The sequence below is a fragment of the Lampris incognitus genome, chromosome 3 (assembly GCF_029633865.1).
Source record: "Lampris incognitus isolate fLamInc1 chromosome 3, fLamInc1.hap2, whole genome shotgun sequence".
Lineage (NCBI taxonomy): Eukaryota > Metazoa > Chordata > Actinopteri > Lampriformes > Lampridae > Lampris > Lampris incognitus.
In genome coordinates, this window is record NC_079213.1 from 9,262,901 (window position 1) to 9,329,120 (window position 66,220).

At 44.3% G+C, this 66,220-nt stretch overlaps 7 protein-coding genes across 7 annotated transcripts; 4 read left to right on the top strand and 3 right to left on the bottom strand.

The window, feature by feature from the left end:
- The first annotated feature begins 16,601 nt into the window (after positions 1-16,601).
- LOC130110050 (histone H1-like) lies at positions 16,602-17,223 on the top strand. Its single transcript, XM_056277028.1, has one exon. The coding sequence runs from the start codon at positions 16,612-16,614 to the stop codon at positions 17,221-17,223; it is 612 nt and encodes a 203-aa protein (XP_056133003.1). The 5' UTR covers positions 16,602-16,611.
- A 1,484-nt stretch (positions 17,224-18,707) lies between these two features.
- On the top strand, positions 18,708-19,251 carry LOC130110089 (histone H2B 1/2-like). The gene has a single exon (XM_056277069.1). It carries the CDS (start codon positions 18,731-18,733, stop codon positions 19,103-19,105), a length of 375 nt encoding a protein of 124 aa, XP_056133044.1. The 5' UTR covers positions 18,708-18,730; the 3' UTR covers positions 19,106-19,251.
- Positions 19,252-20,090: 839 nt separating this feature from the next.
- LOC130110053 (histone H3-like) lies at positions 20,091-20,513 on the top strand. The gene has a single exon (XM_056277032.1). It carries the CDS (start codon positions 20,103-20,105, stop codon positions 20,511-20,513), a length of 411 nt encoding a protein of 136 aa, XP_056133007.1. The 5' UTR covers positions 20,091-20,102.
- A 1,340-nt stretch (positions 20,514-21,853) lies between these two features.
- LOC130110082 (histone H4) lies at positions 21,854-22,379 on the top strand. Its single transcript, XM_056277062.1, has one exon. The coding sequence runs from the start codon at positions 22,023-22,025 to the stop codon at positions 22,332-22,334; it is 312 nt and encodes a 103-aa protein (XP_056133037.1). The 5' UTR covers positions 21,854-22,022; the 3' UTR covers positions 22,335-22,379.
- Positions 22,380-23,029: 650 nt separating this feature from the next.
- LOC130110059 (histone H2A-like) lies at positions 23,030-23,499 on the bottom strand. Its single transcript, XM_056277039.1, has one exon. It carries the CDS (start codon positions 23,467-23,469, stop codon positions 23,086-23,088), a length of 384 nt encoding a protein of 127 aa, XP_056133014.1. The 5' UTR covers positions 23,470-23,499; the 3' UTR covers positions 23,030-23,085.
- A 1,058-nt stretch (positions 23,500-24,557) lies between these two features.
- LOC130110079 (histone H2B 1/2-like) lies at positions 24,558-24,960 on the bottom strand. The gene has a single exon (XM_056277058.1). It carries the CDS (start codon positions 24,949-24,951, stop codon positions 24,577-24,579), a length of 375 nt encoding a protein of 124 aa, XP_056133033.1. The 5' UTR covers positions 24,952-24,960; the 3' UTR covers positions 24,558-24,576.
- A 7,202-nt stretch (positions 24,961-32,162) lies between these two features.
- On the bottom strand, positions 32,163-39,038 carry LOC130109129 (dual specificity tyrosine-phosphorylation-regulated kinase 4-like). The gene is made up of 13 exons (XM_056275872.1): positions 39,016-39,038; positions 38,615-38,672; positions 37,551-37,722; positions 36,802-36,965; positions 36,260-36,396; positions 35,509-35,649; positions 35,160-35,292; positions 34,759-34,843; positions 34,299-34,471; positions 33,937-33,997; positions 33,710-33,839; positions 33,241-33,359; positions 32,163-32,236 (listed from the first exon to the last, which is right to left on the bottom strand). The coding sequence occupies exons 1-13, from the start codon at positions 39,036-39,038 to the stop codon at positions 32,163-32,165; spliced, it is 1,470 nt and encodes a 489-aa protein (XP_056131847.1).
- Between the last annotated feature and the right edge of the window lie 27,182 nt (positions 39,039-66,220).

Genomic DNA, 66,220 nt, shown 5'->3' on the forward strand with positions numbered 1-66,220 from the left:
CGTTGCCGTCTGTCGAATTCCAAAAAAAAAAAAAAAAAAAAATGGAACGCTGCTGTCTGTCTACGGCAGCATACAGCAATACACATACAGCCCTAAGCAGCCACCTGCATTCCACTTTCCCTTAAGGGTCATCCGACGTTGTATGGCTAGCACAAGTTCGCTAACTTAGCTAGCTAGCTAACCCGCAAGTCCAGTAATTAGGTTACGTTTCTTTGCTGTTTTGCATTGCTGAGGGTAAGTTGTGTGGAAAAATGCTGCCGCGCTACTTCATTGTTTTCCTTGCGAATGAGCTGTTTATGTTGTAACATTTAATACATTTTGCTTACTGTTAATACTATGGAATTACCATTAATACTATTACGTTACCTAGATGTTGTGTTGTTTTGACCGTTAATATAAATTTTGTAGACATTTTTCATTTAACTTTCCGGCGCCATTTTGATATTACGTCAGGCAGCCCTGTACCACGTGATCAACGTAGCGCCGCAGATTTTAGCGCCCTTTTCTTAGTGTAAATTCTGTTATTTTGCTGTTTAGGAGTCGATGTGGAGAGGGGACCAGGAGGCGACTCATGGGTGTTGTGTTTGTCTTCTGCAGGTATGTGTTTTCCTTGTTAAATGTTATAATTTTTGCTGTCTCTGTTTAGCAACCCATGCACCTTTTACTTTGCCCACCGGGTGGCACTGTTTTTCATTTTGTATATTTTTCATGGCTCAATTTTAAGTTTTGGAGAGGAACGAGTTAAAACGTTGTTGTGATAATGTGAGAATGAAATCTAACAGGGCCGTTTTGCATTTCTGAGGGAGTCGATGTGCAGAGGGGACTGGAAAGCAACTCGTGTGTTGTGTTTGTCTGCTACAGGAGCAAATAAATGCTGGAAACCCTTGCATAGTCACTTTCATGCCCTACCCACATCCATTACATATGTACATGTATGTGTATGGATATATATTTATATGTATGTAGAATTTAGTTTGATCCGCTGCGTTACTAGTGTAACCCATGTATTTTTCCCCTACATAGAAAGGTTAATGTAGTGTATTTGAATAAGAAGTGCATTACTCAGTGTGACTGCTAGGAGGCACTGTAGCTTTGCTGTTGTGTTACTGTGTTTGTATTGAGGCCACAGAATAAAAAAACGTCGTTGACTGACTAGACATGGCTTCCACCACATCATATATTACATGGTGTCAGAATAAAACTTGAAGAAACCAAAGAAAGGAAGAAAATGGAGCAGATGAAACCTCCGACCTCATTAAGTCTAGAAGTAAATCTAGCGGAAAATTGGAGAGTCTGGATCCAGAAATTCGAACTGTTCCTTGTCGCCAGCGGAATTGACGAAAAGTCAGATGCAATGAAAAGAGCCACGTTCCTACATGTGGCTGGAAACGAAGCAATTAAGGTATATAACACGCTTGACTTCGATGAAGACGTAGATGACTATGATATATTGAAAGAGCTATTCCGCCAACATTGTGAGCCAAGGAAAAACGTGACATATTTGAGGCACTTGTTCTTCACTCGAAAGCAAGGAAAATCAGAATCTGTTGATGCATATGTGACTGATTTAAAGAATAAAGCGAAAGACTGTGAGTTTGAGTACCTCACTGATACGAGATAGAATCGTGTGTGGAATCACGGATGACCAAGTGAGAGGACGACTACTGAGAGAACCGGACCTCACGCTAAACAAAGCAATAGACATTTGCAGAGCCAGTGAGTTGAGTCGGAGTCGGCTAAAAAGCCTACATGAGGAGCTTGAAATTCCTGTTAATAAAATCACCAAGAAAAAACAACGTGACAAACAGAAAGACAGTGGTGCCACAGCACAGAGGGTAAAGATGAGAAATCAAGGAAACTGCACAAGATGCGGCTACAGGCATGAGCCAAATAAGTGTCCTGCCTATGGACAAGTGTGCAAAGCCTGCCACGGGAAAAATCATTATGCAAAAATGTGCAACTCACGCAAGCACACAAACAACCATAAGGTGCAGCATATAAACAAGGCAGAGGAAGATGATCAAGAATTCTTTATTGGCTCAATCCAAGCAGAAAAACAAGACCACTCATTCTCACAAATCAATGCGGTGGATGCAAAGAAAGAAAAATGGCATGAAGATCTGATTGTCAACAAGAAAGTTTTTAAAGTCAGGCTGGATGCTGGAGCTGATTGCAACGTCATTTCCATGAAAGACCTCAGAAAACTGAGATTGGATAAAAAGGTGAGCGAATCTCACTCCAAGCTTGTTGCTTATGCAGGCCACCACATTCCAGCTAAAGGCAACATCATGTTGACATGTCAGTACAAAGATAAAAAGTATGATGTGGATTTTGAGGTCATAAAGAACAATGCACCTGCAATTCTAGGAGGAGAGGCATGTGAAGAAATGGGGCTTGTCAAAAGACTGCATGCGCTTAAAACAGAGAGTGACATTCTAAGTGAATATGAGGATTTATTCACTGGATTAGGTTGCATACCGGGAGTATACCACATTGTGACAAATCCAGATGTCACTCCAGTAGTTCATGCTCCCAGGAAAGTGCCTGTTGCCCTAAAAGACAAAATTGAAATAGAGCTGAAAAGAATGGAAAACTTGGGTGTGATAACCAAACAGACAGAGCCTACAGATTGGGTGAATAGTATGGTGACTGTAACAAAACCTAACAAAGTTCGGATCTGCATCGACCCAAAGGACCTGCATACAGCCATCAAAAGAGAACATTATCCGCTGCGCACAATAGAAGAAGTGGTAGCTGAAATGCCAAATGCCAGACTCTTTTCAGTTGTAGATGCTAACCACGGATTTTGGCAAATCCAACTGGACGAAGAAAGCTCTCACCTGTGTACATTCAACACACCATTTGGGAGATACAGGTTTAAAATACTTCCATTTGGTATATCGTCAGCACCTGAGGTGTTCCAGAGGTGCATAGCCAGACATCTAGAAGGGGTAGAGGGTGTAGTCAATGTAATAGATGACATCCTGGTCTGCGGAGAGAGCATAGAGCAGCATGATCGTCGTTTGAGACAACTGCTGGACCGCCTGAGAAGCATCAATCTGAAACTGAACAAAAGTAAGTGTAAGATAAGGACGACAGAAATCAGTTACATTGGTCATGTGCTCAGTGAGAAAGGACTCAAGCCTGATCCTGAAAAGGTCAGAGCCATACAAAACATGCCTGCACCAGAGGACAAAGCCGCCCTCCAGAGGTTCACAGGGTTACTGCAATACCCCTCTAAATTCATCCCCAACCTCTCAGACTTGAGTGCTCCTCTGAGGAAGTTGGAAGGAAATGTGGAATGGCATTGGGGATCAGAGCAACAACAGAGTTTTGAAAAACTAAAAGCTCTCGTCAGCCAAGCACCAGTACTAAAGTACTTTGATGTCCGCCAGCCAGTTACCTTATCTGTTGATGCAAGCTCTGAGGGTCTGGGAGCAGTGCTACTTCAAGATGGACAGCCAGTAGCATATGGCTCCAGGGCATTAACTGACTGTCAAAAACGATATGCACAGATCGAAAAAGAATTGCTTGCAATCGTGTTCGGCTGTGAAAAATTCCATCAGTATCTATGTGGAAGACATGTCCATGTAGAAAGTGATCACAAGCCACTGGAAGTGATATTCAAAAAATCACTCCTCAGCGCGCCAGCCAGACTACAAAGAATGCTCATGAGACTACAAAAGTACAGTCTTGAGGTCAAGTACAAGCTAGGCAAGGAGATGCATATTGCTGATGCTCTAAGCAGAGTATTTCTAAAAGAGCACCATGAGAAACTCCTTGATGAAGAGCTGGAAGTCAACATCGTAAATCACCAACTCCCAGTATCAGAGGAAAAGTTGCAGGAGTTCAAAGAAGCAACAAAAGAGGATGCTGAGTTGATACTGGTTGCAAATGCAATTCAGAGAGGATGGCCAGATAAACAGACAGCTTCCAGACAAAATCAAACAGTATTGGACATTTAGGGAAGAGCTGTCATATGTAGATGGACTCATATTCAAGAACTCAAGGTTAGTAGTACCACACACATTGAGAAGTGAAATGCTCAGGAAAATCCACGAGTCACACATGGGCATGGTTAAGTGCAAGGAGCGAGCCCGTGATGTAGTGTACTGGCCGGGCATGGCCAAACAGATAGAAGAAGTCGTGGATCGGTGTGCTGTATGTAACACACACAAGAACAATAATCCCAGAGAGCCGCTTATGTCACATCCAGTGCCTGAGAGAGCATGGGCAAAGATAGGTGTGGATTTGTTTCACTTCAATGATGCAGAGTACTTACTGTGTGTGGATTACTTTTCAAAGTTTCCTGAGATCCTCAAACTGAATGGAACCACAAGCAAACACGTCATCATTGGGTTGAAGTCTATATTTGCAAGGCATGGTGTGCCAGATGAGTTATTATCCGACAATGGCAGACAGCTAGTGAGCCAAGAGATGGTGGACGTCAGTGCTGAGTGGGGTTTCAAACACACCACCTCAAGTCCCAACTTCCCGCAGTCAAATGGGCAAGTTGAGAGGGCAGTTCAGACAATAAAAAACCTGCTGAGAAAAGCACAGGACAGTGCTGGTGACTCGTACCTAGCACTGCTTGAATACAGGAACACGTCACTGGGTGGGGTTGGCCTCTCACCTGCTCAGATGCTCATGGGAAGAAGGCTCAAATCAAAGTTACCTGTGACAAAGACATTGTTGCAGCCAGCTGTCTATAAAAATGCCAGGAGCAACCTCATGTATAGACAACAAAGACAGAAACAATACTTTGACCACGGAACCAGGACACTGTCTGACCTCCAAGATGGTGAAAATGTGAGGATTAGACAAGGCAACAAGTGGGAACCAGCCACTGTGGTACAGAAACACATACAGCCGAGATCATACAGTGTTAAAACCACAAGTGGAGAAATGTACAGGAGACATTGCAAACACCTGGTCAAAACAAGAGAGACTTCATTCCCAGGGACACCTGATGACATCACACCAGAGCACTCATATCATGTGGAGCAAGACACTCTGCCAAGTGCTGATCCACCCAGCCCTACTCCAGACTGTTCCACTGTACCGCATAGTCCAAGAGTAGTGACTGACAATACTGTATCCACAAACAGTCCTGTGAGAACAACGCGCTGTGGAAGGCCTGTTAGAGTGCCAAGGCGTTATCTGGACTGAGTAGAGAAGAAAAAAAAACTTGAGAAAAGGAGATGTAGTGTATTTGAACAAGAAGTGCATTACTCAGTGTGACTGCTAGGAGGTACTGTAACTTTGCTGTTGTGTTACTGTGTTTGTATTGAGACCACAGAATAAAAAACGTCGTTGACTGACTAGACATGGCTTCCACCACATATATTACAGTTAATATTCTCTTGTATTATTTCCCATGATTTTACTTATTTACTTGTAATACCTCCTGTCGCCAATAGAGCGACCACTTATGTAGGTCACCTTTCCTATGTTGCATCAGTCTGGAGTTGCTCAGCAAAGCAGATTTCTGTAGAGGACTTCATTCCAGACATCGACAAAGATTTAAGATAAATATAACCCTTTAACTTCGAGTTTGTTTCATAAAACCTGTTGTATTAACACAGGAGAAGTGTCCGAATGTGAACAGTCCACCCTTTATTGTTTTCTTTCTGAGTTTAATCGAGCGAAAGCTCCGGTGAGTTACATTTGTTCCTCATGTAACGAGTCACGCTAGCTAAAATATTGGGTGCTTCATGTATTGCTAGCTCATCAAACGGCAGCGCCGTTACTGTTTTTTTTTACTGATTTCGCGATATATATTTCATATTCATGATAGTAAAGTTCATATTTCATATAGATATTTAAAAACCAATCGGAGACCAAGTTATATATTTGAAATGAGTCTCTTGAATGATGTTTAGCTCACGTTAGTGAACGAGTCATTTGATTCATTTGATCATTCGGTTCATGTGTGTTCATGTGAGGTAACGTGAGTTGATGCTGAATTGATTTATAATTGATATAGAAGTTATACTGTACAGTCGAGGTTTAGATAAGACTCCTAACTGAACCCCTGCTATATGCAGGGTTTTTTTTTTTGTGGACCCGAGCCCGAGCGCCCTTGCTCGAGTCTGCATGCTCTGTTCAGACAGCAAGTTCTCAACTGTGCACGCTGCACGCGCCAGGAGCAGTACCATCATTCGCGCCAGGCTGCAACAACGTGCAGGATCCAGCTAAGCAAACTTGAGCTCTTTTCCAAAATCACACTACCTGGGTAGATGGGACATTTATTGACTTTTATTTTATTTTCAAGGTTGCAACCGATTTAGTCATATGAATTATAATGTGTACTGTATATATGTTTGATATGGTTGACCTTATTGAGAAGGGATTTGAATATTGATCATATTGATAATAAAAGACCGGCATTTAATACTTTTTTTTTTCTAAAACCTCGTCAGTGTGCCTTTTATACTCATAGAGTCAACCTGGAGTCTTAAACCCTTTACTAGACTGTGTAACCGCTTGAGTCCTGATAAGAATTACTTGGTTTGATATCTTGGCCCAAATAGAACTTGTTACTCTAGTTAATGAAATCAGCTGGTTTAGTAACATGGTTGAAGCAAATGCACGGTTTGACATTTTCTTTCTGGACCTCGTTTTTATACCTCTGGTTAACAGACTGACAAATGTTTAACTTGTTCAGTAAATGCATTGTCCGCTGGTTTATTTTAAGACTTTCAAGCACAGTAGTAAGTAACGATCAAGCATGGACATAATGTTGTCGGTGGTGGGAGGTGGACAGCTGCTCGGGGAGCAGGCTCGGAGGCTGCGAGGCAGCAGGCTTTGGAGGCTGCGGGTCACCCGCCAGGGGACTTCATGGCAGCCTTTCGGGGAGCAGGCTTCGGAGGCGGCGGGGAAGCCATTTGGGGTCTTCGTAGGCAGCGGGACAGCCGCTGAAGGAGCAGGAGGGGCGGTGGGGCAGCTGCCTGGGGAGCAGGCTTCGGAGGCGGTGGGGCAACTGCTCGGTTAGCAGAATTGGAGGCGGCCAGACAGCGGCTCGTGGAGCAGGCTTTGGAGGCAGGGCGGCCGACAGCCTGGGAACAGACCACATGTCGGCAAAGACGGCCAACATGCCGACCATTCTCGAACTCGTGGGCACTGGGCAACTGAGGCTCTGGGACACTGGTTAGCTGAGGCTCTGGACACCTGAGGCTCGGGGATTCTCGGTACCTAATTTATGTATTTGTTTACATAATTATGGTGTTCGTGTAGCTTGGGTCCCTGGCTGTACTGGCGGCGCCTGGACACTGCTTGGTATCCTGTGCATAATATTCTTCATAAATGTCATAAGTCCAATATAATTCTGTTCATCATCTTTCAATGTTGTATTCTCTAAATTGTGTAATCACAACATCCATTGCACATTGTCCGTCTTGGGAGAGAGATCCCTCCTCTGTTGCTTTCCCTGAGGTTTTTTCCTATTTTTTGTCCCTGTTAAAGGTTTCTTTTTAGGGAGTTTTTCCTTATCTGATGAGAGGGTTTAAGGACAGGATGTTGTGTTGCTGTAAAGCCCACTGAGGCAAGTTTGTAATTTGTGATATTGGGCTATACAAATCAAATGATTTGACTTGACTCAGGGATGCTGGGCAGCTAACACTCGGGGGCATTGGGCAGCCGAGACTTGGGGGCATTGGGCAGCTGAGGCTCGGGGGTGCTGGACAACTGAGGCTCGGGGGGCACTGGGCAACTGAGGATAAAAGGCACTGGGCAACTGAGCATCAAAGGCACTGGGCAACTGACACCTGAGGGCGCTGGCCGGCTTAGGCTCTGGGGCGCGGGGCGGTTTAGGCTCTGGGGCGCTGGGCGGCTTAGGCTCTCAGATGCTGGGCAACTGAGGCTTTGGGGCGCTGGGCAGCTGAGGCTCTGGGGTACTGGGCAGCTTGGGCTCTGTCGTGCAGGGCTCGGTAGGAACCAGATTCAGTTGGACTTTCCACCTGAAGAAAGCCACTTCTTGGGCTAAGTCAGGGTCCTGTTTCCAGAATACAGTAAGAAGCTTAAAGAAGCCTGGCTCTGCATTGAGGAAAGTGTTCCTCGATACACCAAAATCCTCCCATGTATACAGCAGGCTGAGCAGGTCCTCTGGGTCCATATTTGGTCAGTTGGTTCTGTCACAGCAAGAGCAGGAGAGGACCCAAATGCAGACAGCAAGGTCAGGCTGGGCTGAACAAAGCTTTGATAACACAAACACTTACAAAGAGCAGGAACAGAAGGCAGGTACAGATAGGGGGAAAGCTCACATAATGACGTGGTGAACTGCCGACCAAGAGTCTTTGTGAATATCTCAGGGAGTGTCTTTGTGTGTGAGACGAACCGACAAAGAGTCCGAGAAACCTCAGGGCATATTTACCTAGGGGGGCCCAATCAGAGAGATTTGGCACAGGTGCGCAGGAACCAGACAGCCAATCGAAGAAAGGGGAGGGAGATTGGGCACAGGTGTACAGTGATCAGCGAGCCCCAATGACCCAGATCACACACCCATGACATTCTGCCTTTTAACTTGCTATTTTGAAGTAACTATCTCAACTAACTGTAATCTTTTGAAAGATGTTATGCAAATAAAGTTTTTTCATTATCATTATTATTATTATTATTATTATTGTTATTACAGCCACAACCTCAACCTAGAAACAGGGATCTCTACTCCAATTGACAGAGGTACAAAACCCCTCAACGAGCACTAACAGCATTAACACGGGACACAATTTTAATATATATGTTCAATGAACAGACACATCCAAGCCCAGATGCTAGAATGCACGCCGATCAATACAGTACAGTCTCTCTTATAGGGCAGTTGTCTGTCCTTCCCCTCCTTATCTTGTGTCTTCCAGCTCTCATCCCACCAAGGCCATTTCTCAAATTAGTGTTTACAGACTTGCTACACTCAGTGCGTCTCCCATACATTCTTCTGCTATCAACCAACAGTTAACAATAGGCCTTTATTTGTGCACCTGAAGAAGACGCCTTACAATACTACCTTTGTTCTATGACACATGGACTTTATGCATCTATCTAAGCAATGTAGGGTCATACATGGTGAAAGTTTAAAAGTAAGCAAACATCAAATTTGAATTGCCCTCACACCCCCACCCCCCCCTTTTGATTACTTTTAATCAATAACAAATCATGTAGGCTTCCGGTTTGGCTAGCGAGCGAAATGCCACGTTTGCTGTGAGCTCCGGAGGCCCGTGACTTTATTTCATATTTCTATCGAGCAAAATCCTGTATTCTTGACATTCGTATTCAAGTTCACGTTATCGCAGTGTATTTTGACTTTTTGTTAGATTTTTTGGCCGAAGAATGTCGTCTGGGGATGAAAATTCCGATGCTAGCAGGTCCAGCCAGGCACCTGCTAGCAACAAGTCGCTTCCCAGAAGGAAGACGGGCCGCTCGTCGAGAGAAGAGCAGAAACAGATTGAGCCGCTGGTCAAAATGATGGAGGAGGTACAGAACATGGTCAGAGAATGCAGAGACACGTTTGACGAGAAGATCAAGAGGGACATTGACCCGATTCTAGCCAAGTTTGTTCAGATGGACAAGTGCCTCTCTGAGAAGACGCGTGCGCTGGAATCCGCCATTACGAAATGCGAGGAGTCTGTCGAGTTGAACCGAGTGGACGTGTTCGTGCTCCAGAACAAGGGTGATACCAGAGATGGAAAAATCGGTAAATTGGAACTTCAGGTGGAATATCTGACCGAACGCTGTGCTGATCTTGAATCGAGGTCTAGGAGGAATAACCTGAGAATCGTTGGCCTACCGGAGAGTTCTGAGTCGCCGCCGCAGCACGAGTTTGCTGCGAGGTTGCTGAAAGACATGCTGAACCTGACCACTCTGCCCAGAGTTGAGAGAGCTCATCGTGTGGGACGCGTGCGGAGCGGGGAGGAAGGGAACCGTCCCGCGGCCAGGCATTACCTGCTCTGCCTGCAGACCTTCAGGGAGAAGGAGGATATTCTGGAGAAGGCGCGGAAGATGGGTGTTCTTAAATACAAGGACACACGGATCCACATCTTTCCGGATCTTTCTACCATCCACGCGCAGAAACGGGCCAAGTTCGATGAGGTTCGGAGGAGGCTGCGACAGGACCACCCCTCCTTCAGATACCACTACAACTTCAGCGCCGGTCTGGTCCTGCTCCCCAAACCCGGAGAGTGTCACGTCTTTGCCGACCCCAAGAAAGCCATGCGGTTTCTGGACGCCCTGGGTCCAGCCTGATCTTGGCGGCTAATCTCCGCTGCTAGCTGCCACTGACCTTCGTTTGTGGACCTGGACTGACGTCTGATGCCGTTCACTAATGTGTAATTTTGCTGGGGTAGGTGCCCTGTTCTTGAGTTGAAGTCTGTGTGCTACTTGTAGTCGGCTAGATGGCTATATTTTTTCGTTTCTATGTTAGCCTATCTGGTCGCTTTTTTTTTTTACACAATAATCTGATCTAGGCCTAGCCTACATTATTGGACGCCAGTTTGGATAAGATTTATGCGCCATTTTAAGGCCGTCTTCTATGTCCTGAAGAAGTTGCCAGTTTAATAATATATATTATACATATTATTATAGCCTACCTGGCTGTTTATTTATCTAGCCTAAGGTGTAGGGAGGTGAGGCTTTCTGTAATTCATTTCATAATACATTTATCATTAAGCTAATTTTGTTGAGTAGGCTTATGTGTTTTTGTTTTCCCCCTCCCGACTCAGCCATATATTAGGCTGTAATTCAATATTGGTCGCACTCTCTCTGGCTGTAGGCCTACTTCTGAATGTTATTATTTCCTGTGTCCGACCATGGAAGTGTGGTTTGTGTGATAGGCCAAACACTCATTACTGAGTAAGGTTAGGTTAGTGGCTTATTAGCCTAGTGTAACGACCCTCACTTGTGCAGGTGTTCGTGATAGAGATTCAGACCAGGGGTTCCTAACAGTGGCTTTTATTGCCTGCATTCACAAATAAAACAACAACCCATGATATTTCTGCTGCAACGCGACTGCATACAAGTCTCCAGCGGAGATGGTCTAGCTCTCTCGTGCATGAGCTAGCAAACAATGTTTCTCCTGGCTAACCTCATGCGTTGCATAGCATACTAAACTTACATGGAAATCAAAATGCACAACCCATTAATCTTCGTGTAAACAAAAGTACAAAACAAACCAAACAAAAGGACAGACAGCACTGGCATAGCGCACTGAGTGATTGTATAGTTTTAACATAGAAATTCTTGACTCTTGCAATATTCATAACCAAGTTATTGCACATTTACATTATACATAAACCACGTACCTGCATTCACAAGTAAAACAACAATCCATGAGATTTCTGCTGCAACGCGACTGCATACAAGTCTAAAATAGCATAAAAACCCAAATAAGAACAATGCTCTCCATAACGCACAGCGCAGCGTGGTTGCCGCCAAAATTATACTTTAACTCGGTTAAAACACTTACAAATCACTTTCTATCGTTACTTTTCGAGAGCATTAGTTAGTACAACTTATATACATTTATATCCAACCCATAGTTTGCAAAGAAAAACATGTTCATTTATTAAAATATCAAATTATTCACGGAGCGCTCCCAAAGCCTGCTTACCTCCAGCGGAGATGGTCTAGCTCTAAGGTACGGGTAGCGCAAATGCCCAAAATGTGTCAAAGCGAAAGTAAATAGACAAACAGTCGCGCACCCTCATATTTAACCTTAGTGAATGCGGTACAACATCTGGGGTTTACACAAACCATCAAAAAGCATTGGATTACAATAACATGTTAAAATACAAATTTTGGGAGAATTCACTTAATCTGAGTGAGGTCATTTTCAACTCTGTTACACCAGGCCTATCAATACTTTCGTAATAGGCCTACACTTTTCTCCGCCTCCGCCTGGGCTCTAGGCCTATAGCCTATGGTTTTACTTTTAAGGTCGATTGTTTTTGGGCTACTGTTCGTTGTGGCCTAATTATCTACCTATACTGTTTAGGCCTATATTTTATGTTGTTTTTATAGTGTGGGGAGGTGAGGTTTTTTGCAATTATTAATTTTTATTTCATAATACAGTATGTTTTTTTTCTCCCCTCCTGACTCAGGCCTAGCCATATATGAGGCTATAATTCAATATTGGTTGCACTTCCGCTGGCTGTAGGCCTACGTCTTAATTTTATTGTCGATGGTTGTTTTTGGGCTACTGTTCGTTGTGGCCTAATTATCTACATATACTGTTTAGGCCTATCTTTTATGTTGTTTTTATATTGTGGGGAGGTGAGGCTTTTTGCAATTATTATTTTTATTTCATAATACAGTATGTGTTTTTTTTTCTGCCTTCCTGACTCAGGCCTAGCCATTAGGCTATAATTCAATATTGGTCGCACTCCCTCTGGCTGTAGGCCTGCTTCTAATGTTATTGTCAATGGTTGTTTCTGGGCTACTGTTCGTAGTGGCCTAATTATCTTCATATACTGCTTATCTTTCATGTTGTTTCTTGAATATAATTCTGGTCGAATTTGCTGGATAGAAGCATTGCTTTGCATACGAGTCACAGCCTAGAGAAATGCAGGAACATCTCTATGCCTGTGTGCGCAATGGGGTTAATGTTATGTGGGTGGGTTTAGTTGGGGGTTTTTTTTTGTTACTGTTTTCATTGATGCATCTTTCACTCGGACGAATGCCAGGTCAGTGGTCTGTCTAGTCAGCCGTTTTTACACTCTCAGCCCATGGCGATTCTAACGTTTATTAGCCTTAATGCCAATGGTCTGAATCACCATAGCAAGCGTGTTGCACTGATGGAGGTGGTTCGTAAGAGGGGGGCAGACATCATCCTTTTACAAGAAACCCACAGATCATCCTCTGATGTGAACGGACTAGCTAATAAATATTTCAAGGTTGTGGCATCATCGTGCGCAAACAGTAGAACGAGAGGGGTAGCGATACTCTGCCGCCGCAGATTAAATATGGTTGTGCATGAGTGTTTCTCTGACGAGTCGGGTAGGATAACTTTGGTTAAGGTTTTTGTTGAAGGGCGGTGTATTGCTCTTGTATCTGCGTATGCTCCTAATGGCTGTGTCAAAGACTTTTTCAATCTACTTACTGTCACTATGTTAAAATATTCCGATTGTGCTTTCGTTGTGGGGGCCGATTTTAACGCGGTCATGAATAATGTGCTGGACAGGTCAGGGAGTAGTGCATCGCATGACCAAAAGGCGGCCTCTGATATACTCGTAAGGTGGGCTGATGAGGTGGGTGTGATGGACCTTTGGAGAAGGTTTAATCCATCTGCTAAGGACTTTTCATTTTATTCAGCAAGGCATAAGTCCTTCTCGAGAATCGATTATATTTTTGTTTCGCAGGGCTTATTCCAAAATATTGATAATGTTATACTTGTCCCCATGACCCTTGTCGATCACAAAGCAGTGTTAGCTAAGGCCTCTATCCGCCCTTCTTTAAACAAGGCCCCTTGCTGGCGCTTCAACACCTCCCTCCCGAATGATGAGTAATTTAAGACACAGTTTGTGGCTGCTATGAAAGACTTTTTAGTTATTAATGTCGGATCAGTTGGTGACCCAAGGATTCTTTGGAATGCGATTAAGGGTTTTATTTTGAATAATACTACAGTATATACTTCGACTCTAAGTAAGGCGAGGGCTAGGAAGCTTTGTGATCTTGAAAATAGGTTAATCGCTCTGGACAGTCAGTTACAGGCCAAATACAGTGACAGCACAGCCTTACAGCGCATTTTAGTTAAAAAAGAAATAAATTATCTCCTTAAACGAAGAGCTGAATTCCAAATACACCGCTCAAGGCAGTTTTATTATTTTAATGGGGCAAGGCCGAGTCATCTGCTTGCCATGCGTTTGAAATCTAATGAACATTTTGTTGATATTTCTACTGTCAAGGATGCTGATGGCATAGTCAGATCTGATCCTGTGCAGGTGAACAGGGTATTCCAGTCCTTTTATGTAGACCTGTACGCCTCTGAGGTTACTCCAGATGCAGCCAAGCATAAAGATTTTCTAGACAATCTCGTACTACCTCGTCTCACAGAAGAGGAATCTGCCTCACTGAACTCTCCTGTCACTCTGGATGAGTTGAAGGAGGCGGTTAAGGCTATGCGCAGAGGCAAATCGCCTGGGTATGATGGCATCCCCCCCGAATTCTATTTAACTTTTTGGGAAGTTCTGGGTCCACACCTTCTCAACATGATATTGTTTTCTATTGATGAAGGGTCTCCTGCAAGGGATGTGAATATTGCTATTATTTCATTATTATTGAAGAAAGGCAAAGATCCCACTGAATGTGGCAATTATAGACCTCTTTCTCTGCTCAATGCTGATGTTAAGATTTACGCTAAAACTTTAGCAGGCCGCCTCCAAAATTATATGCTTAAGTTAGTACACTGCGACCAGACTGGGTTTATCAGAACAAGGCTGGCCTCTGACAATGTCAGACGTTTGCTCCACATTATTGACAAAGCTTCTAGCATTAGAACACCTGCTGCTGTGCTGTCACTTGATGCTCTTAAAGCTTTTGACCGCCTTGAGTGGTCTTTTCTCTGGTCTGTGCTGGCTGCCATGGGTATCGGTGATCCCTTTATTAATATGATCAGGGTGATGTATGCTAACCCTACTGCTAGAGTTCTAACCAGGAAGACTTCTTCACCCTTGTTTGATATAGCCAGGGGCTCCAGGCAGGGTTGTCCCCTTAGCCCCCTGCTGTTTGCGCTCTCACTGGAACCCCTAGCACAGACTATTAGGCAGTCTGATCTCGTTGTTCCCCTCGTGCTCAATGGTACCTCTCACCTTATTTCGTTATACGCGGACGATTGTCTCCTGTATGTAGCCGATGCCCCCAAATCAATTCCTCCTCTCCTGGATATTTTTAACCAATTTAGTTCTTTATCAGTATGGCTTCATGCCACGAAAGAGCACCACAGATGCGATGTTTGTTTTAGAATGTTGATTGAGAAGTATAGAGAAGGCCAGAAAGAGTTGCATTGTGTCTTTGTAGATTTAGAGAAAGCTTATGACAGAGTGCCGAGAGAGGAGGTTTGGTATTGTATGAGGAAGTCAGGAGTTGCAGAGAAGTATGTAGGAGTGGTGCAGGATACGTATGAGGGAAGTATGACAATGGTGAGGTGTGCGGTTGGAATGACAGATGGGTTCAAGGTGGAGGTGGGATTACATCAAGGATCGGCTCTTAGCCCTTTCTTGTTTGCAATGGTGATGGACAGGTTGACGGACAAGATGTAACGGGTTGTAACGGGGGGTTACCATATTTTTATCTTGCAGAGAATCAAATACCCATATTTGGGTTATTATTGGGTTATTATTGCAAAACAACACATCATTCCCCCGAGACTAAATCCAATTCTCTTAAAAGGATGCTAGGGCCTGCTTTCAGGTACTGGCCTCATCGTTATAAAGTACCTCGATGGTGCCCTATTGTTATCAGGCTCCATTATATAAAGAATAACCTTAGAGGCAGGTAGCAAGGTGATATGTATAATGAAACTCCTACCTTTGCTGTGAAGATTATGTTAAATGGTATGGAAATTAAGGGGGGGATCCTAATAATAGATATATTTGGAACGTACTTATTAATTATACAACTCCTCATGCAATTTTTTTTTGAATTCTCAGTTTGAAAACATCGACTGGAATGTAGTACGGACCTTTAATGATAAGTTTTGTGTCACCCACAAAGTTAAAGATGTATATTTCAAAATAATTCATCTTGTTTATCCAACCAATCAGACACTTAAAAAATACAAACGCGACATTGATGTAAAATGTGTGTTTTTTGGAGCTCCTCATACACGTGCACATTTTTCCTTTGGATTTTACCTTCATGGCTGTTATATGTACATTGACTGCACATTCAAGACATCGTGGACAACAGACTACCATATAATACAATGTACCAGCAGTTTAATTACGGATTTCAATAAACTGTTATCAATATATTTAAACCAATTTATGAGATGTTGCTATTCTGTAGTAGTTTATTAATGCATTCAATATAAGATAAATATTTCCAGCCACTTTTCCATCTCACACAGGAAGCTGAGCTGAAAGAGGCGACAGATCGCCACCAAGAGTGTGTTTGCCCACATGAAGAAAGCGTGATTTTAAAATGAAATTCTCTAGAAATGACGACTTTTTTGATCGTCCATGGTTGTCCAACAATTCAAGCAACTGGTAAACGACTGTTGATCTGAATCCAATTCTTTTAAAAGGTTTTAGAAACCGAATATTGGAGCGTGTTGCAGTCACTGGCAGTGTATAGATGAGGTTTCACATGTCTCGAAACGGAAGGCAAACGTCTGCTCCACTCTAACTTGGTTTATTATGAGGTGCCAAAGGTCTCCTTCATGATCGATATTGTTTATAAGTGATTGTTTGACTTGAGAAGGTGATTTTTGGTGTTTTATCGGAGAGAGAAAACACAAGTGTGGCAGCGCTCCGGCAGCGCAGACGCCAGACTGGGGCAGTTGAGTCTCTCTGGTTCTCACAGTGTGTTTATATCCCTGCCTGCGCTCCTTCCCCTCTATCAGCCTACTGGCTCTGTTGAGTTCGCGTCTCCCAACAGTAGAAGAAAAAGAAGACTAAAGACTAAATGGCAGAAGTCGCTCCCGCACCGGCAGCCGCCGCCGCTCCGGCAAAAGCGGCCAAGAAGAAAGCCCCCCGCCCCAAGAAGAGTGGCCCCAGCGTCGCGGAGCTCATCGTCAAAGCCGTGTCGGCCTCCAAGGAGAGAAGCGGCGTGTCTTTGGCAGCGCTGAAGAAGACTCTGGCTGCCGACGGCTACGACGTGGAGAAGAACAAGGCCCGCGTCAAAGTGGCCGTCAAGAGCCTGGTAACCAAGGGCGCTCTGGTGCAGGTCAAAGGAACCGGCGCCTCGGGCTCCTTCAAAATCAATAAGAAAGCGGAAGACGCCAAGAAACCCGCCAAGAAAGCGGTAAAAGCAAAGAAAGCCGTGGCCAAGAAACCCGCAGCCGCCAAGAAGGCGGCAGCTAAGAAACCCGCAGCCGCCAAGAAGTCCCCGAAGAAGGCCAAGAAACCTGTGGCAGCCAAGAAGCCCAAGAGCCCCAAGAAGGCCGCCAAAAGCCCCAAGAAGGCGGTCAAAAAGCCCGCCACCCCCAAGAAGACCGCAGCTAAGAAGGCTGCTAAGCCCAAGACGGTCAAGCCGAAGGCGGCCAAACCAAAGAAGGCGGCCGCCAAGAAGAAGTAGATGGACACGTCGTCTTGAAACACCTCCAAAGGCTCTTTTAAGAGCCAACCACAATCACAATGAAAGAGCATTTCGCAACAACACAACCTCACCTATAAACGTCTTGATGCATGCTCTACAATAGATCATCCAGCTAAGAACATTACACAAACTTAAACCGATTCATCTTGGATACAATGTTTATCGACAGTTTACCTAGAAACGATAATATGACTGAAAGGGATTGTTACGACTTCATCGTTCGTCACACTTTATTACTCTGAAATGACACAAAACACCTCAGTTCTCCAGTGGTTGGTTAGACCAGACACAGCATTTGACTGGAAGACAGCTTTGTTTTGGGGGGGGGGGGGGGCATGACAGTATAGCCACAAGTCTATGTTAATTCTCTATATCCTATAGCTGTAGTTGATTTAGTGACGTCACTGTTGGTGTTGTAACTGCTGCAGACTGACATGCCCTGTTTAAAATACATAATGACAGTTTTACAGTAAGTTTTAAAGTAACAAAACCATTAAACTGTACAAGGATATTTTCAGAGGAATGATGTCACTTGTTTCTTTTGTTTGTTTGATTTTTCTCTTATTTATTTTCTTTCTCTTTGTATGAGTTGTTTTCTCGTTTTCATAATCCCTAGTAGATTTGTTTTGTAATTATTTATTCAGTCATTTCTCAGTACAATTTTGTGGAATACATGTCTGCTATATTTGTACATTTCAATATTTTGCAATAAAGTTTATTAAATAAAAGACTGGCACGCCATAATGCAACAGGCAGTGACAGATTAACAAATAAGCAATCAATCAATAGATCAACAATCTACAAATTATTGGCTATTGTAAATAGCTTGGGTTAAAAGCGCCCATTAAATGAGAATATAAAAACAGTTTAACATAATTTTTCATAAAATCGTTCCTTACACGTTTAAAAATATATTATTGAACCCGTATAGCAGTTACTTATGGATGAGCCACACGCTTGTTTTTTTTATACATATAAAATAGCTCCTGCTTGCTGAACGTGATACCTTTTTTTTCTTTTTCTCATAACCACCTTAAATTTTTTTGTTTACTTTAAAACAATATCTACTACTAGTATATATATATATTTTTTTTTTACTAAAACATTAGTTGTATTAGCTCAGGTCAATGAGGCCTACAGGCCATAAATAGCAAATAGAAGTTCAAAACTTGTAATGCTCACAAGAACTTAAGTTTATATTGATCTAAAAACATTAGGTGATAATATATGTATTATTATGGATTTGTAATCCGCTATAATGGAGCGGTCATTTTGGACCGGGAACACAAAATTAATGTGCAAGGAACAACAGGAAGACTACTCTAGTCCAAGGAGTCACGCGACACGGAGCATGCGCAGTCAGCTGACAGTATTTGACCAATCTTACACGAGGACCAGCACAGTAAAACTTGCATCAATTGTGTACAAATACAGCGTCTGAGCATAGCCGCCACCATTACTCTTGTAGAATTACGAGTGTAGCGTCATGCCTGAACCCGCCAAGTCAGCGCCCAAAAAGGGCTCCAAGAAAGCCGTGACCAAAGCCGCCGGCAAGGGAGGTAAGAAGCGAAGAAAGACCAGGAAGGAGAGCTACGCCATCTACGTGTACAAGGTCCTGAAGCAGGTGCACCCCGATACCGGCATCTCCTCCAAGGCCATGGGCATCATGAACTCTTTCGTTAACGACATCTTCGAGCGCATCGCCGGTGAGGCTTCTCGCCTGGCGCATTACAACAAGCGCTCCACCATCACCTCCAGGGAGATCCAGACCGCCGTCCGCCTGCTGCTCCCCGGGGAGCTGGCCAAGCACGCCGTGTCTGAGGGCACCAAGGCCGTCACCAAGTACACCAGCTCCAAGTAATCTGCCCATTGGCCCAAACAAACGGCTCTTTTAAGAGCCACGCACAACCTCACCAGAGAGCTGTTCTGTTATCAGTGATACTTTACCATGTGCTGTGACGTCCAACACCGGAACAGTTTAATTCTCACACAGCTATAGAAATAAAAGTTGGCTGGGCTTGATTTGTTAGCTGTTCGTGGATACAAGGGAAATTGGGTAGTCCGATCCCTCTAGTGATCTATGAAGCCTCCACATTCTCATTTCCCTCACGCATGCATCAAAGGGAAATCCGATCAGTTACGAATTCGAGTCTGGTCTTTTTTAGAGTCGCATCTAAAAATACTTACATTTTTTACAAGTTTATTGGGTGATGGTTTAATTACTCAATGTGTATTTATTTTTTGATAATTGTAAGTAAACCTTTGAAGTCTAACAACAGATCTATGGACATGTGTACAAATGTTCCTCCATTGTCACCAGTCAACATGAGCTTTGTTAAAGGATCAGTTTAGTTTTTTTTTACTCATTTTTCTTCAAAATCTTTAAAACCTTGTTTTCTTACCAGTCTTATTAAATTTAGGGTAAATGTGTGCCTATTTGATTTTTCACTGCCAGTCATTGGCGAGACAATCGGTTATAATAAACATACTGATCAATCCATATTCTAAACTATAACCTACATATTCATATAATCTACTAGATAATCTATATTTTAGCATTTTATTCATCGACCAATAATTTAATAATCTATACATATATTAATGTGAGATGGTTTTTATTTGCTTCTGTTTCAGACTTGGTTGGGTTATGAGAAGCTGACGTGAGGAGGCGCCCTTTAGTTTGAATGTTCCGCGGGTTTTTCAAAGCGACTCTGCTCCAATAAGGATCTGTCAGAGAGCACGTGTTCCTGGCCAAGACCAATCAGCGTGTGGCTGGACTCCGGCTCTGGCTATATAACCACGGCGTTTGCGGCGTGCCAGTAAGTCTTTAGTAAGGAGAAGTGAGACTTTGGTCTACTATGGCTAGAACAAAGCAGACCGCCCGTAAATCCACCGGTGGCAAAGCCCCCAGGAAGCAGCTCGCTACCAAGGCCGCCCGTAAAAGCGCCCCGGCTACCGGCGGTGTGAAGAAGCCTCACCGCTACAGGCCCGGTACCGTCGCTCTCCGAGAGATCCGTCGCTACCAGAAATCCACGGAGCTGCTGATACGTAAGCTGCCCTTCCAGCGGCTGGTGAGGGAAATTGCTCAGGATTTCAAAACTGACCTGCGCTTCCAGAGCTCCGCTGTCATGGCTCTTCAGGAGTCCAGCGAGGCTTACCTGGTCGGTCTGTTCGAGGACACCAATCTGTGCGCCATACACGCCAAGAGGGTCACCATCATGCCCAAGGACATTCAGTTGGCTCGCCGCATCCGCGGAGAGCGTGCTTAAGCCCCGTCACCTGACAACCCGCAACGGCTCTTTTAAGAGCCACACACATGTAACTGAAGAGCGTTTGTTCACAACCTTGGGGGGGCGCTGACTTCAACTTAAGTCAATTGTTCTATATAAATGTTGCAGCTACTTTCTGTGTTTTCTAACCATTTAAGCCTGGATAATGTAAATATGTCATCACATTTAAGATACAAACCACAGATGGGCAGAGGTGTAAAAACCAGGTGCTTCATCAACAGGGACGTACATGAAGAGACGTAACATCATACGAGACCATTGTCTCAACCTCCTCCATGAAATGATGTCCCTCACCTCATCCACAAACTCCAGTGTTCTGAATGTGATGTTCATTACTGCCTACCAACCGTTTAAGAATAGATGCCAGATACTTAGAGATGTTATGGGTCACTGAGTTAATCATACTAACAATAGACCCCAATGGCACATCCTGTTTATTTATCTTAGGTAAACCATCAGGAACACTCACTTTGTCATTTCACTTCATGCACTTGTGTACATGAAATGAAACGAAATGCCCTTTTCCCCAGCCCACAGCAGTACAACACAAACACAAAAACACATCCAAAAACTACCAGAACACACTTATCCAAGCCAATAAAACTAAATAATAAACTAAATAGTTGTCGCTTCCCCTGGGTATAATCTATGGTACACATTTCTGTCAGTAGCATTGCCCTGTTCTAACACCTTCAGACGATCTTATCACTTTTTTTCTTGCAACCACTGCCTGGATCTCGTTTCAGGGGCTCATGAGTATTTCTGTCTCCAAGTAACGTCATAAAAGTCTCTCAATAAATGTTGTGTCCAGATGAACTGAGTCGCCTTACTAACAGCTCACAATCACTTTCCATGCCTAACATTACTAATGTCTTCCAAAACAAAAGCGGTGGTGGTGTGAGCAAATAGTCATAGGCCAAGCAGAATTCAGCTTTGGACGTGACTTTCACTAATTTATCTGGATCAAATACTATCCTACTTTTGATATAAGCACTCTGGTTGAAATCGTTGCTGGGTTTTGAAAGAGGTGGTAGGAGGAAAATGTCTGATTTCACTTCTTTGGCCTGATGCGCTGACTTTGCCATCTCCACATCAGCAGCCTGCTGTGTTTCGGTCTTCTGTGGGTGAAGCGGATTATTTGCCACTTGGTAAAGAAGAAGAAAGTGTTTTTTATTATTATTATTATTACAAGAACGTATGGAGGGAAAGAAGGAAATGTTAAGGAAAGGAAGCATTTATTTAAAGAGCAATTCTACAATAAGTTTTTATTTCAGTTTAATGAATGTATCTGTCGATGTAATTTGAAATACAATGGGGCCGTTCACATCGTCACCAGCGTCTTGATTTCCTGAAGGGGGAGGGGCTACACCGGACCAACCCACGAGGCTCTCCGCCTCTATCACGTCCGCAGATGAGGTTTAAGTATACGGACCCTTACAGCGACGTGCTTAGTTTGTCGTATTCATCGGTGAGCAGTCCAGTGTAAAGATGAGTGGCCGTGGTAAAGGAGGTAAAGGTCTGGGTAAAGGAGGCGCCAAGCGCCACCGCAAAGTCCTTCGTGATAACATCCAGGGAATCACCAAGCCCGCCATCCGCCGCCTGGCTCGCCGCGGCGGAGTGAAGCGTATCTCGGGTCTGATCTACGAGGAGACCCGCGGTGTCCTGAAGGTGTTTTTGGAGAACGTGATTCGTGATGCCGTCACCTACACCGAACACGCCAAGAGAAAGACCGTCACCGCCATGGACGTGGTGTACGCCTTGAAGAGACAGGGACGCACCCTGTACGGCTTCGGCGGTTAAACTGAGAAACCAAACCCACACAAAGGCTCTTTTAAGAGCCGCCCACCTCCTCAAGAGAGACTTCCTTACGATTGTAAATGTAATATTTATGTTTGTGATAGATCAATTTTAAGGCGGCACCGTGGTTATGGCAATATGCCACAACTGGCTATATAAACACGGAAGCGTTATTTGTATTTTACTTTTTAAAGGTGATATTTTTCTCAAACCAATAAGCTTTTTGACTGAAAACAGTATAATTCTGCTTTGACTGACTGATCATACTATTGATTTTGTTTTGGAAGACGTTAGTGATGTTAGGCATGGAAAGTGACGGTAAGTTAAGGCTGAATCAGTTCATCTGGACACATTCGAGAGAAATTTACTACTTTTATTTACTACTAATTTACTACTAGTAAGATTATTGGGATCATCAAACCTTCCATTTTAAAAAATTCTCAATAAATCCTTTTAATCACCTGTCATGTACATCTTGAATGTGATGACATCTTTACGTTATTCGGACACTTGAAAGTAGTTATTTTTTTCGATAAGTGGTTGCAACATTTAAATAGAATAGCTTGAGAGAAGTTGGTTCAAGTCAGCGTTTTTCCCAGATTCTCTTCTAGTTGAATAAGAGAACAATCACCAGTTTGTGATCTGCTGTGAAATGGTAGCAACATGGCATGGAAACAGGAGCACTGCTTTCTATCAGATTAGTGTGGCTCTTAAAAGAGCCTTTGTTGTGTTGGGCTGAAGGCTGTATGTGGATCTACTTCTTGGCGGGCTTGTCGGTCTTCTTGGGCAGCAGGACCGCCTGGATGTTGGGCAGCACGCCGCCCTGAGCGATGGTCACTCCGCCCAGCAGCTTGTTGAGCTCCTCGTCGTTGCGGACGGCCAGCTGCAGGTGACGGGGGATGATGCGGGTCTTCTTGTTGTCCCGGGCCGCGTTTCCAGCCAGCTCCAGAATCTCAGCGGTCAGATACTCCAACACAGCCGCCAGGTAGACCGGGGCTCCGGCACCGACACGCTCGGCATAGTTGCCCTTGCGGAGGAGTCTGTGAACACGGCCCACGGGGAACTGGAGCCCGGCACGGGAGGATCGGGTCTTGGCCTTGGCCCTCGCCTTTCCACCGGTCTTTCCTCTGCCGCTCATGTTTGATTCTCTTCGTTCGGTTAAACGCTGAAAGCTAAAGTCGCGACCAGTCAGCAGGCGGTATTTATACACGGAGCTACGCGAAGATAAAACACGGTCCAATCAGAGAAGAGTATTCAACTGATGAAATTGGCGCGAGGTCTTCGCCAATGAGCTATAGAGAATCTGTTAAACGAGCGCTTAACGTTTAGACCAATCAGAGCTGGTGGTGTTATAACGTCACTCTAACAGATTCGGCCTCTCGACCGTCTTGGTATTTGTGCTTATATTATAAAATGTTCTCTTAATATACACTGTAAATTTACTCTGGCAAAAGTGCTTTGTTTTTGTTTAACATTATCATCATTATTGTTAATACTACAGTTCATTCATTTTCTTTATTTACTTTTGTAATGACCATGTAAAGGTATAAGGTTGTTTATAGTTGACTGGTCTGATATATATATATATATATATATATATATATATATATATATATCCACACACACACAACGTTCCTGTATCGTTTGTATTCTTGCTAACAAAAATAAAAATATCTTGGTATTTGTGGCATCTTTATAATATGCATGTTCTGTCTTCACAGCCTCGTTCAGATCAACACAGAAGCTGTGCACTTCTTCGAGACTGGCACCCTCTGGATGATGGCATTTCTCTCCATCTTCGGGAGCTCCTCCTTTACCTTTTTCAGCATAGGGAGAGAGGTGGGCGCCGTGCTGTGTGTGCAGCATATGGCTGAGCATTGTCTTTCAGCTGTATACTCACAGGTTGTCTTTAATGTCCCATGCTCACCACATGCCTGTAGGCGTCTTCTGTTGCGCACCGTTTCATCCATTGGGAGAAGAATGCTGAATATGAAGCTGCCAGTGAAGAGGAAGGCCAAAATGGCTTATGGATGTGATGAAAGAGGACATGCAGGTGGAAGAAGAATGCAGAGGACAGGAAGAGATGGAAACGGATGATCCGCTATGGCGACCCCTAACGGGAAGCAGCCGAAAGTGCTACTTAACGTCACAGCACACGATAAAGTATCACTGATAACATAACAGCTCTCTGGTGAGGTTGTGTGTGGCTCTTAAAAGAGCCGTTTGTTTGGTGTCAATGGGCAGATTACTTGGAGCTGGTGTACTTGGTGACGGCCTTGGTGCCCTCAGACACGGCGTGCTTGGCCAGCTCCCCGGGGAGCAGCAGGCGGACGGCGGTCTGGATCTCCCTTGAGGTGATGGTGGAGCGCTTGTTGTAATGCGCCAGGCGAGAAGCCTCACCGGCGATGCGCTCGAAGATGTCGTTAACGAAAGAGTTCATGATGCCCATGGCCTTGGACGAGATGCCAGTATCGGGGTGCACCTGCTTCAGGACCTTGTACACGTAGATGGCGTAGCTCTCCTTCCTGGTCTTTCTTCGCTTCTTTCCTCCCTTGCCGGCGGCTTTGGTCACGGCTTTCTTGGAGCCCTTTTTGGGCGCTGACTTGGCGGGTTCAGGCATGACGCTACACTCGTAAATCTACAAGAGTAATAATGGTGGCGGCTATGCTCAGACGCTGTATTTGTACACAATTGATGCAAGTTTTACTGTGCTGGTCCTCGTGTAAGATTGGTCAAATACTGTCAGCTGACTGCGCATGCTCCGTGTCGCGTGACTCCTTGGACTAGAGTAGTCTTCCTGTTGTTCCTTGCACATTAATTTTGTGTTCCCGGTCCAAAATGACCGCTCCATTATAGCGGATTACAAATCCATAATAACACATACATTATCACCTAATTTTTTTTAGATCAATATAAACTTAAGTTCTTGTGAGCATTACAAGTTTTGAACTTATATTTGCTATTTATGGCCTGTAGGCCTCATTGACCTGAGCTAATACAACTAATGTTTTAGTAAAAAAAAAAACAGCGTATGGATTATTTCAACTATAACAAATAATTGTGTTTTTTCTTGCTTCCAGTCTGGATTTACCTCAATCTATCCACATCACAAACACGTTGTAGACCAACACATCCAAGATGTTGAAGAACATCACCATGGGCCAACGTCATCCTCTCACAAGAGTAAGTGCCAGTAACCTGCAAAAGTGCAACAACCAGTAAATAAAATGAGTACATACAAGTGATACTTAATGTCTGCATAGTAACGTGAAAATTTGCATCAAAGCATTGTTACGGGGAGTTCTCTGGGCGAAAACAACGCGAGCCAGCGGGACAAAAGCGCGTGCTGAGAGCCACCATCTCTTTACAAATGCTGCTGCTCTGAGAGTGTCATGCTTAGTGGCTAGTCGTGTTGCTAAGGCTACTTAGTGGCTAGTCGTGTTGCTAAGGCTACTTAGTGGCTAGTCGTGTTGCTAAGGCTACTTAGTGGCTAGTCGTGTTGCTAAGGCTACTTAGTGGCTAGTCGTGTTGCTAAGGCTACTTAGTGGCTATTCGTGTTGCTAAGGCTACTTAGTGGCTAGTCGTGTTGCTAAGGCTACTTAGTGGCTAGTCGTGTTGCTAAGGCTACTTAGTGGCTATTCGTGTTGCTAAGGCTACTTAGTGGCTAGTCGTGTTGCTAAGGCTACTTAGTGGCTAGTAGTGTTGCTAAGGCTACTTAGTGGCTAGTCGTGTTGCTAAGGCTACTTAGTGGCTAGTCGTGTTGCTAAGGCTAAGAAGCCTTTCACTGTCGGCGAAGAATTGATTCTGCCTGTTGCCAAGGACACGTGCCATGAACAGTTGGGGGAAGCTGCAGCTAACAAGGTGGCAAATGTTCCTCTTTCAGCTGCCACAGTTTCAAGGAGAATTGATGAAATTGGTGAGTTGCAATGTTGTTATATGTATGTTATGTTAATGCGAGGAAAATATATGCTGTGTATTTAATATCCAAACGTTACTTAAAATGTTATGATACTGGACTTCCGGTAAGATGGCGACTTGAATAGCAGCACAACTTTCTGCCTCTCGCAAGTTGGCTAAAATAAATCCCCTAAAATACTAAACACGACGCAAAAAAAGGAGAAATGAGAAGAGGAGGTAATTCGAATAAAGGTAGCCGTACAATCCAAAAGGGTAGCGCACCAGATACACAGGGAGCGAAGAAACAGTCGGAGCAAGGTAATAGCAAACACGAGGTTGAAGAAGCTACAATGGCGGCGGACACAGCTGAGACATTGCGTGCCGGATTAGCAGCTATCGCTAAAGAGATACAAGAATTCAAACAAGAGCTACGAGGTGACTTTGCCAGACTCAAAGATGAGGTGAAAAGGGAAGTGAAGGAAGAGATTGCTTGCTTCCGAGAAGAAATGACACAGAAGTTTGCAGAGAGCAACGGCGAAATACAGGCGCAGAAAGCGCACATGAGTGAGGCCCAGAAGCGCATAGCCGAGCTAGAGGAATGGCAGGCGGACTCGACAGAACTACTGATGGACATGTCGACCCAAACGCTCCAGATGCAAGAAAAAATAATGGACCTGGAAGGGAGGTCAAGGAGGAACAATATTCTAATCTTTGGTGTGCCAGAGGAAACGGAGGGAGGCTCCATTACCCAGTATGTGGAACAATTCTTGAATACTCAACTTGACTTAGAAGAAGGGACCAATCTCCAGATACAAAGAGCGCACAGAGCCCTCGCTCAGAAACCCCCTCCGACAGCTCCCCCCAGGTCAACAGTGGTGACCTTTCAACAGTTTGATATAAAAGAAATGATTCTCAAGAAAGCATGGGAAAAGAATAAGATAGAGATAGGGGACAAACGTATTTACTTTGATCACGATTACGCAGCTGAAGTGGTCCGGAAAAGAAAATCATATTTGGGCATTAAGAAAGTGCTCAAAGGTAAAGGAATTCGTTTCCAGACACCCCTCGCCAAAATAAGGATCCACTGGAACAACGGAACGAAGACATACGACAATGCCAGGGAAGCTGCGATGGACATGAAGACGAGAGGCTGCGACATCGAGATACCAGACGATGACACGGCAACCACGGCCACAGAGCAGGTGGAGGCGACTGGGACGCGAGCAGGGTGGCAACGAGTCCAAGGCGCGAAAGGAGGACGTGAAGCTGCACAACGAGCGAAAGAGAAGCTCCGGGCCTATCGGAGAAAGTAGGATTGGTATCGTTCTGACTGAGTTGAGCTCCATTACAAAAGGCTTTTTCATCACATGCCACTGAGAGAGGTAGGCTATACGGTTGCCAAACGTTGGACATGCCTAGACAAGGCTGTAGGCCTATCCCATGTGATGGGCAAACTGTCAAGTCTAGAGTGGGGCCCTTTCTGAAAAGGATTTCCCCTTCACCTACCAACGGGGACTCGGGGTGGTTAGGCCCCTTTAGTTGGAAGTTATTTTTGTTGTTGATTAACGTGTTTTATATTTGTAGTTTGTTTGTTTGGAGCTCTGTGGGAATATATGGAAAAAGAGTATCAAGATGTCTAGATGGTTCACACTACTAAAATAATGTCGCTGAATGTTAATGGTCTAAATATGTTAAAGAAGAGGGAAAAGGTTATGATTAAGCTAAAAAAGGAGGATGTACAAATCATATTCCTACAAGAGACCCATTTAACACGGATAGAGCATGGGAAACTTAAGAAATATGGGTACAGTCATTCATATTATAGCTCCTACAAGGAAGGGCGCAGGAGAGGTGTTGCAATTTTAATATCAAACAAAACTCAATTCGATTATGATAGGGAGATGGGAGACAAGGAGGGGAGATATATTATAGTGAAGGGGAGGTTAGAGAACAAACCAGTGACATTGATAAATATATACGCCCCTCCTGAAAGTGATAACATATTTTTTAAATCTTTGTTTGATGAGATAGCAAACGAGTGAGAGGGGGGGGTCTTAATTTGTGGGGGAGATTTGAATGTCGTTTTGAATCACAAAATGGATACGACCAGTATCAAAAGGACTAAAACACAGGTCACTCGATTTGTAAATATATCACTGGAAGAGATGGGGATGGATGATGTGTGGATACAGTTGCACCCTCAGCAAAAAGACTATACACATTACTCAGCTGTACATAAAGTTCATTCAAGGATAGACTATTTCCTTATGAGCAAAGACGATATTTACAGAGTAAAGGGGTGTAGGATTGGAGGGGCGGATATCTCAGATCACAATCCAGTATATTTAGAAATTAATTTGAATTGCAGAAAGCGAAATACGGTTTGGAGGTTTAATGTGGGTCTACTGAATAGTGAGCAGAGTAAGATTATGTTAAAGACGGATATTCGGACATATCGAGAAGAAAACAGCAATGGGGAAGTAGACCCAACAATATTTTGGGATGCCATGAAGGCGATCATCAGGGGAAAGTTAATAGCGCATTCAGCATTGATCAAAAAGGCAAGATCAATTATATCCAGAAAGAATACGGACAGGTTAAGAGAAATGGAGAGGGAATACCAAACTGCGGGAAACCCCGTGGTGTTGGAGCAAATCAAATCGGCTAAGTCAGACATTAATAAAGAACTGATAGATGAAGTTGAGAAAAAAAGCTTGTTTCTCAAACAAAGATATTATGAAACAGGCCCGCGCGCAACTAAACTGTTGGCAAAACGTATTCGCAAACAGCAAGCAGTTGGCCATATACATAAGATCAGAGACCCCATTCAAATGAGTTAACGAATATACCAGAAAGCATAGAGGACATATTTTTGGGATATTATAAAAGAGCTATATTCACAACCCACACCTGCACCCGAAGCGGAAATTAATACCTTTTTGAATTCATTAGATTTACCCTCAAAATGACAAATTAACAGCTGACATCAAGATGGAAGAGGTGATAGATGCAATAAATTCTTTGAAAAACAATAGAAGCCCGGGCAGCGATGGATACCCTGCAGAATGGTGCAAAGTGTTTAGGGAAGAGCTGGCACCGTTACTTCTGAGATCCTTCAATTGGACACTTCACAATAATAAGATACCACCATCATGGTCAGAGGCAATAATCACAGTCATTCCAAAACCGGGAAAGGATAAAGAATATTGTGGGAGCTACAGACCTATTTCATTATTAAATGTAGATTATAAAATATATACGACAATTATCTCCAAAAGGTTAAACTCATTCATAGGTGATTTGATAGATGAAGATCAAACAGGATTCATGAGAGAAAGACAAACGCATGATAATATCAGAAGGACATTGCATATTGTTGATCAAGCGAGTAAGAGAAAACAAGCTACACTATTAGTAAGTTTAGATGCAGAAAAAACATTCGATCGGGTGTCTTGGAATTTTTTGTATGCAGTATTGGAACGACTAGGGTTCAGCAATAAGTCAATACAGTGCATTAAAACATTATATCAACAACCTAATGCTCGGATTAAAATAAACGGGAGTTTAACGAACAAGTTCAGTTTGCAGAGGTCGACAAGACAAGGATGCTGTTTGTCTCCGACACTGTTCGCGTTATTCATTGAGCCTTTAGCGGAGGCCATTCGCCAAAATGAAGGAATTAATGGAGTGACAGTGAATGGCACTGTCCACAAGGTGGGGCTATTTGCTGATGATGTCATAGCCTATCTTGAGCAACCACATACATCACTCCCTCAACTAATGAAGCTACTAGAACTATATGGTCATTTATCTGGATATAAAATTAACATCTCAAAAACACAGGTGCTAGTTCTCAATTATACTCCAACCACAAAATTCAAGGGAAAATTTGACTTTAATTGAAATCTAAACAAAATCAAATATTTGGGAATTTACATTACCAAGGAATTGTCTAAATTACATAAAGCAAATTACGGCAAGATCAACGATGTGATGCAAAAGGATATTGATAGATGGTCCACTTTGCCACTTGACTTCAGCTCAAGAATTGAGACAGTTAGAATGAATATTCTACCAAGGCTTCTTTACCTATTCCAATCGTTGCCTGTAGAGGTGACTCAAGCTCAATTTGATAGGTGGGATAGGACAATATCTAGATTTATTTGGGGAGGGAAGAAGCCCAGAGTAAGGTATGAAACTCTCCAACTCTCAAAGGAAAAGGGAGGTATGGGTTTACCAAATCTAAAAGAATATTTCAAAGCTGCCCAGCTGAGATATGCTATTGACTGGTGTAGGCAAGATTACATGGCCAAGTGGAAAGTCATGGAAAGGGAATATGGTGGGTACCCTATCAAGAATATTTTAGGGGATAAAGAAGTATACAAGAAAACAAAAACCAATATGGATTCAGTCACATTATTTACACTGGAGTTATGGTTTAAATTGATTAAAATCAACAAATTACAAGATGAGATACAGTTATTGAGATGGGTAGCATGTGATAGAGACTTTACTCCAGCGAGGCATGACACAGTTTTTAAACTGTGGGTTAACTGGGGAATCACAGCATGGTGCACTCTAGAGGAAAAGGGGGAGATGGAGAGTTTTCAGGGTATGAAAGACAAGTTTGATTTGGAGAATCATGACTTCTTTAGATATTTACAATTAAGGGATTATTACAACAAACGTATCAGGGGAGGACCCTCCATGGAGGTGAACAGTGTGATTCAAATTATAATTAACGCATATAAAGGGAGAAAATCTAGGACTATATCTGTACTATATCAAGCTCTCACAACTAATAAACACTCAACTACATATATAAAAGAAAATGGGAATTAGAATTTGGCACAGAAATTACAGAGGAGGACTGGCAGAATATGTGGAAAGTTCATCAATCCTCCACTAGTTCGCGGATATGGAGGAAATGCTCCTGGAAAAATCTGATACGTTTTTTTATTACACCAAAAATCAAAAATAGATACTCCAGCACCAAACTGTCATGCTGGAGGAAATATGGAACAGAGGATGTAGACCACTCGCATATATTTTGGAAATGTAATAAGCTAGCGATGTTTTGGGAGATGGTTCATGATGTAATACAAAAGGTACTTGGATATGACTTCCCTAAGTGCTATATGACCCTCTATTTCTGTAATTTTAAAAACGACGATATAGGGCCAAGTGATAGATGTTAGGTTAAGATACTGCTGATTGCGGCTAAGAAGGCAATCACAAGAAAATGGTGCCAGGTGGACGCCCCCACACAAGGACAATGGATGGAAATAGTGGAGGACATTCATACGATGGAAAAACCGACTCATCGATTGAGACTTACAGTACCTCGGATGGAAGACCAGTGGAAGAAATGGACATGGTGTAAGGAGCAAACATGCGACAACATAATTCATGACAACACTTAAGACTGGAAAGTTAGACCCACAGGAAGCTCTTGTAGTTAATTTTTTGTGTGTTTTTTTGTTTGTTTGTTTTGAGTTGCCCTGTTGGGCTTGTGTGCAAGTAAATGTAGATAATTCAATGTTTACTTCTGAATACGGATGCCATGTTTGTATTGACCTAAAAACTTCAATAAAAACTAAAGTGATAAAAAAATGTTATGATACTACTGACTTATAAGCCTAACCTATATCCCCGTAGTTATTAACGCACCCCCGTCTCTCCCCCGGTCCGCCAGAACATTGTCAATATCGAACTGGTCCGCAGTGCAAAAAAAGTTGGTGACCCCTGATCTGCAGGGATGGCTCTCTGCTGGTGAGGTGGGTCTTTCTTTTTGTGGTGACATCCTTTCTGGCACTTCCTGCCTGGCTGATTTTGACCGTTGTGACTGGCACCTCTGCAGTGTTGGGCAGCAGTGGGCGGTTGGGCTGTTCTACCCTTGCAAAGGATGGCAGTGGGTGAGTTTTGCATTTAATTTCAGTAGCTGTTCTGTTTGGTCTGCCACTCATCGGCCTGGGTAGTTTGAAGCTCCCAACCGAAGCTGCCGCCACCTGAGGAATCTGGGAGAGTCAAGTCAAGTCAAGTCAATTTCATTTATATAGCCCAACATGACAAGTTACAAATTTGCCTCAGTGGGCTTTACAGCAACACAACATCCTGTCCTTAGACCCCCGTATCGGATAAGGAACAACTCCCTAAAAAGAAGCCCTTTAACAGGGAGAAAAAATAGGAAGAAACCTCAGGGAGGGCAACAGAGGAGGGAGCTCTCTCCCAAGATGGACAATGTGCAATGGATGTTGTGTATACACAATTTACAGAATACAGCATTGAAAGAGGATAACAGAATTAAGATGGAATTATAAAATGTATGAAGAATATGATGCACAGGATGCCAAGCAGTGTCCAGACGCCACTGGAACAGCCCAGGACACAAGCCACGCGACCAGCATCACCGTGCAAAAAAAAGAAGAAGAGAGAGCTGTATTCTGATGACCTGATGCCCATTAGTTGGGGGGGGGGGGCTCAAAACGACATAGCTCACCTTCTCTGCCCTGTTGGCCTTTTGCTGAACTTGGGCTTTTTTGGTGGCCTCCAACCGGGGCAGACGTGCAGGGCACAGTTTCCTTCGGCTGAGCAGGTCGGCTTCCATGCCAACAACAGAGTTTCTGGCCACTGTGTGAGAAAATCAAGTCAATAAAAACAAATCTTGAAAATGCTTTGAGAAGAACCACAAAACAAGAGACCTGGGTCAGGAACTTATTATATATGCAATGTTTAATGATGATCAGACACCTCAATTGCCTACAACAATCAAAATGTATTTGTAAATAAAGTGTCTTGTTCCACAAAGACATGGCCACTATTTGGAATAGAATAATGGGAATAGTGGATATCACAAGTTCCTTGTTGACAAAGTGATGATTTGCTTACAGACCAGATCTTTATTTATTGATTGCTATATTGATGTTGAACTTCAGGCAATGCTTTCTTTTTTTCCACAAATAATATATAAAGTTTTACAAACATGCTTTTCTTTTCAGATGTCTCCTCTTACCATCTGTTGTTGTGACTTGTCTTTTGAGGCCGAACTGAGATCCACTGCTCTCCTTATGCTGCAAGATCCAAGGATGCTGCATGGCCTTGTCCGGCGTCATCCTTTGGCTCGGGTCCCATCTAGTGGATAACACATTTAGAAAAAAATCGCAAGTTATCTTAAACTGATAATTAGATAAGTTTTGCAGTCTTAACACCTTTAGAAACAAACTACAGACACTCAGAACTGTGGACATTGAATTTCTTGATGTCCATTTGTACTACAAAGTTATTAAAGGCCTGATGTTAACTGCTGTCAGGTGAATGGAAACCACTTAGGATGTAATAATCCAAACACTTTCAGAAGAAGGGCTTACAAAAGTGCAGGAAGGATACTAATGATAAGTTAACCCACAATCTGAAAATAATACACGGTTTGCACACAGACTTTTCAATTTCTATCGACAGTGTTTGTGAGGGAGCTGACGTACACCAAGCAGCGCTTAATGAAGTCCAGGAGATGTGGTTCCTTGGTCCTCAACATGCTGGCTAGATCTTTTCTTCTGGGCTGCTGCATTTCCTTTTCACTCTTCTGTTTATGAATCAGCACGCCCTTGGAGTCTGATACACATGTAACAATGTCAACACACTGACAAGTGGATGGCAGGAAATCCTTCCACTTTTATCACAATGTAGGTCAAGGAATCAAACTGCTCACCGAAGAACTTCTTCTTATTTGGTGCCGATGCAAGAAGACCTTGGGGTGGTGTACCCAGCGCCTGAAAATACACATAAAACCAATAGTGACTGATACATCAAAACCAATACAATTGTCATACGTATACATATGTACAATTCACACATACGGCACTCATCCCTCTCTTGCTATGTGTGGTTAGGTGTAAGTGCATGCAATGTGAATGTTGTTTCACCTGCTTCATCTATCCTATCTAACACAAACACAAAACACGATCACATTTTATTTTGGAGAATGAATTTAAATGAACTTGAATCTCAACTCATTAAATGGTCAAGGAACCAGTTAGTGTTATAGTATATATAGTCCACTCTTCTTGTTACCTCTATCATGAGGGACAGATGTTCTGCATTGCCCCAACACCGGAAAAGCTCTTGTCCAGTGCAGAGTTCAAATATAATGCAGCCTAGACTCCACATGTCAACAGCAACACTACAGACATGGCCCAGGATCGCCTCTGGAGCGCGATAGGGCCGAGTCTGGATGTAGGACTTGGCTGTGAGAGAGAAAAGAGTAGAGAGAGAGAGAGATGTCAGATGGAAGGAGTATTGTTTTGTGTTGTAATTCCATAGTAAGTCTCCTTCGGGACTGTTAATCTCATTTAATGTGTATTTTGTGTACTGTATACGTACATGCCTTGTGTAGTGCATGTCCATGTAACTGCCATAAGGAACCAGTGCTTGCAGCTGCCCCTATAGAGTGCTGTGTCTGTTCCCCACCGTGTTTCGTATTAAACTTTACAACATGATTTACACAAGACCATAAAAACAAACGGACACGCACCTCTAGCCTCTTTCTCATAGCGGCTTATGCCAAAGTCAATCACTTTGAGTCTGTGTGGCTTTCTGCTTGACAGAACAATGTTCTCCTGAAAGAGAAACATACACACATATGAGCTGGACCATTTTGTTTTATGTCTGCAAGTCGTTCAACTTTTATTTTTTCTCAAATGTTTTCGATGACATATTTCCGTACGCAAGGATTGTTAAAATTGTTCGTAATGCACCTGATTTGCATTTTAATCAACTTTTTTGAACGTTTGCTTAAAACTTGGGACAGAGATGTGGTTGCACCAGTGTCGGTGCTGTGCTAAAACAAATCCTACTCTGTTAACTAGCACCACCCGGGCTGTGTTAAACCAAAGAGTGGTGCTCCCGGTGTAGACATGTAACGATGAGCCGTACCGGTTTGAGATCACAGTGCATGAGCTTCTCTTTCTTCAGCAGCGAGAGACACTTCAGGAGGGAGGTGGTGTACTTCCTCACCTCTGCTGTGCTGAGGCTCTCGTCAGCATTGGCCTTCCTGTACAGGGTTTCTCTGGGGAAAAACAAGTCAGATTGGAAACAGGTTTAAATACCATCAATTATCCCAAGGGAGATTCAGTTATGTGGGGCAGTTCAGGTAAACAGTGGGCAGTATGTCTCACATATGGCAGTGAGCAACGTTTGTCACACTTAAATGACGTGTGGCTGGGTAGTCGCCAGGCTGCAGACTCATTAGAAATTAAACAAACAATCTTTTTTTTAAGCTCACCCCAGCAGTTCAAAGGTGATACACAAATGTTTCCGGAAGTGGAAGTGATCCTTCTTACGGACGATATTGTAGACGTTCATTTCATCCTTCTTTCGGAGGGCTTCTAGGATCTTGACCTCTCTCTTCCCAAACTGATAATAGCTGGACGGCAAAGGACCACCGGGAACAACATGAGATCTCTGGTCATAAAGGTGACTGCTACACTATGTGTATCATAACATCTTAATTGTGCCTCATTAGTTTGAACTTGGTACCAGTCCAAATCAGAATTGGATCATTATACCAGCATTCATTAGAACAACCAAAGGGAAAAATAGGGTGAAGTAAAAATATTATGTAAATAGATGAAATAATAAGTTAGAACGTACTAACGTTCGCTAATGCACATGCACTATGTGTACAAATACAACAGTAGAACCATTTGTTATCAGAACACAAGTTCAGGGATATGTTAGATAAACTAACTATGGGACACCGCAGCATGTCTGGACCTATTAATCTCCATATGGATATTGATGAGAATATTTATAATGTATATGGTGTCTGTGCATGAATATATATGCTGTTGTGCATGCACAGTCCCACAGATGCATTAGCTTTTCCCCATACGAGGTCTGCTGAGGGCATCATGTGTTATCCAGGATTCTGCATACATGTACAAATGCATTTGATAAACGTGTCTTAAAATTTGCATTTTCAATATCAGTTGTATAAGCATGTGAAAGAGTTGTCGATTTTTTTTTTTTTTTACCATTTTTTGCTTCTCAGCAGCTTCATAGCCACAAACTCCCGTTCCTTAACGTCCCAGCATTTCAGCACCTGCCCATAGGTACCTTGACCCAAAACCTCCAGCACCTCATAACGGTAGGCAATGTGGTCATGGAGGACCTGTGGACAAAAGGTTGGTTCATTGACTGATCGCTAAAACCAAAGGAAAAAGACAAACATGCAACAAGGAAAGAGATTTCAATTATTGATCTAGACAACAAGTTGCCATTATGCCTGCCAATGTTATGGGAAGAGTAGACAAACTTTCTGTACCAGCCACCAGCTAAATTATGTATTTTTGTGATTAGACCAACTGGGATGAAGGATGGTCAAATAACATACAAAACTAGCATACTTTCTGTTGGCAGGGATTCAGTGCCTTGCTCAGGGACCCTTCAACAGGAATATTGCTCACTGTCATGGAGGCCCCAACCCTTTCCATTCGAAGGATGACCTCTGTGCTCCCCATGACACCCTGTTGTCTAAGATTTACCCACTTTCTACATCACACAGCTGAACAGTTACCTGCAGATAGTACGTCTGGGGGTCATCATAGCCGTTGTTGTGTGGGGAGCTCTTTGAACCATTGATCTTAGGGGAATGCAGACCGAGGTACCAGATCTCTGAGTAATTCAATATCTCCTCTCGCTCGAACTCTGTCATGCGATGACCAAAGGCCTCCAACACTTCTGCGAGGACGGAAAGGAAAACTGAAAGAGACACTCTCTTCTCGGTGTATTACACACTGAGGAAGGGAAGGTCAAAGCTACAGTGTCCCTGACAATACAAGTAACATACGTTTCTCTTAATAAATGGGACACATCAAAAACCCTTAATAATCATGTAATGTCTGTAATAGAAAAGAGGCAGTCTGTTCAAATGCAGTTATTTGTTTTAAGTTGTCTCTGAAGTTGTTTTATTGTATTCTTTCCTTCCACCTTCTCTACACACTTTAACACTATGAAAGAAACCTCATCCTCCTAACTCTTATCCCAACAACTTCTTGTTTTGTGTTGCCCCCCCCCCCCCGAGAATCCAGAAATCTTTTGGACCAGCAGTGGGATGTGTGAACCCCACATAGACTGAGCCTCTACAGCAGGTGCACACGTGTGTGTGTGTGTGTGTGTGTGTGTGTGTGTGTGTGTGTGTGTGTGTGTGTGTGTGTGAGTGAGTGTGTGTGTGTGAGATCTCTAGCAACATGGCTTACTAGCTTCCTCCGACCTTTCTGGTGAAATGTGTGCTACAAAGACCCTGAATAGGAAATGAGAATTTACCTCCAGGGGACATGGGCAACCTGAGTCCCATAAAGGAGCGATGTTTCTGCTTTCGCTGTTTGCCCAAGCTTGGCTTGAAGTCTGTCTTCTCCTCTTTTGGGCAAGGGGCCTTCGACTTGCTGTGCTGCTGCTTCAACTCGCTGTGCTTCTGCTTCGACTTGCTGTGCTGCTGCTACTCCCAAAATATTGAGACATTTACAGATAACATAATCACAATCATCATGATGTTGATGTGCTACTGCTGCTACAACTACCGCAACAGACAGGAAGACAGACAAAACGTCAGGTGAACTGAAAATCAATGACACTGACCACAGGCTTTACACTGGGACGCTTTTTCAACTGGCACTTGTCTATTTTTGGCAAGACAGGCCTCGACTGTGATCGACTGGTGGTCTGTCCAGGGTGTCTCCCGATCTGCCGCCCGATGACTGCTAGAATAGGCTCCGGCATCCGGCGACCCTGAGTTGGATAAGCAGTTTGGATAATGGATGGAAGCCTGGACTGCTGATGGTCTGAGGAACGCTGCAGAGTGTCTGAGTCCAGTACGGGGACAAAGTGTGGACGCTTTTCCTTCTGTGTATAAAAAAAAGAGACATAGAGACTATTTCATACTGTTTGCATGTATGTGTGTGTTTGTGTGTGCACATGTGTGTTTCTGTTTGTGTTTTAAAGAGAAATATATCCTGTGATCAACTCCAAAGGGTGGGATTCTTAACATGTCTGTTTGATTGTAACGATGACCTGGTTTGAACCCAGGTCAAGGTTTAAATCTAAATTATGCTCCATATAAGCATTATCATGTTGCCCAAAGGGATTTTGTTAAGGTCCCCAATTGGATGAAAGAGGAAGAAAGGTTGAGTGAATGAGTTTGTTTTTATGCACCCGGGGCACCCTGTAACACTTTTGAGAGTTGTAATGAAATGTGCATTACAAATGAAAGGTATTAGCATTATCATGAGAAAGAGTGTGGATGAGAGAAAGTGCACAAGGCAAGTGTGAAAAGGAGAGAATTAGTGTGAGAGAGTGACGGATGGAGAAAAGGAGTGAGAATGCATACCAACCTTTTGTTGTGACCGCCCGTTCTTCTCGTAGAGAAGTTTCTCCTCCTTCTTCCTCCACCTTCTTTGGGAGGAAACGGGAAGGTTGGCTTCACATTTAAAGGATCACGTTTCTAAATGGCCTCAACATTTAATAATAATAATAATAATAATAAATTAAACTTATATAGCGCTTTTCTAACACTCAGAGTGGCTTTACAATAAACGGGGTGAGACAAGACAACAGATAAACATAGCACAAACATACAGGGGTGGATGGGAAGGGGGGCTACGAGAGGGAGTAAGCGGCAGCCACACAGCAGTACTCTCCCACTTAAAGAGAGATACTAAAGGGCAAGAAAAGGGCTTTACTCCCGTAGCATATTCCTCTCCGAGGGAACCACTAGGCAGATTTAAACACTTACTTCTTCTCCTCTTCTCTGTTCATGTCGCCAAAGTAAAGGTTTGCTGTGAACTGCAAAATCCCACGTGCGACTTTGAGAGAAAAACTAAAAAGAAAGTCTCTCGATCGATATTTATCAGGGTTTTTTTTTCAAACAAGGCTCAAACAATGCTCTGTAGTTAGTATTTGTGCGTTTGCAATGAAGGTGAAAGTCGGTATGAAGACCAAATTCCGATGAACTATATATAGTTGCCGCGGGTTCTAGAACGTTGCCGTCTGTCGAATTCCAAAAAAAAAAAAAAAAAAAAAAAATGGAACGCTGCTGTCTGTCTACGGCAGCATACAGCAATACACATACAGCCCTAAGCAGCCACCTGCATTCCCCTTTCCCTTAAGGGTCATCCAACGTTGTATGGCTAGCACAAGTTCGCTAACTTAGCTAGCTAGCTAACCCGCAAGTCCAGTAATTAGGTTACGTTTCTTTGCTGTTTTGCATTGCTGAGGGTAAGTTGTGTGGAAAAATGCTGCCGCGCTACTTCATTGTTTTCCTTGCGAATGAGCTGTTTATGTTGTAACATTTAATACATTTTGCTTACTGTTAATACTATGGAATTACCATTAATACTATTACGTTTCCTAGATGTTGTGTTGTTTTGACCGTTAATATAAATTTTGTAGACATTTTTCATTTAACTTTCCGGCGTCATTTTGATATTACGTCAGTCAGCCCTGTACCACGTGATCAACGTAGCGCCGCAGATTTTAGCGCCCTTTTCTTAGTGTAAATTCTGTTATTTTGCTGTTTAGGAGTCGATGTGCAGAGGGGACCAGGAGGCGACTCATGGGTGTTGTGTTTGTCTTCTGCAGGTATGTGTTTTCCTTGTTAAATGTTATAATTTTTGCTGTCTCTGTTTAGCAACCCATGCACCTTTTACTTTGCCCACCGGGTGGCACTGTTTTTCATTTTGTATATTTTTCATGGCTCAATTTTAAGTTTTGGAGAGGAACGAGTTAAAACGTTGTTGTGATAATGTGAGAATGAAATCTAACAGGGCCGTTTTGCATTTCTGAGGGAGTCGATGTGCAGAGGGGACTGGAAAGCAACTCGTGTGTTGTGTTTGTCTGCTACAGGAGCAAATAAATGCTGGAAACCCTTGCATAGTCACTTTCATGCCCTACCCACATCCATTACATATGTACATGTATGTGTATGGATATATATTTATATGTATGTAGAATTTAGTTTGATCCGCTGCGTTACTAGTGTAACCCATGTATTTTCCCCCTACATAGAAAGGTTAATGTAGTGTATTTGAATAAGAAGTGCATTACTCAGTGTGACTGCTAGGAGGCACTGTAACTTTGCTGTTGTGTTACTGTGTTTGTATTGAGGCCACAGAATAAAAAAACGTCGTTAACTGACTAGACATGGCTTCCACCACATCATATATTACATGGTGTCAGAATAAAACTTGAAGAAACCAAAGAAAGGAAGAAAATGGAGCAGATGAAACCTCCGACCTCATTAAGTCTAGAAGTAAATCTAGCGGAAAATTGGAGAGTCTGGATCCAGAAATTCGAACTGTTCCTTGTCGCCAGCGGAATTGACGAAAAGTCAGATGCAATGAAAAGAGCCACGTTCCTACATGTGGCTGGAAACGAAGCAATTAAGGTATATAACACGCTTGACTTCGATGAAGACGTAGATGACTATGATATATTGAAAGAGCTATTCCACCAACATTGTGAGCCAAGGAAAAACGTGACATGTTTGAGGCACTTGTTCTTCACTCGAAAGCAAGGAAAATCAGAATCTGTTGATGCATATGTGACTGATTTAAAGAATAAAGCGAAAGACTGTGAGTTTGAGTACCTCACTGATACGAGATAGAATCGTGTGTGGAATCACGGATGACCAAGTGAGAGGACGACTACTGAGAGAACCGGACCTCACGCTAAACAAAGCAATAGACATTTGCAGAGACAGTGAGTTGAGTCGGAGTCGGCTAAAAGGCCTACATGAGGAGCTTGAAATTCCTGTTAATAAAATCACCAAGAAAAAACAACGTGACAAACAGAAAGACAGTGGTGCCACAGCACAGAGGGTAAAGATGAGAAATCAAGGAAACTGCACAAGATGCGGCTACAGGCATGAGCCAAATAAGTGTCCTGCCTATGGACAAGTGTGCAAAGCCTGCCACGGGAAAAATCATTATGCAAAAATGTGCAACTCACGCAAGCACACAAACAACCATAAGGTGCAGCATATAAACAAGGCAGAGGAAGATGATCAAGAATTCTTTATTGGCTCAATCCAAGCAGAAAAACAAGACCACTCAGTCTCACAAATCAATGCGGTGGATGCAAAGAAAGAAAAATGGCATGAAGATCTGATTGTCAACAAGAAAGTTTTTAAAGTCAGGCTGGATGCTGGAGCTGATTGCAACGTCATTTCCATGAAAGACCTCAGAAAACTGAGATTGGATAAAAAGGTGAGCGAATCTCACTCCAAGCTTGTTGCTTATGCAGGCCACCACATTCCAGCTAAAGGCAACATCATGTTGACATGTCAGTACAAAGATAAAAAGTATGATGTGGATTTTGAGGTCATAAAGAACAATGCACCTGCAATTCTAGGAGGAGAGGCATGTGAAGAAATGGGGCTTGTCAAAAGACTGCATGCGCTTAAAACAGAGAGTGACATTCTAAGTGAATATGAGGATTTATTCCCTGGATTAGGTTGCATACCGGGAGTATACCACATTGTGACAAATCCAGATGTCACTCCAGTAGTTCATGCTCCCAGGAAAGTGCCTGTTGCCCTAAAAGACAAAATTGAAATAGAGCTGAAAAGAATGGAAAACTTGGGTGTGATAACCAAACAGACAGAGCCTACAGATTGGGTGAATAGTATGGTGACTGTAACAAAACCTAACAAAGTTCGGATCTGCATCGACCCAAAGGACCTGAATACAGCCATCAAAAGAGAACATTATCCGCTGCGCACAATAGAAGAAGTGGTAGCTGAAATGCCAAATGACAGATTCTTTTCAGCTGTAGATGCTAACCACGGATTTTGGCAAATCCAACTGGACGAAGAAAGCTCTCACCTGTGTACATTCAACACACCATTTGGGAGATACAGGTTTAAAATACTTCTATTTGGTATATCGTCAGCACCTGAGGTGTTCCAGAGGTGCATAGCCAGACATCTAGAAGGGCTAGAGGGTGTAGTCAATGTAATAGATGACATCCTGGTCTGCGGACAGAGCATAGAGCAGCATGATCGTCGTTTGAGACAACTGCTGGACCGCCTGAGAAGCATCAATCTGAAACTGAACAAAAGTAAGTGTAAGATAAGGACGACAGAAATCAGTTACATTGGCCATGTGCTCAGTGAGAAAGGACTCAAGCCTGATCCTGAAAAGGTCAGAGCCATACAAAACATGCCTGCACCAGAGGACAAAGCCGCCCTCCAGAGGTTCACAGGGTTACTGCAATACCCCTCTAAATTCATCCCCAACCTCTCAGACTTGAGTGCTCCTCTAAGGAAGTTGGAAGGAAATGTGGAATGGCATTGGGGATCAGAGCAACAACAGAGTTTTGAAAAACTAAAAGCTCTCGTCAGCCAAGCACCAGTACTAAAGTACTATGTTGTCCGCCAGCCAGTTACCTTATCTGTTGATGCAAGCTCTGAGGGTCTGGGAGCAGTGCTACTTCAAGATGGACAGCCAGTAGCATATGGCTCCAGGGCATTAACTGACTGTCAAAAACGATATGCACAGATCGAAAAAGAATTGCTTGCAATCGTGTTCGGCTGTGAAAAATTCCATCAGTATCTATGTGGAAGACATGTCCATGTAGAAAGTGATCACAAGCCACTGGAAGTGATATTCAAAAAATCACTCCTCAGCGCGCCAGCCAGACTACAAAGAATGCTCATGAGACTACAAAAGTACAGTCTTGAGGTCAAGTACAAGCTAGGCAAGGAGATGCATATTGCTGATGCTCTAAGCAGAGTATTTCTAAAAGAGCACCATGAGAAACTCCTTGATGAAGAGCTGGAAGTCAACATTGTAAATCACTAACTCCCAGTATCAGAGGAAAAGTTGCAGGAGTTCAAAGAAGCAACAAAAGAGGATGCTGAGTTGATACTGGTTGCAAATGCAATTCAGAGAGGATGGCCAGATAAACAGACAGCTTCCAGACAAAATCAAACAGTATTGGACATTTAGGGAAGAGCTGTCATATGTAGATGGACTCATATTCAAGAACTCAAGGTTAGTAGTACCACACACATTGAGAAGTGAAATGCTCAGGAAAATCCACGAGTCACACATGGGCATGGTTAAGTGCAAGGAGCGAGCCCGTGATATACTGTACTGGCCGGGCATGGCATGGCCAAACAGATAGAAGAAGTCGTGGATCGGTGTGCTGTATGTAACACACACAAGAACAATAATCCCAGAGAGCCGCTTATGTCACATCCAGTGCCTGAGAGAGCATGGGCAAAGATAGGTGTGGATTTGTTTCACTTCAATGATGCAGAGTACTTACTGTGTGTGGATTACTTTTCAAAGTTTCCTGAGATCCTCAAACTGAATGGAACCACAAGCAAACACGTCATCATTGGGTTGAAGTCTATATTTGCAAGGCATGGTGTGCCAGATGAGTTATTATCCGACAATGGCAGACAGCTAGTGAGCCAAGAGATGGTGGACGTCAGTGCTGAGTGTGGTTTCAAACACACCACCTCAAGTCCCAACTTCCCGCAGTCAAATGGGCAAGTTGAGAGGGCAGTTCAGACAATAAAAAACCTGCTGAGAAAAGCACAGGACAGTGCTGGTGACTCGTACCTAGCACTGCTTGAATACAGGAACACGTCACTGGGTGGGGTTGGCCTCTCACCTGCTCAGATGCTCATGGGAAGAAGGCTCAAATCAAAGTTACCTGTGACAAAGACATTGTTGCAGCCAGCTGTCTATAAAAATGCCAGGAGCAACCTCATGTATAGACAACAAAGACAGAAACAATACTTTGACCACGGAACCAGGACACTGTCTGACCTCCAAGATGGTGAAAATGTGAGGATTAGACAAGGCAACAAGTGGGAACCAGCCACTGTGGTACAGAAACACATACAGCCGAGATCATACAGTGTTAAAACCACAAGTGGAGAAATGTACAGGAGACATTGCAAACACCTGGTCAAAACAAGAGAGACTTCATTCCCAGGGACACCTGATGACATCACACCAGAGCACTCATATCATGTGGAGCAAGACACTCTGCCAAGTGCTGATCCACCCAGCCCTACTCCAGACTGTTCCACTGTACCGCATAGTCCAAGAGTAGTGACTGACAATACTGTATCCACAAACAGTCCTGTGAGAACAACACGCTGTGGAAGGCCTGTTAGAGTGCCAAGGCGTTATCTGGACTGAGTAGAGAAGAAAAAAAAAACTTGAGAAAAGGAGATGTAGTGTATTTGAATAAGAAGTGCATTACTCAGTGTGACTGCTAGGAGGTACTGTAACTTTGCTGTTGTGTTACTGTGTTTGTATTGAGACCACAGAATAAAAAACGTCGTTGACTGACTAGGCATGGCTTCCACCACATATATTACAGTTAATATTCTCTTGTATTATTTCCCATGATTTTACTTATTTACTTGTAATACCTCCTATCGCCAATAGAGCGACCACTTATGTAGGTCACCTTTCCTATGTTGCATCAGTCTGGAGTTGATCAGCAAAGCAGATTTCTGTAGAGGACTTCATTCCAGACATCGACAAAGATTTAAGATAAATATAACCCTTTAACTTCGAGTTTGTTTCATAAAACCTGTTGTATTAACACAGGAGAAGTGTCCGAATGTGAACAGTCCACCCTTTATTGTTTTCTTTCTGAGTTTAATCGAGCGAAAGCTCCGGTGAGTTACATTTGTTCCTCATGTCACGAGTCACGCTAGCTAAAATATTGGGTGCTTCATGTATTGCTAGCTCATCAAACGGCAGCGCCGTTACTGTTTTCTTTTACTGATTTCGCGATATATATTTCATATTCATGATAGTAAAGTTCATATTTCATATAGATATTTAAAAACCAATCGGAGACCAAGTTATATATTTGAAATGAGTCTCTTGAATGATGTTTAGCTCACGTTAGTGAACGAGTCATTTGATTCATTTGATCATTCGGTTCATGTGTGTTCATGTGAGGTAACGTGAGTTGAAGCTGAATTGATTTATAATTGATATAGAAGTTATACTGTACAGTCGAGGTTTAGATAAGACTCCTAACTGAACCCCTGCTATATGCAGGGTTTTTTTTTGTGGACTTGAAAAGTGTTGAACGGCGAGCCAGGACCCCCGAGCCCGAGCGCCCTTGCTCGAGTCTGCATGCTCTGTTCAGACAGCAAGTTCTCAACTGTGCACGCTGCACGCGCCAGGAGCAGTACCATCATTCGCGCCAGGCTGCAACAACGTGCAGGATCCAGCTAAGCAAACTTGAGCTCTTTTCCAAAATCACACTACCCGGGTAGATGGGACATTTATTGACTTTTATTTTATTTTCAAGGTTGCAACCGATTTAGTCATATGAATTATAATGTGTACTGTATATATGTTTGATATGGTTGACCTTATTGAGAAGGGATTTGAATATTGATCATATTGATAATAAAAGACCGGCATTTAATACTTTTTTTTCTAAAACCTCGTCAGTGTGCCTTTTATACTCATAGAGTCAACCTGGAGTCTTAAACCCTTTACTAGACTGTTTAACCGCTTGAGTCCTGATAAGAATTACCTGGTTAGATATCTTGGCCCAAATAGAACTTGTTACTCTAGTTAATGAAATCAGCTGGTTTAGTAACATGGTTGAAGCAAATGCACGGTTTGACATTTTCTTTCTGGACCTCGTTTTTATACCTCTGGTTAACAGACTGACAAATGTTTAACTTGTTCAGTAAATGCATTGTCCGCTGGTTTATTTTAAGACTTTCAAGCACAGTAGTAAGTACCTATCAAGCATGGATATAATGTTGTCGGTGGTGGGAGGTGGACAGCTGCTCGGGGAGCAGGCTCGGAGGCTGCGAGGCAGCAGGCTTTGGAGGCTGCGGGTCACCCGCCAGGGGACTTCGTAGGCAGCCTTTCGGGGAGCAGGCTTCGGAGGCGGCGGGGAAGCCATTTGGGGTCTTCGTAGGCAGCGGGACAGCCGCTGAAGGAGCAGGAGGGGCGGTGGGGCAGCTGCCTGGGGAGCAGGCTTCGGAGGCGGTGGGGCAACTGCTCGGTTAGCAGAATTGGAGGCGGCCAGACAGCGGCTCGTGGAGCAGGCTTTGGAGGCAGGGCGGCCGACAGCCTGGGAACAGACCACATGTCGGCAAAGACGGCCAACATGCCGACCATTCTCGAACTCGTGGGCACTGGGCAGCTGAGGCTCTGGGACACTGGTTAGCTGAGGCTCTGGACACCTGAGGCTCGGGGATTCTCGGTACCTAATTTATGTATTTGTTTACATAATTATGGTGTTCGTGTAGCTTGGTTCCCTGGCTGTACTGGCGGCGCCTGGACACTGCTTGGTATCCTGTGCATAATATTCTTCATAAATGTTATAAGTCCAATATAATTCTGTTCATCATCTTTCAATGTTGTATTCTATAAATTGTGTAATCACAACATCCATTGCACATTGTCCGTCTTGGGAGAGAGATCCCTCCTCTGTTGCTTTCCCTGAGGTTTCTTCCTATTTTTTGTCCCTGTTAAAGGTTTCTTTTTAGGGAGTTTTTCCTTATCTGATGAGAGGGTTTAAGGACAGGATGTTGTGTTGCTGTAAAGCCCACTGAGGCAAATTTGTAATTTGTGATATTGGGCTATACAAATCAAATGATTTGACTTGACTCAGGGATGCTGGGCAGCTAACACTCGGGGGCATTGGGCAGCCGAGACTTGGGGGCATTGGGCAGCTGAGGCTCGGGGGTGCTGGACAACTGAGGCTCGGGGGGCACTGGGCAACTGAGGATAAAAGGCACTGGGCAACTGAGCATCAAAGGCACTGGGCAACTGACACCTGAGGGCGCTGGCCGGCTTAGGCTCTGGGGCGCGGGGCGGTTTAGGCTCTGGGGCGCTGGGCGGCTTAGGCTCTCAGATGCTGGGCAACTGGGGCTTTGGGGCGCTGGGCAGCTGAGGCTCTGGGGTACTGGGCAGCTTAGGCTCTGTCGTGCAGGGCTCGGTAGGAACCAGATTCAGTTGGACTTTCCACCTGAAGAAAGCCACTTCTTGGGCTAAGTCAGGGTCCTGTTTCCAGAATACAGTAAGAAGCTTAAAGAAGCCTGGCTCTGCATTGAGGAAAGTGTTCCTCGATACACCAAAATCCTCCCATGTATACAGCAGGCTGAGCAGGTCCTCTGGGTCCATATTTGGTCAGTTGGTTCTGTCACAGCAAGAGCAGGAGAGGACCCAAATGCAGACAGCAAGGTCAGGCTGGGCTGAACAAAGCTTTGATAACACAAACACTTACAAAGAGCAGGAACAGAAGGCAGGTACAGATAGGGGGAAAGCTCACATAATGACGTGGTGAACTGCCGACCAAGAGTCTTTGTGAATATCTCAGGGAGTGTCTTTGTGTGTGAGACGAACCGACAAAGAGTTCGAGAAACCTCAGGGCATATTTACCTAGGGGGGCCCAATCAGAGAGATTTGGCACAGGTGCGCAGGAACCAGACAGCCAATCGAAGAAAGGGGAGGGAGATTGGGCACAGGTGTACAGTGATCAGCGAGCCCCAATGACCCAGATCACACACCCATGACATTCTGCCTTTTAACTTGCTATTTTGAAGTAACTATCTCAACTAACTGTAATCTTTTGAAAGATGTTATGCAAATAAAGTTTTTTCATTATCATTATTATTATTATTATTATTATTATTGTTATTACAGCCACAACCTCAACCTAGAAACAGGGATCTCTACTCCAATTGACAGAGGTACAAAACCCCTCAACGAGCACTAACAGCATTAACACGGGACACAATTTTGATATATATGTTCAATGAACAGACACATCCAAGCCCAGATGCTTGAATGCACGCCGATCAATACAGTACAGTCTCTCTTATAGGGCAGTTGTCTGTCCTTCCCCTCCTTATCTTGTGTCTTCCAGCTCTCATCCCGCCAAGGCCATTTCTCAAATTAGTGTTTACAGACTTGCTACACTCAGTGAGTCTCCCATACATTCTTCTGCTATCAACCAACAGTTAACAATAGGCCTTTATTTGTGCACCTGAAGAAGACGCCTTACAATACTACCTTTGTTCTATGACACATGGACTTTATGCATCTATCTAAGCAATGTAGGGTCATACATGGTGAAAGTTTAAAAGTAAGCAAACATCAAATTTGAATTGCCCTCACACCCCCACCCCCCCCTTTTGATTACTTTTAATCAATAACAAATCATCTAGGCTTCCGGTTTGGCTGGCGAGCGAAATGCCACGTTTGCTGTGAGCTCCGGAGGCCCGTGACTTTATTTCATATTTCTATCGAGCAAAATCCTGTATTCTTGACATTCGTATTCAAGTTCACGTTATCGCAGTGTATTTTGACTTTTTGTTAGATTTTTTGGCCGAAGAATGTCGTCTGGGGATGAAAATTCCGATGCTAGCAGGTCCAGCCAGGCACCTGCTAGCAACAAGTCGCTTCCCAGAAGGAAGACGGGCCGCTCGTCGAGAGAAGAGCAGAAACAGATTGAGCCGCTGGTCAAAATGATGGAGGAGGTACAGAACATGGTCAGAGAATGCAGAGACACGTTTGACGAGAAGATCAAGAGGCACATTGACCCGATTCTAGCCAAGTTTGTTCAGATGGACAAGTGCCTCTCTGAGAAGACGCGTGCGCTGGAATCCGCCATTACGAAATGCGAGGAGTCTGTCGAGTTGAACCGAGTGGACGTGTTCGTGCTCCAGAACAAGGGTGATACCAGAGATGGAAAAATCGGTAAATTGGAACTTCAGGTGGAATATCTGACCGAACGCTGTGCTGATCTTGAATCGAGGTCTAGGAGGAATAACCTGAGAATCATTGGCCTGCCGGAGAGTTCTGAGTCGCCGCCGCAGCACGAGTTTGCTGCGAGGTTGCTGAAAGACATGCTGAACCTGACCACTCTGCCCAGAGTTGAGAGAGCTCATCGTGTGGGACGCGTGCGGAGCGGGGAGGAAGGGAACCGTCCCGCGGCCAGGCATTACCTGCTCTGCCTGCAGACCTTCAGGGAGAAGGAGGATATTCTGGAGAAGGCGCGGAAGATGGGTGTTCTTAAATACAAGGACACACGGAACCACATCTTTCCGGATCTTTCTACCATCCACGCGCAGAAACGGGCCAAGTTCGATGAGGTTCGGAGGAGGCTGCGACAGGACCACCCCTCCTTCAGATACCACTACAACTTCAGCGCCGGTCTGGTCCTGCTCCCCAAACCCGGAGAGTGTCACGTCTTTGCCGACCCCAAGAAAGCCATGCTGTTTCTGGACGCCCTGGGTCCAGCCTGATCTTGGCGGCTAATCTCCGCTGCTAGCTGCCACTGACCTTCGTTTGTGGACCTGGACTGACGTCTGATGCCGTTCACTAATGTGTAATTTTGCTGGGGTAGGTGCCCTGTTCTTGAGTTGAAGTCTGTGTGCTACTTGTAGTCGGCTAGACGGCTATATTTTTTCGTTTCTATGTTAGCCTATCTGGTCGCTTTTTTTTTTACACAATAATCTGATCTAGGCCTAGCCTACATTATTGGACGCCAGTTTGGATAAGATTTATGCGCCATTTTAAGGCCGTCTTCTATGTCCTGAAGAAGTTGCCAGTTTAATAATATATATTATACATATTATTATAGCCTACCTGGCTGTTTATTTATCTAGCCTAAGGTGTAGGGAGGTGAGGCTTTCTGTAATTCATTTCATAATACATTTATCATTAAGCTAATTTTGTTGAGTAGGCTTATGTGTTTTTGTTTTCCCCCTCCCGACTCAGCCATATATTTGGCTGTAATTCAATATTGGTCGCACTCTCTCTGGCTGTAGGCCTACTTCTGAATGTTATTATTTCCTGTGTCCTACCATGGAAGTGTGGTTTGTGTGATAGGCCAAACACTCATTACTGAGTAAGGTTAGGTTAGTGGCTTATTAGCCTAGTGTAACGACCCTCACTTGTGCAGGTGTTCGTGATAGAGATTCAGACCAGGGGTTCCTAACAGTGGCTTTTATTGCCTGCATTCACAAATAAAACAACAACCCATGAGATTTCTGCTGCAACACGACTGCATACAACTCTCCAGCGGAGATGGTCTAGCTCTCTCGTGCATGAGCTAGCAAACAATGTTTCTCCTGGCTAACCTCATGCGTTGCATAGCATACTAAACTTACATGGAAATCAAAATGCACAACCCATTAATCTTCGTGTAAACAAAAGTACAAAACAAACCAAACAAAAGGACAGACAGCACTGGCATAGCGCACTGAGTGATTGTATAGTTTTAACATAGAAATTCTTGACTCTTGCAATATTCATAACCAAGTTCTTGCACATTTACATTATACATAAACCACGTACCTGCATTCACAAGTAAAACAACAATCCATGAGATTTCTGCTGCAACGCGACTGCATACAAGTCTAAAATAGCATAAAAACCCAAATAAGAACAATGCTCTCCATAACGCACAGCGCAGCGTGGTTGCCGCCAAAATTATACTTTAACTCGGTTAAAACACTTACAAATCACTTTCTATCGTTACTTTTCGAGAGCATTAGTTAGTACAACTTATATACATTTATATCCAACCCATAGTTTGCAAAGAAAAACATGTTCATTTATTAAAATATCAAATTATTCACGGAGCGCTCCCAAAGCCTGCTTACCTCCAGCGGAGATGGTCTAGCTCTAAGGTACGGGTAGCGCAAATGCCCAAAATGTGTCAAAGCGAAAGTAAATAGACAAACAGTCGCGCACCCTCATATTTAACCTTAGTGAATGCGGTACAACATCTGGGGTTTACACAAACCATCAAAAAGCATTGGATTACAATAACATGTTAAAATACAAATTTTGGGAGAATTCACTTATTCTGAGTGAGGTCATTTTCAACTCTGTTACACCAGGCCTATCAATACTTTCGTAATAGGCCTACACTTTTCTCCGCCTCCGCCTGGGCTCTAGGCCTATAGCCTATGGTTTTACTTTTAAGGTCGATTGTTTTTGGGCTACTGTTCGTTGTGGCCTAATTATCTACCTATACTGTTTAGGCCTATGTTTTATGTTGTTTTTATAGTGTGGGGAGGTGAGGTTTTTTGCAATTATTAATTTTTATTTCATAATACAGTAGGTTTTTTTTTCTCCCCTCCTGACTCAGGCCTAGCCATATATGAGGCTATACTTCAATATTGGTTGCACTTCCGCTGGCTGTAGGCCTACGTCTTAATTTTATTGTCGATGGTTGTTTTTGGGCTACTGTTCGTTGTGGCCTAATTATCTACATATACTGCTTAGGCCTATCTTTTATGTTGTTTTTATATTGTGGGGAGGTGAGGCTTTTTGCAATTATTATTTTTATTTCATAATACAGTATGTGTTTTTTTTCTGCCCTCCTGACTCAGGCCTAGCCATTAGGCTATAATTCAATATTGGTCGCACTCCCTCTGGCTGTAGGCCTGCTTCTAATGTTATTGTCAATGGTTGTTTCTGGGCTACTGTTCGTAGTGGCCTAATTATCTTCATATACTGCTTATCTTTCATGTTGTTTCTTGAATATAATTCTGGTCGAATTTGCTGGATAGAAGCATTGCTTTGCATACGAGTCACAGCCTAGAGAAATGCAGGAACATCTCTATGCCTGTGTGCGCAATGGGGTTAATGTTATGTGGGTGGGTTTAGTTGGGGTTTTTTTTTTGTTACTGTTTTCATTGATGCATCTTTCACTCGGACGAATGCCAGGTCAGTGGTCTGTCTAGTCAGCCGTTTTTACACTCTCAGCCCATGGCGATTCAAACGTTTATTAGCCTTAATGCCAATGGTCTGAATCACCATAGCAAGCGTGTTGCACTGATGGAGGTGGTTCGTAAGAGGGGGGCAGACATCATCCTTTTACAAGAAACCCACAGATCATCCTCTGATGTGAACGGACTAGCTAATAAATATTTCAAGGTTGTGGCATCATCGTGCGCAAACAGTAGAACGAGAGGGGTAGCGATACTCTGCCGCCGCAGATTAAATATGGTTGTGCATGGGTGTTTCTCTGACGAGTCGGGTAGGATAACTTTGGTTAAGGTTTTTGTTGAAGGGCGGTGTATTGCTCTTGTATCTGCGTATGCTCCTAATGGCTGTGTCAAAGACTTTTTCAATCTACTTACTGTCACTATGTTAAAATATTCCGATTGTGCTTTCGTTGTGGGGGCCGATTTTAACGCGGTCATGAATAATGTGCTGGACAGGTCAGGGAGTAGTGCATCGCATGACCAAAAGGCGGCCTCTGATATACTCGTAAGGTGGGCTGATGAGGTGGGTGTGATGGACCTTTGGAGAAGGTTATAATCCATCTGCTAAGGACTTTTCATTTTATTCAGCAAGGCATAAGTCCTTCTCGAGAATCGATTATATTTTTGTTTCGCAGGGCTTATTCCAAAATATTGATAATGTTATACTTGTCCCCATGACCCTTGTCGATCACAAAGCAGTGTTAGCTAAGGCCTCTATCCTCCCTTCTTTAAACAAGGCCCCTTGCTGGCGCTTCAACACCTCCCTCCCGAATGATGAGTAATTTAAGACACAGTTTGTGGCTGCTATGAAAGACTTTTTAGTTATTAATGTCGGATCAGTTTGTGACCCAAGGATTCTTTGGAATGCGATTAAGGGTTTTATTTTGAATAATACTACAGTATATACTTCGACTCTAAGTAAGGCGAGGGCTAGGAAGCTTTGTGATCTTGAAAATAGGTTAATCGCTCTGGACAGTCAGTTAAAGGCCAAATACAGTGACAGCACAGCCTTACAGCGCATTTTAGTTAAAAAAGAAATAAATTATCTCCTTAAACGAAGAGCTGAATTCCAAATACACCGCTCAAGGCAGTTTTATTATTTTAATGGGGCAAGGCCGAGTCATCTGCTTGCCATGCGTTTGAAATCTAATGAACATTTTGTTGATATTTCTACTGTCAAGGATGCTGATGGCATAGTCAGATCTGATCCTGTGCAGGTGAACAGGGTATTCCAGTCCTTTTATGTAGACCTGTACGCCTCTGAGGTTACTCCAGATGCAGCCAAGCATAAAGATTTTCTAGACAATCTCGTACTACCTCGTCTCACAGAAGAGGAATATGCCTCACTGAACTCTCCTGTCACTCTGGATGAGTTGAAGGAGGCGGTTAAGGCTATGCGCAGAGGCAAATCGCCTGGGTATGATGGCATCCCCCCCGAATTCTATTTAACTTTTTGGGAAGTTCTGGGTCCACACCTTCTCAACATGATATTGTTTTCTATTGATGAAGGGTCTCTTGCAAGGGATGTGAATATTGCTATTATTGCATTATTATTGAAGAAAGGCAAAGATCCCACTGAATGTGGCAATTATAAACCTCTTTCTCTGTGTAACCAGGTTAAAATTAATGTTTTTATTTTATTTTGTTTGAGTATGAAATATCACCAAATCCTGTCTGTGTGCTGTTATTTGTGTTTACTACATTTTATTTTATGTCATTATTTACTTTTATGTATGTTTTCCAACGACCGTCATATACATGTACTGTCGCTTTAAGAGAGAGGTCTTGTGGGTACACGGAAGAGGGAACGCGGGAGAGGCCATTTTTGTTTTGTGGGAGGAGTCTCAAGCAGCGATCGAGCCGAGCCACGCGTGTTTCTTACCGTAGCACAGTTTTGCTGGTTGAGGAGAACGTAACTTTGAGTATCCCTGTAAGAAGATACTGCAAGCTGTGGGATAAAATACTTGTTTATCCTTTCTTACATCGGAGTCCCGTGGACGGTTTCTCCTTCTAACGCACACGAGTGAAGTCCGGGGAGTGGTTGAGCTTCGACCCCCACGTCCGTAAGAAACACCGCTCCCGCTGGAGGACTGGACGTTTGTCGAAGGGTTTGAAACCAAAATAAATGGCAAGGTGGGCCAAATAGAGTCCTGTGTATCCCCCCCTCCTTCTTTGTTCATGATGATGATGACGATGATGAGAGACTGAGGGCCCCTCACAACACCTGGGGCCCCACCCAAAATAGAACACAACGCAGAGCTAATGATGAGAGTGACGGGCGTGCAGCAGGCTGACCAGCATAGAACAGCATAGGACTGCCCCCGTTACATTGGTGCCGTGACCCTCCTGGATCCTGAGAGCGACATCAGTTGCTCGCCGCGGGAGGCTGCTGTCGTCATCAAGCCCCAGGCGTCCTCAGGTATTTCAATAGACTGTACACTCATGTTACAGTGGACTGGAGTTGAGCTGTGTGGACACTGGACAGTCATAGCTGTGGTTACCATGGACTGGGCTTGTAAACAGGACATTTGTATATATTGAAGGAAGAAAAACACACGAAAAAAAGGAAAAAAAAGTTAATGTTGATGTGATTGAAGGACTCATGTGAATAATCTATTGATGTAAACTACTAGATATGTGCATATGTGATTAATCTATTGGTGAATTTGTTGATTGTGTGTGATTGTTTCAATCTCTTAGTGATTTCTAGATTCAATTATTTAAATGAATTGAGCTTTTCTCCTTTTTATTTTATTTTTTATTTTATCTGAGTGTTAGAGGTAGGAACATGGCAGAGGGTGGTTCGTACGTAGGTGGGGGTAACATTGCTGATCAGGATCTTTTGGATCGCCAGTGTGCTATGGAGAGGGGGTACCAGTTAGATGTGGGTGGGGGTTTACGGCTGGGTGTAGGTAGGAGTTTCGGGCAGCTCTTAGAGGGCGGGGAACCAGACACCAGAGCACCAGGACCTAGAGACCCGACCACATTTGGCACTCCTCAGTTCACCTCCACACGCTACGTAGAACGGGCCAGGCCAGGTATCAGCGAAGGGGCTGTGCTAGGTAACAGCGAGCAGCCAGTGGGTGAGTTAGCCATGCTCATTACTCGGTTAGCAGAGAAGATAGGAGAGTCAATCACTGCTAAGCTGCAGGAAACACAAATGCTTAGAAACACACACACAGACAGTGCTAGGTCTGCTGAACAGCGTTCGGAGACAGTGCCTAGTGTTAGAGTAGTAATGCAGACAGACGCTAGGGAGCCTCCTATTTTCAGGGGCGATAGCTCTGATAAGTTTACAGTTCATGAGTGGGAGAGCCTTATGACTTTGTATTTGAGGAAGCGAGCCATTCCAGTTAGTGAGCAGTCACATGATATTCTAGCTAAGCTTATGGGGAAAGCAGGGGACGTGGTGAGGATAAAGCTGCGCAACACATCTGTCGACCACATATCGAACCCCCACATTATTTTTGATGTACTGAAGCAACACTTTAGTGACCTCACATACTCGAGCATGCCCCTGGCGGACTTTTACAGTACGCTGCCCAAGCCAGGTGAGGACGCTATGGAGTATTGGATTAGGCTTAATAAAACAGTGGAGGTGGCTGACGAATGCTTGAAGTGGCAGGGCCGAAGTATTGAAGAGCCAAGCCACGAGGTAAGCATGATGTTTATCAAACACTGTCCAGATCAGTCTCTTGCCAATGTTTTTAAGTTCAAGTCCGCAGGGAAATGGTCTGCTAGCGAGATCCAGGAGAGGCTTGATGAGCACATGCTGGAGAGGAAGTCCCGTGTTGCTGCAGGTGGACAACGTGAAGCAGGCGCGGTAGAGCGTAGGTTCCATTCACAGGTTCATGTCCCTGTAGTCGACATGGCTCCCGACTTGAACACGACCGTGCCGGTGGTGCCATCTCCCGTCCCGGCTCATGCGTCATCTCCTATACCATTTTGTGCAAGGTCTCCTACACCGTCTCCCGCACCGTCTCCCGCACCTGTCTCTGGCGGTGATGACTATATGAGGAGTTTGGTGAGCTTGCTAGACCGTTTGGTCACAATGCAGACTCAGGTTCCAGTTAGGGCTGCAGTCCCGACACCGACGCTGACTCAACCGCCAGCTAACGCCGCAGGGCGGGTGCCAGACGCACCACAGAGGTTGTGCAGGGTTTGTAAGTCTCCGGATCACTCCACATTTTCCCACTGCAGCCGGGAGAACCGATGTATAAACTGTTTGTCTCCTGGTCATTGGAAGAGGGACTGTCCTCACCCTCAGCCGCCCAACCAGCTCCGTTCTCAGCCTGGTGGAAGAGCTGGTCGTCAGTCTCGTCCGTTAAACTACTAAACCCACACCTAGAGAGGGATGGTGTGGGTAATGTAGATGTATCCCTCACTGATGTCTCCGACCTGGCTCACTTGTATGAAGACAAGTGTGCCAAAGCACCTCAGGGTTCGCGTATGGTCATTCAGGCGACACAGAGGATTCAGGCTTTCAGTGACTTGTTCTATGCTCCTGTTCTTGTCAACCAGAGTGTGCAGCTTAATGGCATGTTGGATACTGGCTCTATGTCATGCAGTATCAGTGAAAATGCAGTAGAGAAGCTCCGCTCTGGGGGTGTTTTACCTGAGAAGCAGCAGCCTGAAGAGAACATTGTCTTGATTGGCTGCGGTGGTCTGGAGACTAGGCCTGATGGTTTTTATGACCTCAACATGCAGCTTTATGGTGTTTCCTTTGTCATACCCACTCTGGTCGTGCCCGGTCAGCATGATGATCTGATAGTCGGCACAAACGTCATTAAACATGTGGCCCATGTACTCAAGAGTGGTACTGAGTACTGGGACATCGCGTCCAGACAGGAACATCCGTCTAGTCCTGACGTTGAACAGTTCTTGTCCATGTTCACGAATGTAGAGCGCTGGAGGGGTGGTGCAGTTCCTGAGAAGATAGGTACTGTTAAGCTCACCCAGGCCGTGACACTCTTACCGAGGCACGAGCACTTAGTCTGGGGCAGACTTCCTGCTAAGGTGCCTATGTCAGCTGGAAGCACTGTTGTTGTGGAGCCGACAGACTCCAAGGCCATGCCACGCAGTGTCCTCGTAGGTCGACTTGTCACACCGCTCTGGGGTGATAGGTGGGTACCCATGACTGTTGTCAATCCATCTGACAAAGCCATCACACTGAAAAGGAACTGCAAGTTGGCTGATGTGTTTCCATGCTTGGCGATTGAGGACTTTAATGTTTTCCAGGGACTGCAATCAGTTGCAGGGAGGCATGAGTCCAACGCCACAGATAGTGCCTGTCCCCCTGTCCAGCCGGCTAGGAGTTTGTCAGAGCTCGGACTCAGTGACATTGACCTCAGCTCCTGTCAGGTTAGTGAGGCATGCAAGTCCCAGCTCACTCAGCTGCTCACCGAGTACCATGACATCTTCTCCAGGGACTCTCTGGACTGTGGCGAGGTCACAGGATACACACATCGCATCCATCTGGTGGATGAGCGCCCCTTTCGCTTGCCCTACAGGAGGGTTCCCCCAGCCCACTATCAGAAGTTGAGACAGGTTCTCACTGATATGGAGGAGAAAGGGATTATCCGGAAGTCCTCGAGCGCATACGCTTCACCGCTGGTTATGGTGTGGAAGAAGGATGGCGGGCTTCGGATCTGCACTGATTTCAGATGGCTGAATGCTCGGACCTTGAAAGACGCTCATCCCTTGCCACACCAGTCGGACTGTCTTGCCGCGCTGGGTGGTAACTGCCTCTTTAGTACGATGGACCTCACCTCTGGCTTCTTCAACATCCCAATGCATGAAGATGACAAGAAATACACTGCTTTCACGACTCCCCTTGGGTTGCATGAATACAATCACATGCCACAGGGCCTTTGTAATAGCCCTGCAGCCTTCATGAGAATGATGATTGGGATCTTTGGGGATCTGAACTTCACGAAGCTTTTGTGCTATCTTGATGATCTTCTTGTCTTCGCGCCGTCAGAGGTTGAGGCTCTGTCGAGGCTCCGCACTGTGTTTCAGAGGTTGAGGGAGAACAACTTGAAACTGGCTCCGAAAAAGTGTCATCTGCTGCAGAAGCGGGTGCGGTTTTTGGGCCACGTGGTTGATGGCGGAGGTGTGTCTGTCGATCCCTCCAAAGTAGAGGTCATCTCCAACATGACAGTGCAGGATCTCATGGAAGGTGATGGGTGCACGCCTTCTGTTCGTAGGATCAAATCTTTCCTTGGTATGGTATTTTACTACCAGCATTTCCTCCCGAACTGCTCCTCCGTGGCTAAGCCCCTGTTCGCCCTTACAGCTGGACAAAAGAGGAGGGGGAGGTCAGCTAAGGATAAGAAGCCCCATGGCAGCTTCCGTAAGCTTACCTCCGCAGACTGGACGGTGGAATGTGGGGAAGCATTTGATCTGTTGAAGACGATGTTACTGGAGTGTGTGGTGCTTGCCCATCCAGACTTTGAGGTGCCTTTCATTTTGTCGGTCGATGCGTCTTTGGACGGACTCGGCGCGGTGCTGTCTCAAGTGCCCCGAGGAGAGTCCAAGGCCAGACCTGTTGGTTTTGCAAGCAAGTCCCTCAGTGCCTCACAGCGGAAGTATCCAGCTCATAGACTGGAGTTCATGGCGCTGAAGTGGAGTGTTTGTGAAAAGTTCAGCCACTGGCTGAAGGGTCAAAGCTTCACCGTTTGGACAGATAATAATCCGCTGACTTATCTCCTAACGAAGCCGAAGCTTGACGCGTGTGAGATCCGCTGGGTGTCTAAGTTGGCGTCTTATACTTTCGATCTCAAACACCTGCCAGGGAAGAAAAACGTGGTGGCGGATGCCTTGAGTCGCGACCCTTTTTCCAAGCCCGTCAGTCAGAGGCTACTTAGGGAGCCCTACCCGGCCCTTGTTCAGGAAGCCGACGGGGTTGAGGGGGACTCTGTGCAGGATGTTTTCAGACTCAGTTGCCAGTCCCAAACAGTGAGTAGTGCGCGATCTGGGTTTGCTGGTGATGCAGCTGAGGTCAGGGCTTTTTGTCAAGCCAAATGTGACTGGCCTGATGCATCAGTATTCACAGCACTCAGTTTGGTCCAGCACGTTCAGCATCTGTCGGGTGGTCAGGATACACTGCCAATGTTATCCACCGAGGAGCTCAGGTTGAGTCAGGAGCAGGACCCCTGCATCTCCAAGGTGTTGCCCTTTGTCGCTGTTCGGAAGCGGCCATCGAGACGTGAGAGGCATGGTGCTGACCAGAAGGTCCTCAGGCTGCTGAAACAGTGGGAGAAGTTGGAAGTCAATGATGGTGTCTTGTACAGGGTGACAAAGGACCCAGTGTCCAAGCAGAGGCGGTCTCAGTATGTTTTACCTCTGAGTCTGAAAGACAAGGCACTGTCTGGCATCCACGATCACGCTGGTCATCAGGGCCAGGACCGTACTCTCTCTCTTGCAAGGCAGCGTTTTTATTGGCCTGACATGGAGAGGGATATCAGAGCATATGTCAGATGCTGTCGGAGATGTGTGTTTGGGAAGACCCCAGAGCCAGCTGCTTGCGCGCCCCTGGAGAGCATTAAAACCTCCGCACCGATGCAGCTTGTGTGTATGGATTTCTGGTCCGCTGAGGACTGTAAGCAGCGGTCGGTCGATGTCCTAGTGGTTACTGACCACTTCACTAAGCTTGCTCACGCGTTCCCCTGCGCCAATCAGACAGCGAAGCAGGTCGCCAAGAAACTCTGGGATCATGTATTCTGTGTTTACGGGTTTGCGGAGAGAATACATTCTGACCAGGGCACAAACTTTGAGAGCAACCTGATTGCAGAGCTTCTCAGGTTGGCGGGTGTAGCGAAGTCCCACACGACGGCCTACCATCCTATGGGTAATGGCGGGACAGAGCGGTTTAATCGCACGATGGGGAATATGCTCCGTTCCCTTCCGCTTCAGCAGAAGCAACAGTGGCCTCAGCAGATCCATTCTCTCACGCTCGCGTACAATGCCACTGTTCACGAGACCACGGGTTACGCACCTTTCTTCCTAATGTATGGGCGTGTCCCAAGACTGCCGGTGGATGTTATGTTCAGGCAGGTTTTGCATGACCCTCACGTTGTTGATTATGACTCTTATGCTCAGTCTCTGCTTTCCTGTCTAAGGAGTGCAATGGAGATCGCTCAGAAGCACTCCACGGCTGAGCAGCAGCATCAGGCGCGACAGTACAACAGACATGCCAAGGGCACTGTCCTGTCTGTCGGGGATCGTGTTTTGGTTGCGAACCAGAGTGAGCGAGGGAAGAGAAAGTTGGCTGACAAATGGGAGAACGGAGTGTACACGGTTGTCGGTGTCAACCCCAATATCCACGTCTACAAGATTCAGGATGCAGAGGGGCACACCAGGGTGGTGCACAGGAACCGTTTGTTGGAGGTCAACTTCTTGCCCCTACCTGAGTTAGATCAGGGTGAGGAGTCCAGTACAACCAGTCAGTTGCTTGACTGCGCAGGGTCCGATGAGGAGGACAGTGCAGATGGCCTGACGGTCTCCGGGGATGCAGCGGGGCTAGCAGTCTCATCACTTGGAGACTCACCTAGATCTGAGTGGGCAGAAGCGGAAGAGTTCATTCCGTCTAGTCTGGTAGTCAGTCCTGTGGGGGCCACTGCTCAGTCTCCACCCAACACACACGCACCACACAACACACATGCACCACACATAGAGGCATCACACTCACTCGATGTAGGTGTTATATCTCACACTGATTCGCACACAGGGGCACCACCCTCACTCGATACAGATGTTGCAGCTCGCACTGTCTCACGCACACAAGTAGAGAGCGATGGTCGGGTTAGGACACGCACAGGGAGGGGGTGAGGTCAGTGAATAGGTTAATAGAATCTATGGCTCAGATGCCATTTCTACGGAGTGTGAGGGTTTGAACTTTGATGGAGGTTGGAGTCATTCAAACTAGTTTAATGTGAGTTATTAGGTGTTTATCAGACAGGGTTGTTTTGGGCCAAGTGCATGGTGTGGCGTATCAGGCGTCACATTGATCTAAGGGAATTCTGAGACTTGATCAACCTCATTATTTTCTGGACCTCGTAACCGAGGTAGCTCCTGAGTTGACTGGAGGACTAGGTCCTTCTTTTCACTTGTGCCAGTAGTCAGTGATGGGCTTTTCCTTTCCTCTTTCTCTTTTTATCCTGCTGTCAGGATGTTGGTGAATTTCAGGTGGGGTGAATGTAACCAGGTTAAAATTAATGTTTTTATTTTATTTTGTTTGAGTATGAAATATCACCAAATCCTGTCTGTGTGCTGTTATTTGTGTTTACTACATTTTATTTTATGTCATTATTTACTTTTATGTGTTTTACAACTACCGTCATATACGTGTACTGTCGCTTTAAGAGAGAGGTCTTATGGGTACACGGAAGACGGAACGCGGGAGAGGCCATTTTTGTTTTGTGGGAGGAGGCTCAAGCAGCGATCGAGCCGAGTGACGCGTGTTTCTTACGGTGGGACAGTTTTGCTGGTTGAGGAGAACGTAACCTTGAGTATCCCTGTAAGAAGATACTGCAAGCTGTGGGATAAAATACTTGTTTATCCTTTCTTACATCGGAGTCCCGTGGACGGTTTCTACTTCTAACGCACACGAGTGGAGTCCGGGCAGTGGTTGAACTTCGACCCCCACGTCCGTAAGAAACACCGCTCCCGCTGGAGGACTGGACGGTTGTCGAAGGGTTTGAAACCAAAATAAATGGCAAGGTGGGCCAAATAGAGTCCTGTGTGTCCCCGCTCCTTCCTTGATCATGATGATGATGATGAGAGACTGAGGGCCCCCCACAACACCTGGGGCCCCACCCAACTAGAACACAACGCAGAGCTAATGATGAGAGTGACGGGCATGCAGCAGGCTGACCAGCACAGAACAGCATAGGACTTCCCTCGTTACACCAGCCTGCTAATCTCCGCTGCTAGCTGCCACTGACCTTCGTTTGTGGACCTGGACTGACGTCTGATGCCGTTCACTAATGTGTAATTTTGCTGGGGTAGGTGCCCTGTTCTTGAGTTGAAGTCTGTGTGCTACTTGTAGTCGGCTAGACGGCTATATTTTTTCGTTTCTATGTTAGCCTATCTGGTCGCTTTTTTTTTTACACAATAATCTGATCTAGGCCTAGCCTACATTATTGGACGCCAGTTTGGATAAGATTTATGCGCCATTTTAAGGCCGTCTTCAATGTCCTGAAGAAGTTGCCAGTTTAATAATATATATTATACATATTATTATAGCCTACCTGGCTGTTTATTTATCTAGCCTAAGGTGTAGGGAGGTGAGGCTTTCTGTAATTCATTTCATAATACATGTATCATTAAGCTAATTTTGTTGAGTAGGCTTATGTGTTTTTGTTTTCCCCCTCCCGACTCAGCCATATATTGGGGTATAATTCAATATTGGTCGCACTCTCTCTGGCTGTAGGCCTACTTCTGAATGTTATTATTTCCTGTGTCCTACCATGGAAGTGTGGTTTGTGTGATAGGCCAAACACTCATTACTGAGTAAGGTTAGGTTAGTGGCTTATTAGCCTAGTGTAACGACCCTCACTTGTGCAGGTGTTCGTGATAGAGATTCAGACCAGGGGTTCCTAACAGTGGCTTTTATTGCCTGCATTCACAAATAAAACAACAATCCATGAGATTTCTGCTGCAACGAGACTGCATACAAGTCTCCAGCGGAGATGGCCTAGCTCTCTCGTGCATGAGCTAGCAAACAATGTTTCTCCTGGCTAACCTCATGCGTTGCATAGCATACTAAACTTACATGGAAATCAAAATGCACAACTCATTAATCTTCGTGTAAACAAAAGTACAAAACAAACCAAACACCTGCATTCACAAATAAAACAACAATCCATGAGATTTCTGCTGCAACGCGACTGCATACAAGTCTAAAATAGCATAAAAACCCAAATAAGAACAATGCTCTCCATAACGCACAGCGCAGCGTGGTTGCCGCCAAAATTATACTTTAACTCGGTTAAAACACTTACAAATCACTTTCTATCGTTACTTTTCGAGAGCATTAGTTAGTACAACTTATATACATTTATATCCAACCCATAGTTTGCAAAGAAAAACATGTTCATTTATTAAAATATCAAATTATTCACGGAGCGCTCCCAAAGCCTGCTTACCTCCAGCGGAGATGGTCTAGCTCTAAGGTACTGGTAGCGCAAATGCCCAAAATGTGTCAAAGCGAAAGTAAATAGACAAACAGTCGCGCAGCCTCATGTTTAACCTTAGTGAATGCGGTACAACATCTGGGGTTTACACAAACCATCAAAAAGCATTGGATTACAATAACATGTTAAAATACAAATTTTGGGAGAATTCACTTTATCTGAGTGAGGTCATTTTCAACTCTGTTACACCAGGCCTATCAATACTTTCGTAATAGGCCTACACTTTTCTCCGCCTCCACCTGGGCTCTAGGCCTATAGCCTATGGTTTTACTTTTAAGGTCGATTGTTTTTGGGCTACTGTTCGTTGTGGCCTAATTATCTACATATACTGCTTAGGCCTATCTTTTATGTTGTTTTTATATTGTGGGGAGGTGAGGCTTTTTGCAATTATTATTTTTATTTCATAATACAGTATGTGTTTTTTTTTCTGCCCTCCCGACTCAGGCCTAGCCATTAGGCTATAATTCAATATTGGTCGCACTCCCTCTGGCTGTAGGCCTACTTCTAATGTTATTGTCAATGGTTGTTTCTGGGCTACTGTTCGTAGTGGCCTAATTATCTTCATATACTGCTTATCTTTCATGTTGTTTCTTGAATATAATTCTGGTCGAATTTGCTGGATAGAAGCATTGCTTTGCATACCAGTCACAGCCTAGAGAAATGCAGGAACATATCTATGCCTGTGTGCGCAATGGGGTTAATGTTATGTGGGTGGGTTTAGTTGGGTTTTTTTGTTGTTACTGTTTTCATTGATGCATCTTTCACTTGGACGAATGCCAGGTCAGTGGTCTGTCTAGTCAGCCGTTTTTACACTCAGCCCATGGCGATTCTAACGTTTATTAGCCTTAATGCCAATGGTCTGAATCACCATAGCAAGCGTGTTGCACTGATGGAGGTGGTTCGTAAGAGGGGGGCAGACATCATCCTTTTACAAGAAACCCACAGATCATCCTCTGATGTGAACGGACTAGCTAATAAATATTTCAAGGTTGTGGCATCATCGTGTGCAAACAGTAGAACGAGAGGGGTAGCGATACTCTGCCGCCGCAGATTAAATATGGTTGTGCATGAGTGTTTCTCTGACGAGTCGGGTAGGATAACTTTGGTTAAGGTTTTTGTTGAAGGGCGGTGTATTGCTCTTGTATCTGCGTATGCTCCTAATGGCTGTGTCAAAGACTTTTTCAATCTACTTACTGTCACTATGTTAAAATATTCCGATTGTGCTTTCGTTGTGGGGGCCGATTTTAACGCGGTCATGAATAATGTGCTGGACAGGTCAGGGAGTAGTGCATCGCATGACCAAAAGGCGGCCTCTGATATACTCGTAAGGTGGGCTGATGAGGTGGGTGTGATGGACCTTTGGAGAAGGTTTAATCCATCTGCTAAGGACTTTTCATTTTATTCAGCAAGGCATAAGTCCTTCTCGAGAATCGATTATATTTTTGTTTCGCAGGGCTTATTCCAAAATATTGATAATGTTATACTTGTCCCCATGACCCTTGTCGATCACAAAGCAGTGTTAGCTAAGGCCTCTATCCGCCCTTCTTTGAACAAGGCCCCTTGCTGGCGCTTCAACACCTCCCTCCCGAATGATGAGTAATTTAAGTCACAGTTTGTGGCTGCTATGAAAGACTTTTTAGTTATTAATGTCGGATCAGTTGGTGACCCAAGGATTCTTTGGAATGCGATTAAGGGTTTTATTTTGAATAATACTACAGTATATACTTCGACTCTAAGTAAGGCGAGGGCTAGGAAGCTTTGCGATCTTGAAAATAGGTTAATCGCTCTGGACAGTCAGTTACAGGCCAAATACAGTGACAGCACAGCCTTACAGCGCATTTTAGTTAAAAAAGAAATAAATTATCTCCTTAAACGAAGAGCTGAATTCCAAATACACCGCACAAGGCAGTTTTATTATTTTAATGGGGCAAGGCCGAGTCATCTGCTTGCCATGCGTTTGAAATCTAATGAACATTTTGTTGATATTTCTACTGTCAAGGATGCTGATGGCATAGTCAGATCTGATCCTGTGCAGGTGAACAAGGTATTCCAGTCCTTTTATGTAGACCTGTACGCCTCTGAGGTTACTCCAGATGCAGCCAAGCATAAAGATTTTCTAGACAATCTCGTACTACCTCGTCTCACAGAAGAGGAATCTGCCTCACTGAACTCTCCTGTCACTCTGGATGAGTTGAAGGAGGCGGTTAAGGCTATGCGCAGAGGCAAATCGCCTGGGTATGATGGCATCCCCCCCGAATTCTATTTAACTTTTTGGGAAGTTCTGGGTCCACACCTTCTAGACATGATATTGTTTTCTATTGATGAAGGGTCTCCTGCAAGGGATGTGAATATTGCTATTATTTCATTATTATTGAAGAAAGGCAAAGATCCCACTGAATGTGGCAATTATAGACCTCTTTCTCTGCTCTATGCTGATGTTAAGATTTACGCTAAAACTTTAGCAGGCCGCCTCCAAAATTATATGCTTAAGTTAGTACACTGCGACCAGACTGGGTTTATCAGAACAAGGCTGGCCTCTGACAATGTCAGACGTTTGCTCCACATTATTGACAAAGCTTCTAGCATTAGAACGCCTGCTGCTGTGCTGTCACTTGATGCTCTTAAAGCTTTTGACCGCCTTGAGTGGTCTTTTCTCTGGTCTGTGCTGGCTGCCATGGGTATCGGTGATCCCTTTATCAATATGATCAGGGTGATGTATGCTAACCCTACTGCTAGAGTTCTAACCAGGAAGACTTCTTCACCCTTGTTTGATATAGCCAGGGGCTCCAGGCTGGGTTGTCCCCTTAGCCCCCTGCTGTTTGCGCTCTCACTGGAACCCCTAGCACAGACTATTAGGCAGTCTGATCTCGTTGTTCCCCTCGTGCTCAATGGTACCTCTCACCTTATTTCGTTATACGCGGACGATTGTCTCCTGTATGTAGCCGATGCCCCCAAATCAATTCCTCCTCTCCTGGATATTTTTAACCAATTTAGTTCTTTATCAGTATGGCTTC

What these genes read in the sequence shown, in the direction of transcription:
- LOC130110050 (XM_056277028.1), top strand. Translation starts at nt 16,612, where the DNA reads ATGGCAGAAGTCGCTCCCGCACCGGCAGCCGCCGCCGCTCCGGCAAAA.
- LOC130110089 (XM_056277069.1), top strand. Translation starts at nt 18,731, where the DNA reads ATGCCTGAACCCGCCAAGTCAGCGCCCAAAAAGGGCTCCAAGAAAGCC.
- LOC130110053 (XM_056277032.1), top strand. Translation starts at nt 20,103, where the DNA reads ATGGCTAGAACAAAGCAGACCGCCCGTAAATCCACCGGTGGCAAAGCC.
- LOC130110082 (XM_056277062.1), top strand. Translation starts at nt 22,023, where the DNA reads ATGAGTGGCCGTGGTAAAGGAGGTAAAGGTCTGGGTAAAGGAGGCGCC.
- LOC130110059 (XM_056277039.1), bottom strand. Translation starts at nt 23,469, where the DNA reads ATGAGCGGCAGAGGAAAGACCGGTGGAAAGGCGAGGGCCAAGGCCAAG.
- LOC130110079 (XM_056277058.1), bottom strand. Translation starts at nt 24,951, where the DNA reads ATGCCTGAACCCGCCAAGTCAGCGCCCAAAAAGGGCTCCAAGAAAGCC.
- LOC130109129 (XM_056275872.1), bottom strand. Translation starts at nt 39,038, where the DNA reads ATGAACAGAGAAGAGGAGAAGAA. An exon ending in TTCATTAAGCGCTGCTTGGT is followed by an intron (nt 33,360 to 33,709) that starts GTACGTCAGCTC and finishes GTTATCCACTAG; the next exon opens with ATGGGACCCGAGCCAAAGGA. An exon ending in ACAAGTCACAACAACAGATG is followed by an intron (nt 32,237 to 33,240) that starts GTAAGAGGAGAC and finishes CAGATTCCTCAG; the next exon opens with GTGGCGGCAGCTTCGGTTGG.